This window comes from Pseudophryne corroboree, chromosome 10, assembly GCF_028390025.1.
Source record: "Pseudophryne corroboree isolate aPseCor3 chromosome 10, aPseCor3.hap2, whole genome shotgun sequence".
In the NCBI taxonomy this organism is placed as follows: domain Eukaryota; kingdom Metazoa; phylum Chordata; class Amphibia; order Anura; family Myobatrachidae; genus Pseudophryne; species Pseudophryne corroboree.
Window position 1 is genome coordinate 84,786,661 of NC_086453.1, and position 72,089 is coordinate 84,858,749.

Sequence of the window (72,089 nt, forward strand, 5' to 3'; positions counted from 1 at the left end):
AGAAATTCTCCTACGCCATCTGGATCTGACTATCCAGTTTCTGCAAGCCCACAGGTGGCTCATCAACTGGAAGAAATCTTCCCTGGTCCCTGCTCAGAGCATGGTGCACCTGAGGGCGTTGTTGGACACACACAACCAGCGGTTGTTCTTGTCTCAGGAGAAAGTCCTGAAGCTTCAGGACAGGATTCGATGCTTCCTATCTCGTCCGCAAGTGTCAATACATTTGGCAATGCAAGTGCTAGGTCTCATGGTGTCGGCTTTCGACATGGTGGAGTACGCTCAATTCCATTCCCACCCTCTTCAGAAGCTGATTCTTGCGAAGTGGGACGGCCTGCCTCACCGGATCAGGTCTCAAATGATCTCCTTGTCTCTGGAGGTCCGTCTGTCACTGACCTGGTGGCTTCAGGATCAACGATTGAGCAGGGGTCGTCCCTTCTGGATCTCCAGCTGGGTCCTTCTGACGACAGATGCCAGTCTGAGAGGTTGAGGCACAGTGTTGGAGCAACACTCCTTTGAGGGTCGGTGGATCAAGGAAGAGTCTCTCCTCCCGATAAACATTCTGGAATTGCGGGCGGTGTTCAACTCGCTGAACTTGGCCCAGCATTTAATTCAGAACAGACCTGTTGAAGTACAGTCGGACAACGCCACCACGGTGGCGTACATTAATCATCAAGGCAGCACTCGAAGCCGCATGGCAATGAGGGAAGTATCCAGGATTCTTCAGCGGGTGGAACGCCATCTGCCAGCCATATCGGCGTGGAGCCTCCATCCACAAGTGTTTCAACTCCTCGTGGACAAGTGGGGCCTTCCAGATGTGAACCTGATGGCATCTCGACAGAATCACAAGGTTCCGGTCTTCAGAACAAGGACAAGGGATCCTCAAGCAGCATTCATGGACGCACTGGCAATTCCATGGAACTTTTTGGCTGCCATACGTGTTCCCTCCGGTGTCACTCCTGCCCAGAGTTATAAGGAAGTTCAAGCAAGAAGGAGGAATCCTACTTCTGATCGCTCCCGCATGGCCCAGACAACATTGGTTCTCAGATCTTCAGTGTCTCTCGATAGAGCGTCCCCTTCTACTTCCGCAGCGCCCAGATCTCCTCGTTCAGGGCCCCTGTGTATATCAGGATTTAGCCCGGTTGGCTTTGACGGCGTGGCTCTTGAAGCTTCCGTCTTGAGGGCCAAGGGATTTTCTGAGGCGGTCATTCAAACCATGTTAAAGGAAACCGGCTTCTGCTCGGATTTATCATAGGGTCTGGAATTCGTACTTTGCTTGGTGCGCCACTAATAATCATGACGCTTACAAGTTTAGTACGGCCAAACTTTTGGCCTTTCTACAACAAGGCCTGGACTTGGGCCTTCGTCTGGCCTCCATCAAGGTTCATATTTCTGCCTTGTCGGTTTGGTTTCAGAAAAAAATTGCGACTTTACCTGATGTTCATACGTTCACTCAGGGTGTGTTGCGGATTCAACCTCCTTATGTCCCGCCTGTGGCTCCTTAGGACTTGTCGGTGGTTCTGGAGACATTGCAAGGGTCTCCATTTGAGCCTCTTGAATCTGCAGACCTTAAGTGGCTTTTTCTTAAGGTATTGCTTCTGCTGGCTATTGCCTCTGCTAGACGGGTGTCGGATCTGGGTGCCTAGTCTTGTAGGTCCCCATATCTGATTTTTCACCGTGGACCGGGCAGTTCTTAGAACATGTCCCAAGTATTTACCTAAGGTGGTGTCTTCTTTCCACCTTAATCAGGAGATTGTGGTTCCGGCCTTTGCCTCTCCTTAATTGTCTTCCAAAGAGCGGTCTTTGGATGTGGTATGGGCTCTCCATATCTATGTGAAGAGAATTGCCTCCATCAGGAAGTCAGCTTCTCTCTTTGTTCTGTTTGGTTTTCACTAATGTGGCTGACCTGCTCACAAGCAGACCCTGGCCAGATGGATTAGAATGGTGATTGCACATGCTTATGTACAGGCTGGCCTTCCAGCTCCTGCTACCATAAAGGCCCATTCTACTCGGTCGGTTGGACTTTCTTGGGCGGCCCGTCGTGGTGCGAACCCTTGAACAATTGTGCATGGTGGCTACGTGGTCCTCAGTGAACACGTTCATAAGGTTCTATGCTTCTGATACTTCTGCCTCCCAGGAAGCTTCCTTTGGATGCCGGGTTCTTGTGCCCACTACAGTGTGTCCCCTCCCATAAGGAACTGCTTTAGGACATCCCCAATGTCATTCCCTCTGGAGCCCAGTGTACCCCGCAGCAGAAAACGAGATTTATGGTAAGAACTTACTGTTGTTAAATCTCTTTCTGTGAGATACACTGGGCTCCACAGGGCGCCCACCCTGACGCACTTTGCTTCTCTGGGTTGGTATGGCATTAGCCGCTGACACTTTCTCCTGTCGTGAGAGTGTGGTGTATGAGGCTACTAACAGTTGTCGTCTCTTTTGCCTGCTACTGCATTGGACTGGTTAACAAAAACTGAGCTCCTGTGCACGGAGGCGGTGTTATAGAGGAGGAGGCGCTATGCATTCTGGGAACAGTCAAAACTTTTAGCCTGTTGGTGCCTCGGATCAAGATCCTACTCTACACCCCCAATGTCATTCCCTGTGGAGCCCAGTGTACCTCGCAGAAAGAGATTTAACAATGGTAAGTTCTTACCATAAATCTCATTTTTTAAATAAGGAAGGTTGAGGCTTGGGACTTATAGCCACTTACCCCTCTTTGATGATGGCTGAAAACGGAAGCCTTTCCTGAATCAGTTACCCCAGCTAAGTAAATGTTTGCCTCCTTGCTACTGCAAGGCAGTACTACTCCAACCCCCCCTCCCCCCTCCTGCAGTCCCACCTTGCCTCGTGGCCCCTGGGAACCTGAGCCTTTATAAACTCAAGTCCTGATGTCCTCCACACAGCCAAAACACCAGAACTACAAACCCCGATCTGTAGCCCATAGGCTACAATGGGCTACCGCTATCTGAAGATGGCTGTTGCTGCGGGGGCCAATATCGGGAATTCTTCCCTTTCTGGATATTGGTAAATCTGGCAGTATCACGTCCCCTATAGGGGATGCGGCTGCTGGTGGGAATGGAGAGATTGCAGCAGGTATCGGAGATATCTGCTGCGATCCCTCCTTCATACAGTCTGGTGATACTTAACATTTGCGGCTAATCCCTGAAAATTGGTGTTTTGTGGGAAATAGATGCTATTATTGGTTGATAAATGGGCCCCTTAGACCGCACCTCTGAGATCTCCTGGATGGGAGGCAAAAAAAGTAGCAAAGGAATATAATGAATGTTTCTATAGGTGATACCCGCTGCTTTAGGCGTCAATCCATTATTATGTTCCTTATCGCTGCAAATCGGTGATTTCTCTGTGGCAGCCCTCTTGATATTATAATACAAAGCAGTGCCATCCTGTTTCTCTTGCAAAAAAAAGGATCACCACTACTTGATAATATAAAAATGCATTTACATGGTTGAGTCACATTATGATGACCACATTCTACATTTGATGTCGGCATCGCGTAGCCCATGAAATAAGTCACGTGTCGTGGGCTGGCTTGGTGGGTTTATAAGGTGTGCGATAGGCCGTCTGCACACATATCACTCGGTGCTGTCATGGGTAAAAGGGGCGATTTATCAGAGTTGCAAAAAGGGATGATTATTGGCTTTCGGGCCAAGGGTGGCAGTATTTCTGAAACAGCGCTGTATGTTAACTGTTCACGTGCTGCTGTGGTGACGGTGTATCGTGACTGGACAAATGGCACCATTGTGAACAACCAATGTGAAAACTGCAGAGCAACACGGGCCATTGATGTGAGAGGTGAACGTCGGCTATGAAGGTGCTTGAGGGCCGACACGCTATAGGGCAGCACCTCACCGTCAAAATTAACCTGAGGGCCACCAGACGTGTGTGTAAAACAGTTCAGCGTACCCTGCTGTGTATGGAGCTCTGAAGCAAATTGATGGTCACCTAGAAGGTAGTCATATTATTAATGTGACTCGACCATGTAGAAAAGACTAATACCCCTTTTCCACTAGCTCAAAAAACACGGGTAAATGCACGGGGGCACGCATTTACCTGTGTTTATTGCAAGTGGAAAATGGTCCCCCCGCAAAAACCCAGATCAATTGACCCGTCAATCATACTCAGGTAAATACCTGGGTAGGACACGGGAATGATCCGGGTAGGGTTGCAGTGTAAACGGAAGCTGTGTCGATGCTACACGGTTCCCGTTTACACTGCATGGAAGGGCGGCGCTGGGAGATCATGTGATCTCCCAGCGCTGCCCCTGCCGCGTCACTAGCAGCGTCACAAACCCAGCAATATGCCGGGTTGGTGAGCACAATGGAAAAGGGGGCTGAGCACGGGCTGCAGCCGGGTAGCACCCGTGCCAGGTTCGCGGCTGCGACCCGTGCTCGTAGGTGGAAAAGGGGTATCAATGATGACTATGGGCCTGATTCAGATCTGATACCTGCTGTGCATTTTTGCGCAGCAGGCGATTATCGATACACTGCGCATGCGTATGCACCGCAATGCACGTGCGCGACGCCAAACAGGCATCGCCGAACAGCGACAGGCTGGTGCGAAAATTTCAATTGCACAGCCATTCGCATGCTGATTGACATGAAGAGGCCGTTTGTGGGTGGTAACTGACCATTTTCTGGGAGTGTCAGGGAAAACGTAGGCGTTCCCAAGCGTTTTCAGGGAGGGTGTGTGACGTCAGCTCCGGACCCGATCAGCCTGTTCTCATCGCACTGTTTGAGTAAGTCCTGGGCTGCGCACAGACTGCACATAGTGGAAAAATCATTCAGTGGTGAGTGAGGTGCGAACGGATTTTGCAGATGTCCACTGACTGAGGGATTTTTTTGCAGCTCGGCGTACACATGCGATCGCATACTTGCACGGCGAATAAACATTCCCCTTGGGCGGCGACTATCTTATCGCAGGACAGCAAAATTAGCAGCCCAGCTTTCAGGTCTGAATTAGGCCCTATGTTTGGGGTCAAAATGGCGGCTGCCTACGCTGCACCCACAGAATGCAAAATGCAAAGCTTAGCCCAAAGTGTATCATTAAATGAATAGGATGAGACCTAAAATCCTTTTGCAGAGATGAAATGACTGCGCCTTTCCGCACATGAAGTACCCTAACATAGTGATCACCATTTTACTTCACTCATTTCGCTACCCAAAGGGAAACTTTAAACGTAGACATACCTGCTCCACACTTAACAAGCAACCTTAATTTAACGCTCATTTTAATTGTTTCATAACTCCTTGTAAAAGGCACCTGCTTGGGATCATTTTGTGTACTGGCAAAGAAGCATCAAGGTAATGGCCATTTAATTACTATCAGAAAATAGACAGCGGATGTTGTACTTATATACAACACAGGCGTAGAGCTCCCACAGCGGCCGCAGCTGGCTCTGTTCCCAGGGAAACACTCTGTTGCCATAGTAACAGAACAGCTGGAAATAGTTTCAGAGAAGATGGGATGTTGTGTATCTCTGTGGTGTGCAGCCAGTGCATATGGTTTAACCCCATTTCATATGTACATACATAGTATACCCAATTTCCCCAGGTAAGGATACTGAAATAGCATGCTGTAGATGAATGCTGGAGAAAGACCACATTCACACGTAAACACCATTTTTCTAATATAATATGAGGGTTCTGTGTTTTCTAACACCTCCTTTTGTAGAAGTCTGCAGAGATTATAACTGCATGTGTAAGGAGGACTGATATTTTGTTCTTCTGTGGCGCCACAGTCCCGATGTGATTCATTGCTTCAATGTCTGGCATTGAGATGACCTGTAATATCTCCACTGCTGTTATGTTGCACTGTAATGGCTTCACCATATATGCCTCTGCAATGGACTGCAATTAACTCCCTGTTGTTGTGGCACATTACAATTGCTCCCCCGCTACAAGCAGCATAAATTGTACACGTCTATAGACTGGGTTATCCAATGGCTGACTAGTTTAGTCGGTGAAAGGACATCATCATCCAATGAGAAATTAACCGACAATAGTATTGTGCTCACATAGAAGCATGTCAATCACCATGAAGAGGATTCGTTGACTGCAAGCAGGGGCTGAACAGTGTGCCCTGATCACATGATGTCACACGAAGGGGGTGGGGTCCCAGAACCAGGAAGTGCAGCACTGCCCCTAGGGTAGATGCTAGATTCAAGTGGCCTAAGGGACCTTTTACGTCAGGAGGCAGAGGCACGACACAAGGGGGAGGAGCTAGGCCAGCGGGATAGTTCCTCTACTATCCACGCCACCAAGTATTACCTTTAGTAATCAGGCGGCGAGCGAAGCGGAGCGAGCCACCGAGCCCGAAGCGTGCCGAGCGAAGCGAGCCCGCAAGGGTACTTTCGGGTACCCTGTTCGCCCATAGCTCCTCCCCCTGGTGACGTCAGAAGGTCCCTTCTCCCACTCCGATTTAGAACCAACCCTGCCCCTAGTGTCCTGAGGATACTCCGAGCAGCTGTACAGGCTGCATGAACTGAGCGTTGAACGGAAGCCCTGGGCAGCACTGCTGCAGTTATCCTGGCTGCAGGGTGCCGTTCCAGAAGCAAGGGCGGTGGGTAGAGATGTTGAACACATCCCTTGCTATGGCCCTGGCTGCAGGCTACCCGCCATCACTGACATATACCAAAGAACAGAAAAAAGCTAAGGAAAGCCAGGATATAGAATCTTATCTTTTTATTTAGAAGAGACCAAGCAATGAAGCGTATAACATTGATTTCAGAGTTTCCTTCCATTTTATATCTTTGTGATTAGTCACTAAAAAGAAAACGTGTCAGGACTGTGTTGGACTTCAACGTCTCAGTGTTCCTGTTCTTAATAACTAGATAAACCCATCCCATCACGAAGAAGAGTCCACAAATATACTATATTATAATAAATTGCACATCTTCTAGGCAGGGTAAATTTATAGCAAATTTAACTTTTTGAAAATCCATTATTTTAATTGCCGGGGTGGAAACATCCAGACTGTTCATTCCGCGGATAATGTAGATGCAAGTGGAGTAAGATTCTTGTGTTTTGCTTTTAGTCGATTTTTCCATACATTAGTCAGCTTTAAAATAGGTCTAGTAATCCTGTACAGGAAAAAAAATATTAATAATTAATGTAATGTTGATTTCCAAGTAACTGCACAACTGATCATGGAGTCTATTCATGAAGCAGTGAAAAGTGTGGAGAAGTGAGCCAGTGGAGAAGATGCCAATGGCAACCAATCAGCATTGAAGTAACAGTTATAATTTGCATACTATACAATTGTACGGAGCAGCTGATTGGTTGCCATGGGCAACTTCTCCAATGTCATTTAGCAAAATGTTGACCTCATCATTTTCTGGGATGTGTTGGGGTGGGGCTATAGTGACGCAAATTGCATTATCAAGGCTCAGCCCCCACCTGCTTAATGCCAAGATGTGTGTCTATGCAGGGGGCGGGGCTACAATCCAGTGAATCATATCATCAAGTCCAGAGACTGGCCACCTCATTGGGTATCTGGGAGGCTGATCTACTCTTACAGGAGTCCAGAAGAGATCCTTGAAATTAATATTAAAGGATCCATTCCCTCTTCACTAGCCAAGCAGCTCAGTTCTATCCAACACATCAACATCAGGCTGAACTCTCGTATATACATTCCTTTGTTCTCAGTAGCTGCAGAGTCTGACTGCATCCAGGCTATAGGAGCAACCTGACTGCTTCCAGACAGAGGGCAGGATGTATCAACCCCACAAATACGGTCAGACCTCCATAAACGGGCATTTTCTGTGGTTTGCTGCGTTCTTTATATGCACTAAAGGGGTCTGCAGAGAATATCGGAGATGTCCGTTGCGGCCTTCCGGCACTGAAGTCCTCATAGAATTCATATGGCACCCTGGCAGCCCTAGCTAGTGCACTGTTTGCATAGGAATAAATGCATCTTATGATGCACCCACCACCTATTCATATACGCTTGATCTGCTACATCATCATCACTACGCGCTTGCTCCAACGCCCTCACTGATATCTGACTACCTGAAAGCGCCCCATAACAGACCAATTACACCTCTACACTTGTAAGTGTAGACAGGCATGGACTGGTCCACAGGGGTACAGGGGAAATATACAGGGGAATATATTTATGAAGGGGCCCAAAAGTTGCACTCTGTAATGGTTAGTCAAACCAATGAGGTGGCAGACCACACCCCTTCTGCAGACTGGCCACACCCCTAACATGGGCCCCTACCACAGCATTTCCCCGGTGGGCCCTACATGCCCCAGTCCGACACTGAGTGTAGATCCAATGAAATACGTACAGCTTTGCATAGTGTTTGAGCGCGCACACAGTTGTGAAGCATGCAAAAGCACAAACACCCAGAAAGGCTTAAGTTCAGCTCTGCATCCGGCCAACTGTCTGTAGTTCCTATAGAGTCCTAGATGTTGAAGATTTTCCCTAGAATTTATTTTCTCCCTGGTAAAATCCCTGAATTTCTATACCAAGCACAGTATAAACATATGGGCCCTCATTCCGAGTTGTTCGCTCGTTCTTTTTCATCGCATCGCAGTGAAAATCCGCTTAGTACGCATGCGCAAAGTTCGCACTGCGACTGCGCCAAGTAACTTTACTACGAAGAAAGTATTTTTACTCACGGCTTTTTCTTCGCTCCGGCGAACGTAATGTGATTGACAGGAAATGGGTGTTACTGGGCGGAAACACGGCGTTTCAGGGGCGTGTGGCTGAAAACGCTACCGTTTCCGGAAAAAACGCAGGAGTGGCCGGAGAAACGGTGGGAGTGCCTGGGCGAACGCTGGGTGTGTTTGTGACGTCAACCAGGAACGACAAGCACTGAAATGATCGCACAGGCAGAGTAAGTCTGGAGCTACTCTGAAACTGCTAAGTAGTTAGTAATCGCAATATTGCGAATACATCGGTCGCAATTTTAAGAAGCTAAGATTCACTCCCAGTAGGCGGCGGCTTAGCGTGTGTAACTCTGCTAAATTCGCCTTGCGACCGATCAACTCGGAATGAGGGCCAAGGTTTTCCACTAGTGTGCTCGTTATTGCAGAGCTAAGTGGCTGCAACAGTGTAAATAAGAGAAGAGAATTTTGTTTCTGCTTTAGATTATTTTTCACCAATATTTTTATTCTGTATTCAATACAGAAGTGAAATTGGGTTTCACTTTCTGTATGCTTTTTATTCAATTAAAGTACAACTGAAAAGTGTGAATGTGGCGGGGTATTCAATTAGCTCTGGCAATTTCAGAGCTATCAAATTTACCCCCCGGCATATTCAACTGCGGGCCGTTTTAGCCCGTTTTTAAGGCATTTTCGCCAATGTCTTTTTACTTTTTTTTAAGTGAAAAGGCATTGGCGAAAAATGCCTCAAAATCTGTGAAAACAGCCCACATTTCGCTGGCGCATGTGCGAAAACATGTGGAGTCGCACAGCCACATGTTTTTCGCTCCTGGTGAAAACGGCCCTACTATTGCATAGGGCGAATCCCCATTTGCCCTAAAAAATGGCAATAAGTGCAGTTTTTTTCGCCAGGGCGAAAACATGGCCCTAATTGAATACCACCCACAGTATCAGAAATAACCCTAGATTGTTATTCCCCTGTTATATCTGACAATGGTCCGCTGTAGCTGATTGAGGAATGTGTTTTTTTGGGGTGGGGATTATTTTTAAATGCAGTTGCCAGTACCAAGCACCATCAGAAATTATTAAAAAATATGGGTTACTATGGTGAATGGAACGTCAGCTTCATCGTTAAGCGGAGGCCTCCCTCGTGCGTATGCAATAGGTATGTATTAATATATTGATTGATGTCATTCAGCAATAGCTTTAGTGCAAAGTCTGCTGATCACATGTATTATTTCATTGTTCAGTCCCTTGCCCAGTAGTCACAGATACACTCACCCACCCCTCCCCTTGGTTTCCCTCACACACTAATCCTACTGGTTTCCAGTACAGGTTGCAGAAAGCACGTGTCAGATCTGTAAGTGATGGACGGGGGGCTGGATCGGACTCCCAGATTATAGTTTTATTTCATTATCCGCTTACGTGTTACAAAATAATCTTATTATTTGCTGTGCAGAGGCCTATAATTCTATAGCAGGGAAGACAGCCGCAAGGAGATGCATGCCTAAACTGCTGCAAACAATTCACATTTGTTTATTCATATCTTCTTGTGCTGCAATGATTCAGCTGCATAACAAAGGTTTTTTTTTCTTTGTAATTGTATTATATGACTTCACAATTTGCCTGGGGAATTGCTGATACTTGCAGTTCTGCAATTTAACAGCATTGTAGGCCCTGGGCAAAGCAATGCACTGGGGGGGTCATTCCGAGTTGTTCGCTCGTTATTTTTTTATCGCAACGGAGCAATTAGTCGCTAATGCGCATGCGCAATGTTCGCAGTGCGACTGCGCCAAGTAAATTTGCTATGCAGTTAGGAATTTTACTCACGGCATTACAAGGTTTTATCTTCGTTCTGGTGATCGTAATGTGATTGACAGGAAGTGGGTGTTTCTGGGCGGAAACTGGCCGTTTTATGGGTGTGTGCGAAAAAACGCTACCGTTTCTGGGAAAAACGCGGGAGTGGCTGGAGAAACGGAGGAGTGTCTGGGCGAACGCTGGGTGTGTTTGTGACGTCAAACCAGGAACGAAACTGACTGAACTGATCGCAGATGCCAAGTAAGTGTGGAGCTACTCAGAAACTGCTAAGAAGTGTCTATTCGCAATTCTGCTAATCTTTCGTTCGCAATTTTGATAAGCTAAGATTCACTCCCAGTAGGCGGCGGCTTAGCGTGTGCAAAGCTGCTAAAAGCAGCTTGCGAGCGAACAACTCGGAATGACCCCCTGGGGCCTGCTACCCACCCATTCAAGGGAACCAATAAACAAAAAAATAAGATTTTAAACATACCGATAAATCTTTTTCTCCTAGTCCGTAGAGGATGCTGGGGACTCCATAAGGACCATGGGGAATAGACGGGCTCCGCAGGAGACATGGGCACTAAAAAGGACTTTAGATATGGGTGTGCACTGGCTCCTCCCTCTATGCCCCTCCTCCAGACCTCAGTTAGAAAACTGTGCCCAGAGGAGACGGACAGTACGAGGAAAGGATTTTGTTAATCTAAGGGCAATATTCATACCAGCCCACACCATCCACACCGTATAACATGGAATATACGAACCAGTTAACAGTATGAAACAAAACAGCATCAGCCCGAGACTGATCAAACCGTAACATAACCCTTATGTAAGCAATAACTATATACAAGTCTTGCAGAATTTTGTCCGCACTGGGACGGGCGCCCAGCATCCTCTACGGACTAGGAGAAAAAGATTTACTGGTAGGTTTAAAATCTTATTTTCTCTTACGTCCTAGAGGCTGCTGGGGACTCCGTAAGGACCATGGGGATTATACCAAAGCTCCAAAACGGACGGGAGAGTGCGGATGACTCTGCAGCACCGATTGAGCAAACATGAGGTCCTCATCAGCCAGGGTATCAAACTTGTAAAACTTTGCAAAGGTGTTTGACCTCGACCAAGTCGCCGCTCGGCAAAGCTGTAATGCCGAGACACCTCGGGCAACCGCCCAAGAAGAGTCCACCTTCCTAGTGGAATGGGCCTTTACCGAATTTGGCAACGGCAATCCAGCCGTAGAATGAACCTGCTGAATCGTGTTACAGATCCAGCGAGCAATAATCTGCTTAGTAGCAGGAGCGCCAACCTTGTTGGCTGCATACAGGACAAACAGTGCCTCTGTTTTTCTAATCCGAGCCGTTCTGGCTACATAAATTTTCAATGCCCTGACCACATCAAGGGACTCGGAATCCTCCAAGTCCCGCGTAGCCACAGGCACCACAATAGGTTGGTTCATATGAAAAGAGGAAACCACCTTAGGCAAAAATTGAGGACGAGTCCTCAACTCAGCTCTGTCTACATGGAAGATCAGATAGGGGCTTTTGTGAGACAAAGCCGCTAACTCAGATACTCTCCTAGCAGATGCCAAGGCCAACAACATGACCACCTTCCAAGTGAGATACTTTACTTCCACCGTTTGAAGCGGCTCAAACCAGTGAGACTTAAGGAACCTTAAGGTCCCATGGTGCCACTGGAGGCACAAAAGGAGGCTGGATATGCAGCACTCCCTTCACAAAAGTCTGGACTTCTGGGAGAGAAGCCAATTCCTTCTGAAAGAAAATGGATAGGGCCGAAATCTGAACTTTAATGGAGCCTAATTTTAGGCCCAAATTCACTCCAGTCTGGAGGAAGTGAAGAAAACGGCTCAGATGGAATTCTTCCGGAGGAGCATTCTTGGACTCACACCAAGACACATACCTCCTCCAAATACGGTGTTAATGTTTCGCCGTCACCTCCTTCCTAGCCTTTATCAGAGTAGGAATGACCTCATCCGGAATGCCCTTTTCAGCTAGGATCCGGCGTTCAACCGCCAAGCCGTCAAACGCAGCCGCGGTAAGTCTTGGAATAGACAGGGCCCCTGTTGCAACAGGTCCTCTCTGAGAGGAAGAGGCCACGGATCTTCTGTGAGTATTTCCTGCAGATCCGGATACTAGGCCCTTCGAGGCCAATCTGGAACAATGAGAATTGTCTGTACTCCTCTTCGTCTTATGATTTTCAATATCTTTGAGATGAGAGGAAGAGGAGGGAACACATAGACCGACTGGAACACCCACGATGTGACCAGGGCGTCCACTGCTATCGCCTGGGGGTCCCTTGATCTGGCGCAATATCTCGGAAGCTTCTTGTTGAGGCGTGACGCCATCATGTCTATTTGAGGCAGCCCCCACTGCCTTGTAATCTCTGCAAAGACTTCCCGATGAAGTCCCCACTCTTCGGGATGTAGATCATGTCTGCTGAGGAAGTCTGCTTCCCAGTTGTCCACTCCCGGAATGAAGACTGCTGTCAGAGCGCTTACATGATTTTCCGCCCAGCGAAGAATCCTGGTGGCTTCTGTCATTGCCACTCTGCTCTTTGTTCCGCCTTGGCGGTTTACATGAGCCACTGCGGTGATGTTGTCTGACTGAGTCAGAACCGGTAGGTCGCAAAGCAATTTCTCCGCCTGACGAAGGGCGTTCTATATGGCCCTTAATTCCAGTACGTTGATGTGTAGACAAGCCTCCTGGCTTGACCACAGTCCTTGGAAGTTTCTTCCCTGTGTGACTGCTCCCCATCCTCGGAGGCTCGCGTCCGTGGTTACCAGAACCCAGTCCTGAATGCCGAACCTGCGACCCTCTAGAAGGTGAGCACTCTGCAGCCACCACAGGAGAGATACCCTGGCCCTTGGGGACAGGCTGATCATCTGATGTATATGTAGATGTGACCCGGACCACTTGTCCAGAAGGTCCCACTGAAAGGTCCTCGCATGGAACCTGCCGAATGGAATGGCCTCGTAAGACACCACCATCTTTCCCAGAACTCGAGTGCATTGATGCACCGACACCCTTTACGGTTTCAACAGGTCCCTGACCAAGTTCTGGAGTTCCTGGGCCTTTTCCATCGGGAGAAAAACCCTTTTCTGTTATGTATCCAGAATCATGCCTAAGAAAGCCAATTGGTTTGTTGGAACCAACTGTGACTTTGGTAGATTGAGAATCCAGCCGTGCTGCTGCAACACCCTCAGGGAGAGTGATACGCTGTTCAGCAACTGCTCTCTTGATCTCACTTTTATTAGGAGATCGTCCAAGTACGGGATAATTGTGACTCCATGCCTGCGCAGGAGCACCATCATTTCCGCCATTACCTTGGTGAAAACCCTCGGGGCCGTGGAAAGCCCAAACGGCAACGTCTGAAATTGGTAATGACAATCCTGTATAGTAAATCTCAGGAACGCCTGATGAGGAGGATATATGGGGACATGAAGGTATGCATCCTTTATGTCCAGGGACACCATATAATCCCCCCCCTCCAGGCTGGCGATGACCGCTCTGAGCGATTCCATCTTGAACTTGAACCTCTTTAAGTATAGGTTTAAGGATTTTAAATTCAGAATGGGTCTGACCGAACCGTCCGGTTTCGGGACCACAAACAGGGTTGAGTAATACCCCATCCCCTGCTGAAGCAGGGGAACTTTGACCACCACTTGTTGAAGACACAATTTTTGAATCGCCTTTAAAACTACCTCCCTCTCTGGGGAAGAAGGCGGTAGGGCCGATTTGAAAAACCAGCGAGAAACATAGAAACATAGAATTTGTCGGCAGATAAGAACCACTTGGCCCATCTAGTCTGCCCCCCTTTTTTTTTTTATATTATTTTTATCTCTAACCTTATTTGATCCTTATTTCTTTGTAAGGATATCCTTATGTCTATCCCATGCATGTTTAAATTGCTCTACTGTCTTAGCCTCTACCACCTCTGATGGGAGGCTATTCCACTTGTCCACTACCCTTTCTGTGAAATAATTTTTCCGCAAATTTCCCCTGAACCTCCCCCCCTCCAGTCTCAGTGCATGTCCTCGTGTCCTATTGCTTCTCTTCATTTGGAGAATGTTTCCCTCCTGGACTTTGTTAAAACCCTTGATATATTTGTATGTAGGCCATGCATTATTTTAGTTGCCCTCCTTTGTACAGTTTCTAATGTATTAATATCCTTTTGAAGATATGGCCTCCAGAACTGAATACAGTATTCTAGATGAGGCCGTACCAATGACCTATACAGTGGCATTATTACTTCTTTCTTTCTGCTGCTGATTCCTCTCCCAATGCAGCCAAGCATCTGACTAGCCTTCCTCATTGCCTTGTTACATTGCTTACCTGCCTTTAAGTCATCTGAAATAGTGACTCCTAGATCCCTTTCCTCCTCAGTAGTTTCCAGTATAGTGCCATTAATACTGTATTTAGCTTTAGGATTTTTGAGACCCAAGTGCATGATTTTGCATTTTTTGGCATTAAACTGTAATTGCCAGACTCTTGACCATTCCTCTAGTCTACCTAGATCCTCAATCATTTATTTTACCCCACCTGGTGTGTCTACCCTGTTGCATACCTTTGTGTCATCTGCAAAAAGGAATACTTTCCCTTTAATTCCATTTGCAATGTCACCAATAAAGATATTAAAAAGCACTGGTCCAAGTACAGATCCCTGGGGTACTCCACTGGTAACATTTCCCTCCTGTGGGGGCGAGGAGGCACCTCTTCGAATTCTAGCCTGTAACCCTGGGAAACAATGTCTATTGCCCAGGGATCCACCTGTGATTGAACCCAGACATGGCTGAAAAGTCGAAGACGTGCCCCCACTGGGGCGGACTCCCTCAGCGGAGCCCCAGCGTCATGCGGTGGATTTTGTAGAAGCCGGGGAGGACTTCTGCTCCTGGGAACTAGCTGTAGTTGGCAGCTTTTTCCCCTTGCCCTTACCTCTGGCAAGAAAGGAAGATCCCCGTACTCTCTTGGATTTATGCGACCGAAAGGACTGCATCTGATAATGTGGCGTTTTCTATGGCTGTGAGGAAACATAAGGCAAAAAAGTTGATTTACCTGCAGTAGCTGTGGAAACCAGGTCCGTGAGACCTTCCCCAAATAATTCCTCACCCTTGTAAGGCAAAACATCCATATGCCTCTTCGAGTCGGCATCACCCGTCCATTGTCGGGTCCATAGGGCTCGCCTAGCAGAAATCGCCATAGCGTTGGCTCTGGAACCCAGTAGACCCACGTCTCTCTGAGCATCCCTCATATATAGGACCGCATCCTTAATATGACCCAAGGTCAATAAAATGGTTTCCTTATCCAGCGTATCAATATCAGCAGATAAGGTATCTGTCCACGCTGCTACAGCACTACAAACCTAAGCCGACGCTATCGCCGGTCTGAGTAATGTACCAGTATGTGTGTAAATTGACTTCAAGGTAGTCTCCTGCCTGCGATCAGCAGGGTCCTTGAGGGTTGCGGTATCTTGAGATGGCAGCGCTGCCTTTTTGGATAGGCGTGTCAACGCTTTGTCCACCCTTGGGGAGGATTCCCACCGTATCCTATCCTTAGCCGGGAAAGGATACACCATAAGAATCCTCTTAGGAATCTGCAGTTTCTTGTCTGGAGTTTCCCAAGCCCTTTCAAACAACTCATTTAGCTCATGTGAAGGGGGAAAAATAACCTCAGGCTTCTTTTCCTTATACATGCGCACCCTCGTGTCCGGGACCGAGGGGTCATCTGTGATATGCAACACATCTTTTATTGCAATGATCATATAATGAATACTTTTAGCCAATTTTGGCTGCAACTTCGCATCATTGTAGTCGACACTGGAGTCAGAATCCGTGTCGGTATCAGTGTCTACTACTTGGGATAGTGGGCGCTTTTGAGACCCAGAAGGTCCCTGCGACATAGTGAAAGGCAGGGCTTGACTCCCTGTACATTCCCTGGACTCTGCTTTGTCCAACCTTTTGTGTAATAAATTCACATTTGCATTTAAAACATTCCACATTTCCAACCAGTCAGGTGTCAGCGTTGCCGACGGAGACACCACACTCATTCGCTCCACCTCCTCCCTAGAAGAGCCTTCCGATTCAGACATGCCGACACACGCGTACAGACACCCCACACACTCAGGGAAATCTCTAATCTGGAGACAGTTCCCCAACAAGGCCCTTTGGAGAGACAGAGAAAGAGTATGCCAGCACACACCCAGCGCCAACGACCCTGGAAAAACTTCCCAGATAGATATAGTGCTTTTATTATATATATATATATATATATATATATACACTGCACCAAATTATGTGCCCCCCCCTTCTTTAAAACTCTCTGTCACCGTGTTCAGCAGGGGAGAGTCCGGGGAGCCAGCTTCTCAGCGGTGTGCTGTGGAGAAAATGGCGCTGGTGAGTGCTGAGGGATCAAGCTCCGCCCCCTCAGTGGCGGGCTTCGGTCCCGCTTGATTTCTTTAAAAACTGGCGGGGGTTTCCTATATACAGCCCACAGAGCCTATATATATACTTTTGCTAGTCCTAGAGGTTTAAAATTGCTGCCCAGGGCGCCCCCCCTGCGCCCTGCACCCATCAGTGCCTGCCATGTGTGTTGTGTGTGGGAGCAATGGCGCGCAGCGTTACCTCAGAGAAGATCTGAAGTCTTCTGCTGCCTCTGAAGTCTTCTATCTTCACATACTCACCCGGCTTCTATCTTCCGGCTCTGTGAGGAGGACGGCGGCGCGGCTCCGGGACGAACTGCCAGGGGAGACCTGCGTTCCGACTCTCTCTGGAGCTAATGGTGTCCAGTAGCCTAAGAAGCAGAGCCTAGCATTTAAGTAGGTCTGCTTCTCTCCCCTCAGTCCCACGATGCAGGGAGCCTGTTGCCAGCAGGGCTCCCTGAAAATAAAAAACCTAACAAAATTATTTCTTTCAGAGAAACTCAGGAGAGCTCCCCTGTAGTGCACCCAGTCTCCTCTGGGCACAGTATCAAACTGAGGTCTGGAGGAGGGGCATAGAGGGAGGAGCCAGTGCACACCCATATCTAAAGTTCTTTTAAGTGCCCATGTCTCCTGTGGAGCCCGTCTATTCCCCATGGTCTTTACGGAGTCCCCAGCATCCTCTAGGACGTAAGAGAAATCATAACATACAGCAGCATCTCCTATTTAATGTAAGTAGCTTCTGCTACCCCATACTTACCTACTCTCCCGGAAGCTGCGGGAGGCTCACGTTTTTTGGGGTAGCCCCCCGCACCCCCGGAAGAGTGGGCAGGTCTCCCGCATCCTGCTCGCACCCTAGTGATGCGAGCAGGATGGAGAGATAACATCCCGAATTCGCAGGTCCGTCGGGTGGAGAAGGGGTTAAAGTGACGCAAATCGCGTCATTTTAGCCCCGCCCCCTTCCAGCGGACCCGCAAATCGCGGCATTTCCCGGTGCGGGGGCGGGGCTTAGTGATGTCACAGTCCGGCCCCACCCCCCGAAGACGCCTGCAGCGTCTCCTCTCCGGGCTTCTCCCGGAGAGGAGAATTAAAAATGTCGGTAAGTATGTGCTACCCCCAGCGTGGAGAGGAGACATGGAGCTCCGGCTCCCGGCACCTGCACAATGGATCCGGCAGGTGCCTGGATTGGCGCATGCGCTGACACTGCGGTGCGATTGCACATGAGCAAACCCCCAGCTACTATTAACTGCATTGGCTGCAGCCAGCAGAAGCCAGATTGGGCTGCGTGAAAGGCAGGAAGTGGCTCTCTGCCTATTGCAGCCCAGTCTGGCAGTCCTGGAGGCAGGAAATAGCTCCCAATTGGACTACTTGTAGTGTCTGTGTCTGACAGGTAGGATTTCTAATAGGAAGTCACTATCAGTCACAGTAAAGCCAGTGCAGTCACAGACTGCATCTGCAGGGGCGTAGGGAGGGTGGAGCAAGTGGAGCTCGAGCTCCAGGTGCCGCTGGGGACAGAAGGCGCCGGCTCCCTGTAACACGCCTGAGAGCCGGGATCTCGGGGTAGGAGGAGACAATTAGAAGAATGGGAAGGGGTGGCCACCACACTGCCTGCATGTTCTATGTCACTGATTTCCTTGCAGAGAGTCCAGTGCAGTGTAGTGTGGTGTGTTGTTAGGGAAGTGGGGAGGTTTGGAGGCTTGTCAGAAGAAGCTTCCTGGCTGTCAGGTATCTGCATTCAGTGATCTGGAACATGCAGGCAGTGTGGTGGCCACCCCTTCCCTTTCCTCAGACTCTTCCTTCTACCCACGGAGGCCCAGCCTGTCAATCACATAGAAGCTCCGCCCCTCCAGGCTAGAACCGAGGAGCTGCTGCTCTGCTGCAGCCCACTTGGTGAGAATGAATGTGTGTATACTGTATGTATATGTGTATGTGTTTATGTCTGTGTATACTGTGTGTTTATGTGTATATGTCTGTGTTTGTGTGTGTAAATGTGTGTTGTAAATGTGTGTATACAGTATGTTTGTGTGCATATGTGTTTACGTGTATACATGTATGTGTGTGTTTGTGTATATATCTTTGTATACAGTATATGTGTGTGTATATTTGTGTTTGTGTGTGTGTATATATCTGTGTATGTGTGTGTTTATGTATGTCTGTGTATATCTGTGTGTATATTTGTGTGTGTGTGTGTGTGTGTGTGTGTGTGTGTATATCTGTGTATGTGTGTGTTTATGTATGTCTGTGTATATTTGTGTGTGTATATATGTGTGTGTATATATCTGTGTATATGTGTGTGTTTATGTATATCTGTGTGTATATTTGTGTATTTATGTATGTGTATATATCTTGTGTATATATCTGTGTATATGTGTGTGTTTATGTATGTCTGTGCCTAAACGTGTGTGAAACTATGTATGTATGTATGTATGTATGTATGTATGTGTGGTGGTGGGTGGGAGCGCCGTGACATGGCCCTGCTCCGTGTGTCATGTCTCCACGCTATGCCTCAGTGCATCTGGGTTCACTGGCAATAAGTTGGGTGAAAAATCCGCCACTGATAACATTAACATCCTTCCTGAGGTCCTGTCTTCACATGCTTACATACAGTGAGTGGCTGTCAGCACTCTGATTGGTGGATACCTCCAACAATCCACCTATCAGCATGCTGACAGCCGCTCACTGGCTGGCTGCAGGCTGGAAGGCAGATAGAGAATACAGGCTTAGAGACCCCTAGAATTGTGAGGCCCTGGGCTGCTGCCCAGTGTGCCTATATGTTAAGATGGCACTGGTTGGTACTAGTGGTTAAATTACTATGTAGCGCTTTTCAGAGCTTGCACAATATTAGCCACTGGGTCAAAAATCTTAAAACACAAATGATAAGAATAAACAAATATAAAATACAAGAAGCATGATAGTATCGCAGCGGTACTTCTTCCACTTGCTACCTGTCTTGTTATTGTCATCTTCGGATAAAACCACTTGTAAAAAATGCTCTATTCCTTGGATAAAGCCTATGTTGCGAGTACAGTACAGCATTTTTAATACATAAATACATTTGATAATTTTAGATATATTTTTATTAATCACATTTTTTTTTTTTTTTTTTGAGTGGAACTGAAATTCCAATCTGAGATTTCAGCCGCCAAGTGTGCGCGCCTTAAAGCCATCACCGGCTGGCTCTCGTCTGTGCACAAAACTAACATAATTTTCTCTATCGTCCTAAGTGGATGCTGGGGTTCCTGAAAGGACCATGGGGAATAGCGGCTCCGCAGGAGACAGGGCACAAAAAAGTAAAGCTTTTACCAGATCAGGTGGTGTGCACTGGCTCCTCCCCCTATGACCCTCCTCCAGACTCCAGTTAGATTTTGTGCCCGAACGAGAAGGGTGCAATCTAGGTGGCTCTCCTAAAGAGCTGCTTAGAGAAAGTTTAGCTTAGGTTTTTTACTTTACAGTGAGTCCTGCTGGCAACAGGATCACTGCAACGAGGGACTTAGGGGAGAAGTAGTGAACTCACCTGCGTGCAGAGTGGATTTGCTGCTTGGCTACTGGACACTAGCTCCAGAGGGACGATCACAGGTACAGCCTGGATGGTCACCGGAGCCGCGCCGCCGGCCCCCTTGCAGACGCTGAAGAGAGAAGAGGTCCAAAATCGGCGGCTGAAGACTCCTCAGTCTTCTTAAGGTAGCGCACAGCACTGCAGCTGTGCGCCATTTTCCTCTCAGCACACTTCACACAACAGTCACTGAGGGTGCAGAGCGCTGGGGGGGGCGCTCTGAGAGGCAAATAAAAACCTTATTAGAGGCAAAAAATACCTCACATATAGCCCACAGAGGCTATATGGAGATATTTAACCCCTGCCTAACTTCAAAAATAGCGGGAGACGAGCCCGCCGAAAAAGGGGCGGGGCCTATCTCCTCAGCACACAGCGCCATTTTCTCTCACAGAAAAGCTGGAGAGAAGGCTCCCAGGCTCTCCCCTGCACTGCACTACAGAAACAGGGTTAAAACAGAGAGGGGGGGCACTGATTTTGGCGATATTGTATATATATAAAAGATGCTATAAGGGAGAAACACTTATATAAGGTTGTCCCTATATAATTATAGCGTTTTTGGTGTGTGCTGGCAGACTCTCCCTCTGTCTCCCCAAAGGGCTAGTGGGTCCTGTCCTCTGTCAGAGCATTCCCGGTGTGTGTGCTGTGTGTCGGTACGTGTGTGTCGACATGTATGAGGACGATGTTGGTGAGGAGGCGGAGAAATTGCCTGTAATGGTGATGTCACTCTCTAGGGAGTCGACACCGGAATGGATGGCTTATTTAGAGAATTACGTGAGAATGTCAACACGCTGCAAGGTCGGTTGACGACATGAGACGGCCGACAATCTATTAGGACCGGTCCAGGCGTCTCAGAAACACCGTCAGGGGTTTTAAAAACGCCCATTTACCTCAGTCGGTCGACACAGACACAGACACGGACACTGAATACAGTGTCGACGGTGAATAAACAAACGTATTTCTCATTAGGGCCACACGTTAAGGGCAATGAAGGAGGTGTTACGTGTTTCTGATACTACAAGTACCACAAGAAAGGGTATTATGTGGGAGTGAAAAAACTACCTGTAGTTTTTCCTGAATCAGATAAAATAAAATGAAGTGTGTGATGATGCGTAGGGTTACCCCGATAGCAAATATTGGCGTTATACCCTTTCCCGCCAGAAATTAGGGTACGTTGGGAAACACCCCTTAGGGTGATAAGGCGCTCACACGCTTATCAAGTGGCGTTACCGTCTCCAGATACGGCCGCCCTCAAGGAGCCAGCTGATAGGAAGCTGGAAAAATATCCTAAAAAGTATATACACACATACGGTGGTTATACTGCGACCAGCGATCGCCATCAGCCTGGAGATGCAGTGCTGGGTTGGCTTGGTCGGATTCCCTGACTGAAAATATTTTATTCATGTAGAGCATTTAATAGGATGCATTCTATATATATGTATGTGAGATGCACAGAGGGATATTTGCTCTCTGGCATCAAGATAAGTGCGTTGTCCATATCTCCCAGAAGATGTCAGGGACACGACAGTGGTCAGGTGATACAGATCCCATACGGCAGATGAAAGTATTGCTGTATAAAGGGAAGGAGTTATTTGGGGGTCGGTCCATCGGACCTGGGGACCACAGCAACAGCTGGGAAATCCAACCTTTTTACCCCAAGTTACATCTCAGCTAAAAAAGACACCGTCTTTTCAGCCTCAATCTTTCCTTTCCCATGAGGGCATGCAGGCAAAAGGCCAGTCATATCTGCCCAGACATAGAGGTAAGGGAAGTAGACTGCAGCAGGCAGCCCTTTCCCAGGAAAAGAAGCCCTCCACCGCGTCTGCCAAGTCCTCAGCTTGACGCTGGGGCCGTGCAAGCGGACTCAAGGTGGGGGGGTAGTCTCAAGAGTCTCAGGGCGCAGTGGGATCACTCGCAAGTTGACCCCTAGATCGTACGAGTATTATCCCAGGGGTAAAGATTGGAGAGTCGAGACATCTTCTCCTCGCAGGTTCCTGAAGTCTGCTTTACCAACGGCTCCCTCCGACAGGGAGGCAGCATTGGAAACAATTCACAAGCTGTATATCCAGCAGGTGATAATCAAAGTACCCCTCCTACGACAAGGAAAAGGGTATTATTTTTCCACACTATATTGTGGTACTGAAGCCAGACGGCTTGGTGACACATAGTCTAAATCTAAAATGTTTTGAACACTTACATAAAAGGTTCAAATCGAGATAAAGTCACTCAGAGCATTGATAGCGAACCGGAAAAAAGGGGACTATATGGTGTCCCTGGACATCAAGGATTACCTCCATGTCCAAATTTTGTCCTTCTCATCAAGGGTACCTCTGGTTCGTGGTACAGAACTGTCAATATCAGTTTCAGACGATGCCGTTTGAATTATCCACGGCACCCCGGGCCTTTTTACCAAGGTAATGGCCGAAAAGATGTTTCTTCAAAGAAAAAAGGCATCTAAATTATCCCTTACTTGCACGACCTGAAAAGGGCAAGTTCCAGAGAACAGTTGGAGGTCGGAAGAGCACTATCTAAAGTAGTTCTTCGACGGCACGACTGGATTCTAAATATTCCAAGAATCGCAGCTGTTTTCCGACGATACGTCTGCTGTTCCTATGGATGATTCTGGACACGGTTCAGAAAAAGGTTTTTCTTCCCGAGGAAAAAGCCAAGGAGTTATCCGACCTGTCAGGAACCTCCTAAAACCAGGAAAGGTGTCTGTACATCAATGCACAAGAGTCCTGGGAAAAATGGTGGCTTTTTACGAAGCAATTCCATTCGGCAGATTCCATGCAAGAATTTTCCAAAGGGATCTGTTGGACAAATGGTCAGGGTCGCATCCTCAGATGCACCTGCGAATAACCCTGTCGCCAAGGACAAGGGTATATCTTCTGTGGTGGTTGCAAAAGGCTCATCTATTGGAGGGCCGCAGATTCGGCATACAGGATTTGATCCTGGTGACCACGGACGCCAGCCTGAGAGGTTGGGGAGCAGTCACACAAGGAAGAAACTTCCAGGGGGTATGGACGAACCTGGAAAAGTCTCTTCACATAAACATTCTGGTACTAAGAGCAATCTAAAATGCTCTAAGCCAGGCGGAACCACTCCTGCAAGGAAAACCGGTGTTGATTCAGTCGGACAACATCACGGCGGTCGCCCATGTAAACAGACAGGGCGGCACAAGAAGCAGGAGTGCAATGGCAGAAGCTGCCAAGATTCTTCGCTGGGCGGAGAATCACGTAATAGCACTGTCAGCAGTGTTCTTCCCGGGCGTGGACAACTGGGAAGCAGACTTCCTCAGCAGACACGATATTCACCCGGGAGAGTGGGGTCTTCATCCAGAAGTCTTCCACATGCTAATAAACTGTTGGGAAAGACCAATGGTAGACATGATGGCGTCTCGCCTCAACAAGAAACTGGACAAGTATTGCGCCAGGTCAAGAGATCCACAGGCAATAGCTGTGGACGCACTGGTAACACCTTGGGTGTACAAATCAGTATATGTGTTTCCTCCTCTGCCTCTCATACCAAAGGTATTGAAGATTATACGGTGAAGAGGAGTAAGAACAATACTAGTGGCTCCGGATTGGCCAAGAAGGACTTGGTACCCGGAACTTCAAGAGTTGGTCACGGACGACCCGTGCCCTCTACTTCTGAGAAGGGACCTGCTACAACAGGGTCCCTGTCTCTTTCAAGACTTACCGCGGCTGCGTTTGACGGCATGGCGGTTGAACGCCAGATCCTAAAAGGGAAAGGCATTCCAGAAGAAGTCTTTCCTACCTTGATTAAGGCAAGGAAGGAAGTCACCGCGAAACGTTATCACCGCATTTGGCGAAAATATGTCGCGTGGTGCGAGGATCGGAGTGTTCCGACGGAGGAATTTCAACTGGGTCGTTTCCTACATTTCCTACAATCAGGATTGTCTATGGGTCTCAAATTGAGATCTATTAAGGTTCAAATTTCGGCCCTGTCAATATTCTTCCAAAAAGAATTGGCCTCAGTTCCTGAGGTACAGACTTTTGTTAAAGGAGTACTGCATATACAGCCTCCTGTGGTGCCTCCGGTGGCACCGTGGGATCTAAATGTAGGTTTAGATTTCCTCAAATCCCATTGGTTTGAACCATTGAAAAAGGTGGATTTTAAATATCTCACATGGAAAGTGACTATGTTACTGGCCCTGGCTTCCGCCAGGAGAGTATCTGAATTGGCGGCTTTATCTTATAAAAGCCCTTATCTAATCTTCCATTCGGATAGGGCAGAACTGAGGACTCGTCCGCATTTTCTCCCTAAGGTGGTATCAGCGTTTCACCTGAACCAACCTATTGTGGTGCCTGCGGCCACTGGCGACTTGGAGGACTCCAAGTTGTTGGACGTTGTCAGAGCCTTAAAAATATACATTTCAAGGACGGCTGAAGTCAGAAAATCTGACTCGCTGTTGATACTATATGCACCCAACAAGTTGGGTGCCCCTGCTTCTAAGCAGACGATTGCTCGTTGGATTTATAACACAATTCAACTTGCTCATTCTGTGGCAGGCCTGCCACAGCCTAAATCTGTTAAGGCCCATTCCACAAGGAAGGTGGGCTCATCTTGGGCGGCTGCCCGAGGGGTCTCGGCATTACAATTCTGCCGAGCAGCTACGTGGTCGGGGGAAAACACGTTTGTAAAATTCTACAAATTTGATACCCTGGCAAAAGAGGACTTGGAATTCTCTCATTCGGTGCTGCAGAGTCATCCGCACTCTCCCGCCCGTTTGGGAGCTTTGGTATAATCCCCATGGTCCTTTCAGGAACCCCAGCATCCACTTAGGACGATAGAGAAAATAAGAATTTACTTACCGATAATTCTATTTCTCGGAGTCCGTAGTGGATGCTGGGCGCCCATCCCAAGTGCGGATTATCTGCAATACTGTACATAGTTATTGTTAACAAATTCGGGTTATATTGTTAAGGAGCCATCTTTAAGAGGCTCTTTCTATTATCATACTGTTAACTGGGTTTAGATCACAAGTTGTACGGTGTGATTGGTGTGGCTGGTATGAGTCTTACCCGGGATTCAAATTGCCTCCCTTATTGTGTACGCTCGTCCGGGCACAGTACCTAACTGGAGTCTGGAGGAGGGTCATAGGGGGAGGAGCCAGTGCACACCACCTGATCTGGTAAAAGCTTTACTTTTTTGTGCCCTGTCTCCTGCGGAGCCGCTATTCCCCATGGTCCTTTCAGGAACCCCAGCATCCACTACGGACTCCGAGAAATAGAATTATCGGTAAGTAAATTCTTATTATTACGTTAACCCTTAAAGCACTGGCACATCTGAGTGCTGTTCAGCTGCCTCAGCGATATTTTTTTGTTAGCTGAGAATTCCCTGCTCAGTAACCAATGTGGGATCTGCGGCCACTCCGCTGTGTCGGCCGAATATTGCTCCTGGCTAGTGGTATTAGACTGTAAGCCTGTAGTTCAGGACATATACATGTCTGGAGATAAATGTGTAACAGAACAAGTAAGGGTTGACACCCATTTGTCAGGACATATAAGCAACCAAATATTATTTGTTTAATTCTCAGGGGGAGATGTATCAAGCCTTGGAAGGAGATACAGTGGAGCAATTGCCCAGAGCAACCACTCAGCTTCTGATACTTATCTAGCACAGTCTCAGACGCGTATTGGTTGCTTTGGGCAACTTCCCACCTTATCTTTCTCCAAGGCTTGATACATTGCCCCTTCAGTCTGTTTTGCTGAAACACCTTTAGAAAGTAAATGAGACAATTTATGAATGAGATGATGTCAGACTTGCTCTGCCACCAAAGGGGGTAATTCTGAATTGATCGCAGCAGGAACTTTGGCCCTCATTCCGAGTTGTTCGCTCGCTAGCTGCTTTTAGCAGCTTTTCACACGCTAAGCCGCCACCTACTGGGAGTGTATCTTAGCTTAGCAGAATTGCGAACGAAAGATTAGCAGAATTGCGAAAAGAAATTTCTTTGCAGTTTCTGAGTAGCTCGACACTTACTCTGCCACTGCGATCAGTTCAGTCAGTTTCGTTCCTGGTTTGACGTCACAAACACACCCAGTGTTCGCCCAGACACTCCCCCGTTTCTCCAGCCACTCCGCGTTTTTCCCAGAAACGCAAGCGTTTTTTCGCACATGCCCAGAAAACGTCCAGTTTCCGCCCAGAAACACCCACTTCCTGTCAATCACAGTACGATCACCAGAACGATGAAAAATCCTCGTTATGCCGTGAGTAAAATACCTAACTTTTGAGTAAAATAACTAAGCGCATGCGCTCTGCGAACCTTGCGCATGCGCAGTAAGCGACTAATCGCAATATAGCGAAAATCGGCAACGAGCGAACAACTCGGAATGACCACCTTTGTTAGCAGTTGGGCAAAACCATGTGCACTGCAGGGGAGGCAGATATAACGTGCAGAGAGAGATGGATTTGGGTGGGGTGTGTTCAATCTGCAATCTAAATTGCAGTGTAAAAATAAAGCAGCCAGTATTTACCCTGCACAGAAACAAGATAACCCACCCAAAGCTAACTCTCTCTGGGTTCTCATCACACTTATAAAGATGCAGTAATAGGACTATTGATATACATTATGTGCATAGATATAATATACATTTAGCCACTTGTAAAGACATGGGAGATGGAGGGATCAGTTTAGTGCAACGTTGGTCTGTGCACATTACCAGTTAGCACGGTAGCCAAACATCACTACATTTCCTGTGCAGCTCCCTGGGGAGCGAGGGTGGTGAAGTGCCTGACTGTTCTGGAGGCACTTTGCTATCATTGCGCAGAATTGAGATCCACCCATGGTGTGGGGCTGAAAAAAGGTCAGGGGGAGATGTACTCAGCCTTGGAGAGATATAAGTGGAGAGAGATAAAGTACCAGTCAATCGGCTCCTAAGTGTCATGTACAGTAACAGTTTTGGTACCAATGGTCGACCATGTTATGGTCGACAGTCATTAGGTCGACCACTATTGGTCGACATTGGCATGGTCGGCATGGATAAATGGTCGACACATGAAAATGGTCGACACATGAAAAGGTCAACGCATGAAAATGTCAACATGAGTTTTTTTTAACTTATTTTGGTGTAGTTTTCTCGCCATGCTTCGGGCAAAGGTGCCTCGCTCCGCTACCGCTGCGCTCGGCACAGATTACTGTTCCCAATCGTAGTCCACGTGGATCGTAAAGTATGGAAAAGTTTGAAAAAAACTCATGTCGACCTTTTCATGTGTCGACCTTTCATGTGTCAACCATTTTCATGTGTCGACCATGTGTCCATGTCGTCCATGTCAATGTCGACCAATAGTGGTCGACCTAATGAATGTCGACCATAACATGGTTGACCATCCAAACGGATACCTACAGTAACAGGGTTTGTTTGAAAAATGACAGGAGCTAATTGGCTGCTACTTTATCTCTCTTCACTTTATCACTGACCAAGGCTTAGTATATCTGCCCCCAGGTTACAGCAATATTGCAATGAGTGCACAAGGCACAATTAATATATATATCATTGATGTGGTTTTGTGCTTCACTGGCTCAATCATGCAGGAAGGAAGTCCTAGCTGCGTTGGCTCATTTCATGTAAAGGGCTGTTGCTGTGCTCCCATGCTGTGGTTATCCTGCTGATATCCTCATGAACTGACTGATATTCATTTGAATGATCCCCCATTGCTTTAGAAGTGATCGGTTACCTGTGTACTGTACAGCTGCTGTGACTGATAGGGTGGTCTGTACAGCAGATTGAAGAGAGCGAGGCACAGCTGCCCGTCTGTTACATCACTCAGACTGTTCTCATCTGACCTGTTAAGAGAAGAAAATATGTTGTTCATGTCTGACTTAGGAGGAATTCAATTGAGTGCAAGGTTTAGCGAGGTAAAACCCAACATTGCAATATGCGGATATGCACGTTCCCGATTCCCGTGGTATCCAATTAAAAAAAGTGGTTGCAGGGTTTTCAGCACTGAAAACCCTGCAACATTCATAAAAAGAGAAGAAAATGATACTCACCCCTCTGGTGGTCTTCCCTTCATCTTTACACTGGGGAGGGGGCTACTGGGATGCTCTTGGGGGTGCTGGGTGGTGCAAGGGCTGCTGAGAGATGTAGTTCTCCCAGCGGCCAGCTTGGGGAAGAATAAATTACATGGGGGAGGTCACAGACACTTATATGGCAAGTACACACGGGGAGATGTGAGCCAGAGATGTGTGCTGAGCGATCTAGCACATACCGCTCAGCACACATCTCTCCCCCGCTCAGCACACAGTGCAATGTGTGCTGAGCGAGGGGAGACGCTCATTTCACCGCTGGGTGTGCAGGCCAATCTAGCACCGGCAATAGCAACATGCGGGGCCGTGCATCGCTATCACTGTGGGGCTTATACATGGGGAGATCCGTGCTTAACTTCTAAGCAATCTAGTCAGATTGCTTAGAATTTAAGCATGGATCTCTCCGTGTGTACCCCCCTTTACTCATTTGCAAACACTTACACACACTACATGCTCACCGTAGCTGCAGAAGGCCCGGCTCCCGGCGATGGACTAGAAGACACTGCTTCAGAAGGTGAGTAATTGCTGACTAATTGTGCTAATTGGAAACTTCCAATTGCTTAGTTAGTCCTGGGGTGCGGGGCTTAGGGGTACCGCCAGGGTCACAGAGCAAGTTCCCGTGATTTTTCCTACTATTAACGATTTTAGGAAAAATCAGTCTTGCTCTAGGGTTGCGAGAAAAACGATGCTGTGATTTCGGTACAGATCACCATGTTCCATTTTCAGTCCAACAATCAAATACCAAAACCCGACGGCAATTGAATCTGCCCCATAGTGTTAAAAGTAAAAGTGCGACTTTTGGGTACATGCAAACACGATCTGTACACTTACATGTTTGCAGCAGTATTTGAGGTATACTGTATATATCCAGAGTCAGATTGGTCCACAGGGGTACAGGGAAAATTCCCAGTGGGCACCACTGCCTAAGGCCCAACCCCCTTCTCTAGGGTTCAGGTTCCAGACTGTGCACTCAAATTATATATTGCTATGTAGTCTGTTAGTGTCAGCTGCCTGGTGGAACAGGGCCACAGATTAACATGAGTGCTTGGGTCTCTTCTATAGCAACTAAACCAAGATCAGCCTTCCTGCCAATCAAAGTGGGTGGTCACGACGACACAACCCAGTACCCTCCTCTTGTTGGCTGCGGGCTTTAACATAATGAATACAATTCCTGCCAGTCATTGGATTGGCATTACAGCTCTGCATTCATTCACTAACCTGCAAATACATTATCCCAGTGGTAAGAGCTTAGATAGTTGAATTGATCTTGCAATGGCATGTATTTTGGCTTTACTAGACCAATACAGTTCTCACTGAGTTTTAGACACTGGCCGGTCAGTAGAGCGCTCCCCATGTCACATGTACAGTACATTAATGTTGTATATATAGACAGGATAACTATCATGTTCTTAATCATTATAACTACAGTATGTTATATTATACTACATTCCTAGAATCATGGTGTATTCACTACAGTACACTGCTGTTATCAGTCTGGTACATTATCATGCATGCACTATCAGTATTTGCTGTATATATTTATAAAGGGCCCCAGACCATGCACTCTATAATGGTTAGCCAAGCTTCTGCGGTGGCTGGCCACACCCCCTCTGGTGACTGACAGCACTTTTAAGCACGAGCCCCTACCAAAGCATTCCCCTGGCGGGCCATCTCCCCCCCCCCCCCCCCCCCTTCCCGCCTGACACTGTACATATCATTTGATAGCTGCAACTTTGTATTGTATTATATCTATATGTGCTTTAAAGTAAAAATCGTTGATGCAAATCACTTGTGCCTCTGCACACCTACTCTCCTGCTTTTACATGTGCACACCGCTGACGCACCTTTCCACGAGCATAGGGCCGCAAGCCTATGATTTGCTCAGCTCCAAATACAGGGGCAAATTAGGCACATGTACAGTATGACAAACTGGCATCTTTAAAGGGCGAAATGGATTTACGACCAGATCTACATCAGACACTTCATTTTTAAATACAGATTAGAGCGGAAGCAAGGTGTGTACACACGGAGCGATATGGCTCAGCGATTTTGACTATATAGTCAAAATCGCTAAGGCATATCGCCCTGTGTGTACACAGTGAGCGATAGCGATGCGCGTCCCCGCCAGGTCACTATCGCTAGGAAAAATAGACTGTGCAGGAGAGGCAATATTGACTATGACGCTGCCAAAGTATGACATAGCCAAAATCACCCATAGCCAAATCGCCCATGAACAAAATTGCTGGTACAGAAAGTCAAAATCGGGTGGTCTTCAGGTTGCCGGCTGTCGGGATCCCGTTCGCACAGTATACCGGCGCCGTAATCCCGACAGCCGGCATACCGACAGTTCTTCTCCCTCTTGGGGGTCCACGACCCCCCTGGAGGGAGAATAAACAGCGTGGCGAGCGCAGCGAGCCCACAAGGGGCTCATTTGCGCTCGCCACGCTGTCGGTATGCCAGCAGTCAGGCTTCCGGCGCCGGTACACTACAACACCCGTCAAAATCGCCTACTGCCAGTTCAAGGTAGATTGCTCAGTCAAAATCACTCAAAGTCACAATCACTCCGTGTGTATGCACTTTTAGGCTGGGAGTGGCCAAGCGGGTTCCGTTCCTTAGCCGGGAGGGGCGTTCTGTATGCACACCGATCCTGTTCTGCGGGATGTCGCAGAACTGGATCCGGTCATTGACACACAGGATTTCATAGAACACAGTGTACAGTATGTGTTCACACTGAAATCCCATCGTCCTGCCATCCAGCACAACCGCAGCATGCTACGGTTGGATCCGGCGGTGGCGGGACTGCAGTGCACTGAAGTAGTATGGGGAGGTAGTATAGGGATGTAGAGTAGGTTTACAGTGTGTGGAAAGGTAGTGCAGTAATGTGTTGGGAGGTAGCATCGTAATGTGGTGTGGGAAGGAAATGCAGTAATGTAGTGTGGGAGGTAGCGGATCACTGTGTGTGAAGGTAGTGTGTCAATGACGTGTGTGGGCGACTGCATAGGTGCCCATGTGCAGTCTCCTTGCGGCCAAGTGGGCTTGGCCACCATGTGTGGCCCCAGCCTCAGACAATGTTTTGCTTTCACCGGATAAATAGGTTACAATTCTTTAAAAATAAATGAATAAATAAACAAATGACATAACAATAACAATAACAATCAGGTATTTAGTTGTAGCAAGTAATTTCTCTGTGATTAGATTAATGTATTTCTGAGACTGAGGTCACTGATGTGAAATGTAGGTTTTATTTACACCATAAAATTAGGAAGACATGATAATTGTTTGTCTCTAATGTAAGCAGTCCTACAAAGTTACACCTGCCTAACTTAGTCAGCGTCATGTAATGACGGGTAATCAGCAATCTGCTTGATAGTAGTTTAAAATTCAAGTTGAGCAGTCAAGGCCCTGTGGCTTAATAAAAGTTCTATGTAAGTGCTCTTGGGGGTAATTCAGACTGCTGTCTGAATTATTATGCGCAGTGCGCACGCGCGGCAGGCGCCCTGCGCATGTGCAGATGGTGAGATGCTATCAGCATCTCACTGGTGCGATCACCTCTGCCTAGCAGGGACTGACATGCGGGGCAGACTAGCCCTGTGCTGGGCGCATCCCCGCATGTCAGAGTAACTGGTCGTAGATGTCCTAAATGGACATGATTGCACTGGACATATGAACAACCTGGGCACCGAGAGCGGGGAGGCACATACATAGTATCTGGGCCTCTCTAGGGGGGGAGATACATACAAAGTATCTGGGCCTCTCTAGGGGGGAGGTACATACATAGTATCTGGGCCTCTCTAGGGGGGAGGCACATACATAGTATCTGGGCCTCTCTAGGGGGGAGATACATACAAAGTATCTGGGCCTCTCTAGGAGGGAGGTACATACATAGTATCTGGGCCTCTCTAGAGGGGAGATATATACAAAGTATCTGGGCCTCTCTAGGGGGGAGGTACATACATAGTATCTGGGCCTCTCTAGGGGGGAGGTGCATACATAGTATCTGGGCCTCTCTAGGGGGGAGGTACATACATAGTATCTGGGCCTCTCTAGGGGGAGGTACATACATAGTATCTGGGCCTCTCTAGGAGGGAGGTACATACATAGTATCTGGGCCTCTCTACGAGGGAGGTACATACATAGTATCTGGGCCTCTCTAGGGGGGAGATACATACATAGTATCTGGGCCTCTCTAGGCGGGAGGTGCATACATAGTATCTGGGCCTCTCTAGGGGGAGGTACATGCATAGTATCTGGGCCTCTCTAGGAGGGAGGTACATACATAGTATCTGGGCCTCTCTAGGAGGGAGGTACGTACATAGTATCTGGGCTTCTCTAGGGGGGAGATACATACATAGTATCTGGGCCTCTCTAGGGGGGAGGTACATACATAGTATATGGGCCTCTCTAGGGGGAGGTACATACATAGTATCTGGGCCTCTCTAGGAGGGAGGCACATACATAGTATCTGGGCCTCTCTAGGGGGTGGTACATACATACTATATGGACCTCTCTGGGGGGGGGGGGTACATACAAATTATCATGGCCACAATGCCCTCAGTGGCTTTTGGCAACCCACAACCTCTTCAAAACGAACATTGATGGATGTGTCACCACCCCAGTATCAGGGTCCTTCAGAGGTCTCAGCAGCCCTCCACACAACTTAAGCCCTTATTGATGCTTACATGTATTTTAAACTCGGCAAGGTGAATTAATGGCAGATTAACTACAGCGCAGTACAGTAAGGAGTGTGCAGGTGCAAGGAAAGTACGCCTTTCGGGGGGGGGGGGGGGGCTATTTATCACAATCCGTATTTTTAATGCAGATATGAGAAATATTTTTTACCCAAATTTGCAATGTAAGATTCATATTTTCACACAAATTCACCAAAATCCTCTTACCAGGAGATGGGCTTGGATAATATCCCGTTCTAGTGATGCGCTGTAAGCAGTGTGTTAGCGGAACGGTATCACACTGCCGTCTGGTTCGTGCCCCCTGCAGCCAATATGCATGCACGTATCAGCCAGCACGCGTTGGGTATGGGATGCTGACGGCCAGGATCCCGGTGGTCAGCATACCGATCCCGGGATCCCGGCCACTAGAATGCCGACAGGGGGGCGAGCGCAACAAAGCCCCTTGTGGGCTCGCTGCACTCGCCACAGGTTCTATTCCCACTCTGTGGGTGTCGTGGACACCCATGAGTGGGAATAACCCCTGTTAGCCAGGATTCTGGCTGGCGGCATTGTCAGTGGTCGGGATTCTGGCGTCGGTATCCTGACCGCTGGGATCCCAAATGCCGGAAATGTAACTATATCCCGCTAGCACATCCGTCATTGGAAAAATCAGCAAAATTGTAGCCCACAGGCGACTATATGGTAACGGCATCTGGAGGTGGCGTTGTCCTATCAGGGCAAAGCCTCGGTATGCTTTGCATGCTGGAGCCTGGTAAATCTGGCAGCACTGAAACCTAAGGAGGCTGCATTTGTGGATGAAAATGCAGGAGCATGACAAATATCGGAGTTATCTGCTGCATTCCATCCATAGTATATTCGGGGGATACAAATGGTTATTTTCGGGGAATAAATACAGGACCATTTAACAGAATTGAAGGCCCTTAGCAAAATAATGCACTGGGACTCCTACCCACACATTCACAGGAATAATAATAATAATAATAATAATAATAAAAAAAGTCATAACTTACCCCTCCTGCGGTCTCGCACTGTCTCTCCACATGCTTCCATACAGTGAATGGCTGTGAATGGCTGTCAGTATTCTGATTGCTGGAAAACCATCCACCAATCAGCAAGCCGACAGCCATTAGCTGTCTGGCTGGAGGCAGGTAGAGAATGCTGCACTCCAGCTATCTACCAATCAGCATGCTGACAGCCTGGGAGGCAGGTAGAGACAGCATGCTGCAGCCTGGGAGGCAGGTAGAGACAGCATGCTGCAGCCTGGGAGGCAGGTAGAGAATGCTGCACTCCAGCTATCTACCAATCAGCATGCTGACAGCCTGGGAGGCAGGTAGAGACAGCATGCTGCAGCCTGGGAGGCAGGTAGAGACAGCATGCTGACAGCCTGGGAGGCAGGTAGAGACAGCATGCTGCAGCCTGGGAGGCAGGTAGAGACAGCATGCTGCAGCCTGGGAGGCAGGTAGAGAATGCTGCCTGGCCGCTCTGGTTGGGTGTAATTCACAATTAGAGCAGCCGGGAAGCATTCTTTACCTGCCTCCCAAGACGCTTCGGAGGCACCAGCCCTGGAGGCAGATGTCCTCCGGCACAGCCCACCGCTGGTTAAAGGCCCCTAGAATAATGATGCTCTGGGCATCTGCCCAGTGTGCCTATACGTTAAGATGGCCCTGGATAAATAGGAACACAGATCTTGAAATGCGTTAGCTACGAGATTTAACTTTTGCACCTACATGAAGTGGGAGAAAGTTTAACAGTTAATGAAGGTGGTTCATCTATATGATATGTTTAAGATTAGAGATGGTTTAAAAATTGTGTAACTTAGAATACAGAAACGTATTTAGGGCCTGATTCAGAGAAGTACGCTAATGCAGCTGCAAGTGCAATTTCCTCTGCAACACTGCAGATATCAGCAAGTAAAGCTGCCACCCAGAAATAAAAAGAGACGCCCACCGGAACTACTGCAACTCATTAACATTTGTGTAAACATTTGCAGCCTATACGCAAGATAAAGGAACATAGGGGCTGAAGGGAGGACCTATGGCTACACAGTCTGGACCCGGCAGTAATCACGCAGGCCCCATGTTTTTGTACGTTAGGGCTCGCAGCTGCAGTCAGATACACGCCCCAAAAATGGGCATGACATGCCTGCGTTTTAACAACCACTCCCCACTAACACCATATTAACACCCCAAAATGGCCACTTCCTTCCAATCACTTTGTGAAGGAATCCTCACTGTGTACGGGTTTGCAGCGGCACCTTGGTGCATGAGCAATGCAGTTGCAGCACGTGCGCAGTCTGATGGTAATCGTTCAGTTCCATAAAATATCGGCTCTGCGTACCTCTCTGAATGAGGCGAATAAAACTTATTGGGGCTAATTCAGAACTGATCGGTGATGTGCGTTTTCGCTCAGCGAGCGATCAGGTCTGAACTGCGCAGGCCCCGCAGTGCACCGGCGCATGCCAGAGATGCTATCGGCATCTCAGCCTAGCGATCACCTCTGCCTGATTGACAGGCTGAGGCAGACGCTGGGTGGGAGAGGGTGGGCCGGCGGCGCTAGACAGCCGTTTTAGGGGCGCAGCCCAGGCAATGCAGGCATGCCTGGACCGTGCGGGGGGCGGGCCGCGACGGCTGCGTGACATCACACACAGCTGCTGCGACCCAGGAAGCGATAAGTAGCTCCCTGCTAGTGCGCAGAAGCTGCACTGGTAGGGAGCTACACTTCAGGTACAAAAGCATCGCCGCTGTGCAATGCTTTTGTACCTGTGCGGGGCGAAGGGCCAGAAATGCGGGGCGGACAAGCCCTGTGCTGGGCGTACCCCCGCATGTCTGAGTAACTGATCGCAGCGCTACAATCAGGTCTGAATTAGGCCCTTTGTGACTACAGCAATCTCAAAAGTCTGAAAAGATGCCACTATTTACTCCAGTGTATCGCTTCTCTAAAGAGTCATTTTTATATTTTAAGTGTATAATATAAAGCATTCAGGTGTAATCATTTTACTTTAAGAATACAAACTGAATGTAAAAAACACCCTAATAATAATAATAATAATAATAATAATAATAATAATTTAAACAGCTCATGCAGAGCAGTAATAAGAAATAGAATTATGTGGAAAAATCACATCCACTTTTCTAAAGATTTCGGGGTAAATTTACTAAGATGGAAGTTCTATTTAAGATGGGATGTTGCCCATAGCAACCAGTCAGATAACAGGTATTATATTCTGGAAGGTGCTCAATAAATGAAAAGTAGAATCTGATTGGTTGCTATGGACAGCATCCCATCTTAAATAGAATTCCCATCAAGGTAAATTTACCCCAACCAGTCTAAACTTTTTTGACTCCAATCAACAACTGTATAAAACTGTGAGCAAATGAACTGGGTTCAGGCAAGGGGCCACACTGAGCAAACTGCACCAAAGGGCGGTATTGCAGGTGATGGCGTTAAATTATACCTTAAATAAAATATAAATAAAATATTAAAAAAACATTTTCACAAGAAGTTTCATCTATGCCTTATAATGAAAAAGATATTCCTTGTATTCTGCTATTGTTAGAAGTGTCCATTGCGTGCCAATAAGACAGCAAAGATCTGCCTAGTTTTATGAGAAGTAAACTGTAGAGAAAATGGGATGATAGTTGATTAAGTTGCTCATTACTAGTCATCCCCTAAACAGACTTTCACCCCTACAATCTATTTTTAATGCAACGGTTTCCTGATCTTCTTCGTAAAACGCACCTCTATTGCTGTATTGCTTTGTCAGGCCTTACATTGGTTGCCTGTATTTTATGAAATTTAATATAAAATACTTTTGCTTACATACTGTATAAGGCCATCAACCGAACTGCACCAACATTTGCCTTCTGAAAAAAAAGTGTTACGCAAAGAAACGCGTCAAGGACTTGTTCTCCATACTTCTGACTGCCACAGCCTCACGCATTTATATTTCATACAATATCAGCTCACCAGATGGACCTTCTGACTACCATTATCTCGCATTTCTGCATTTGTATTGATTACTACAACGGCAGGGTTGGACTGGCCCACAAGGGTACAGGGGAAACCACCGGTGAGCCCTACTGCCTGTGGGCCTTCCTCCTCATCTAGGGATCAGGTTCCAGACTGTGCTCTTGAATTATACATTACAAATATGTTACCTTATACTGCACAGGACTATGGTGTATTTTCTACAGTGCCTTTCTTGTACAATATCATGCATGCACTAGTAGTATTTAATGTATATATTTATCAAGGTGCCCAGCCGATGCACTCTCTACTGGTTAGGCAAACCAAGATGGTAGCTGGAAACACCCCCTCTGGAAATCAGCCACACCTCTAAATTTGGGCCCCTACCACTTCATTCCCCGGTGGGCCCCTCATGCCCCAGTCCGACACTGTACAACGGTGCTGCACACACATCACAGCATCAGCTAAAGGGGACTATGCTTTCTGAACACGTCCGCTCCTAGGATCAAGCTAACATCAGTGACAGTGACCTCACTGTGACCGGCAATTCAGCCTGCGCGGATGACCCTTGCATTCACATCATCATTGTCCAGATCGCAACCATTACTTTATACTGCTCAGTGAGTTTTCTGACTTACACTATCAGTAAAGCGACACATTATTGAAATTACCCTGAGGGGTCTATTTATGTATAAAATGAAGTGGCTACCGGTAATTCCCAGTATATATTGCATCATATTGATGTAACATGGATTAGTGTTATTTAGCTGTTCACTAATACTTACCAGTCCTCTGCAATCCTGGGCAGAAGTCTGTGCACGGAGATATAGAATCTGATTGGCTAGTGCTTTATATCACTACACTTTCTCTCCATGCTTTGATAAATACCCCCATACTCATGTATCAAATCCCTATTTCCCTATAGACTGGAAGCTTGCGAGCAGGGCCCACTTACTTCTTTGTCTATCTGTTAATCCCAGTTATGTGTTATTATCAATTTGTTCCCAATTATCAAGCGCAACGCAATATGCTGGCGCTAATTAAATAAACCTTAGTACTAATAAATTACGCTGAAAACAGCTAAGATTGCCGGTAAAGTGATTCCATGTGTGGGCAGCTTAACAGTTAAAAGTAATGGATGCAACATGCAGTATAAATGGGTAAGTGCTGGTATAGTATCCTGCCAACAGGCTATTAAGACACCATCACTTATTCCAATTAGCCCTGCATGCCTGAGATGTAATTAAGTGCACACTTTCTCCCAACATAGTAAATAAAGCCGTCATTTCTTCTTATACATTTTGCTGTCAGGTCTAATCTAGCGGATGGGAGTCAATCAGGCAGGAGAGTTCTGATAATCTTAAATGGGTGTGATAGAGGATCCCAGCGGTCACATGACCAACACTAGCATCCCGACAGTAGAATGCCCCTCCCCTGTCCCCTACCCTAACCTGTCTGGGCTGGCTTCCAGGGCTGAAATAGTGGGGATGGATACATCAAGCACATCCCGCCACTTATCACATGCATATTGGCGTTTATTAACACCATATGCATGAAGAGTTCAGCAAAGGGCAGCTCTCCAGATAAGAACTGTCCTTTTCGATCACAGGACTTCCAGGTTTAGGACCTGGGAGTCTGTCTGGGCATGCGTTGATGGGGCGCAGAGAGGGATCTGATTGGATCCCTCTCAGAAGGCAATGCAAAAAAGCCCATAGGCTTCTATTGGGTATCGCCATCATTATGGAGCTTGGTGCATATGCAGTAAGCTGCATTTTCAGAGGTTTGACCGCAAAATGCACATTGATACATCACACCCTGTGGGGGAGATGTACTAAGCAGTGAAAGGAGAGGAGAAGTGAGCCAGTGGAGAAGTTGCCCATGGCAACCAATCAGGATTGAAGTAATATTTAAAATTTGCATACTATAAAATTATACAGAGCAGCTGATTGGTTGCCATGGACAACTTTTCCACGTGCTCACTCCTCCACTCTTTTCACCACTTAGTACATCTCCCCCTACGTGAGGACTGGGCTGTATGTGACAAGATGTGAACAAGGGAAATAGAAGAAGTGTGAAACCAGCGTGGCGAGCGGCAGCGAGCCCACAGCAGTCACACGATACCAACCCATCTGTAGGATGCAGCAGGAGGCATCTATAGGATGCATCTGTATGAGATAGATGCCTCCTTTTAGCATTAGCAGGGATCCGAGTGCTGCGTCTGTGGATGCAGCCTCGGATCACCATTGCAACCTGCAGTTGCGATGGTTATAGGCACCGGCCAGCCTGTGTAAGCTGGAGCTTACTTAGGCTGGCCATAGGATCCATACACCCAGGTTCAGTAAGTCTGTGTCCAACAACACAGACCCTGGACCCATCACCCCTTCAAAATGGGGATGACAAGCCCCCAGTTTTGAAGAACGATGCCGGGTGCCAAACACTGTTGCACATGCATAGAAAGGGTCTTCCACCTGCACAGCCCCACACCATCGGATTTGTACATAAACCATCGGGTTTGTGTACAAATAGCCATTAGGCCCTATATCAAATTACTAATGATTATTTTGAAAGCATAGGAGTATTTAGTGGGGAGATGGGGAGATTCTAGCTATCATTTTGGGGAGTGTACTAGATAAATGGCAGCTGTAAGCTGATTGGATGATATGGGTATAGTGTCCTCTATAGAATGTTGTATGCTGAGCTGTATAAGTTACCTTGGTTCTGATGCAGTGCTGTAGGTTAGTCCGGACACATCCTTCCTCAGAGAATCGGCTTGGGGGTCAGAATATGTAGAGTCTCTTTGAAAACGGTTCTCTTCCAAATCCCTAGCAGGAAAATAATCACTCAGTTAAGTTACTGGGGTCAGTCCAATTGCGGTTGATGTTCTCGCCCCCTGTGGGTTAGTACGGCAATAACAGCACTTTATGGCAGTTCTTACTCGCACTATTTGTTTGCAGCCTGATAAGGCTAAGTACACAATTGTGCAGATTCGGGGTGAGAGATGGACAAGAGCTCATTAGCTGGTAACTGTACAGATGGACCAGAGCTGAGGAGTGACTTCAGTGGACTAAAATTGCCAACTAGACCCACTGACCTAGCTGGACAGTTTTGAATATTGCTTGTTGAAAGGAGATGTAGAAAAAAGAAAAGTAACAACTCACTGAAAATATATTTAAAATCCAAAGTGTTCGGTTCCCCTTTCTCTTACACCCCAACTTCCTGTGCAGTCTTGCCAAACAGAAGTGGCTAGTTGCCAAATACTTGTCTCCATATCTGGCTACTTATTTGGATAATATTAGGGGGGTGAGGGGATTTTAATGGTAGGTGAGGGGGCGTGGCAAAATGATCTGCCTCATCATTGGCTCTGTCCTTACTATACAATGTGAATAGGAAGGGGTGGGACGTGGAGGTCATCCTGTTATTGTGGGAGTCTGAGGCCCAAATGTATTAAGCTTTAACAAGAAATAATGTGGAGAAGGATAAAGAGTGATAAAGTACCAGCCAATCAGCTTCCTAACTGCCATGTCACCGGCTGTGTTTGAAGAATGCAGTTAGGAACTGACTGGCCGGTCACTTATCCCTCTTTATCCATCTCCACTTTTTCTCTTGTTAAAGATTAATACATTTGGCCTTGAGTCCCAAAGACATTCTGGGAAAGTAAAAGTAACCAATAGGCTTCGAACTGTCATTTATCCAGCCTACGAAATAACAGTAAGAATCTGATTGGTTGCTTTGGGAAACCTCTCCTCTTTCTCTCTCTCCAAGGCGTGATACATTTCCTCTTAACAGACAATTCCTTTATCTTTGTTAATATTGATAGGCCTCAATGAAAAAGTGCACATGGACAAGAATCCCCTTTAGTGGTGATGTAGACTGGTGCTGGTGCATCAAGATATGTTCCAATACTGCAATTACATGGACACACCCATACGCCTCTCTACCTATGCATGCCTGACCCCATTTTGCACCTCCAGGATTAATGAGACACCAGTCAATGACAGGCAAGATAATATATATGTGTGCTGCTTTGTGCATATGTGCAGTATAGAAGTGCGCATCTCATGCAAAAGAAGTATAAACAACTATAAATTAGCCAAAAATTTGAAAGATATCTCTGCAATGTGTCCTTCTATACATGGTCTTTTTGAGTGGAACCATCAGTTTGGCCCTGTTGGTGGCTCTCGCTGGCTCTTACCTTTTACCTGCTATGGCAGAGTTAATGATTTTGCGAATAGCCGCCGATCCTCTGGCCCGGCTGAACTCACTGGTAAACATTCCATCCACATGTCTTTTGTTCCTGATTATAAACAGAGTACAGCCTCTTGTTAGAACAGTAAGGTGGTCATATAAGTAGATCATTGACTGCTGGCAGACCAATATATACCATTAAATTTAAATAAATCTGCATTTAATTTGTCCACACTATACAATGCTAAGCTAACAGGGGTTCAGTGGTAGTCTTATAGCTTACCGTAGCCCTGACGCAACCTACCCTAAACTACCCACACTGACTGATGCCCCCTTACAACTCTCCCAACCTCCATTTTGATCCACTCTCGCTCCTCTAGTCTCAGCTGTGCTCTTTTCCCAACACAGTGTAAGCTCTCGGTTTATTATCTAGCTTGTGTGTCACTGCTTTATGTACAGTATGCCCTGTTTTCCCCACTGACTGGCACTGAGGAGCACCGTGGTACCATATAAATCCACAATGATAATAACAGGGGTAAATTTACTAAGGTGGGAGTTTTTTTTTTTAGAACTGGTGATGTTGCTCATAGCAACCAATCAGATTCTACTTAATATTTATCTAGCTGCTTCTAGAAGATAATAGATAGAGGGCCTAATTCCAATCTGATCTCTAGCATGCAATTTTTGCTGTCCTGCGATCAGACAGTCGCCGCCTACAGGGGAAGGGTATTTGAGCTGTGCAAGTGTGCGAACGCATGTGTAGCAGAGCTGCACAAACTGATTTTGTGCAGTCTCTGCGCAGCCCAGGACTTACTCAGCCGCTGCGATCACTTAAGCCTATCCGGGACTGGAATTGACGTCAGACACCCGCCCTTCAAACGCTTGGACACGCCTGCGTTTTTCCAGACACCCCCAGAAAACGGTCAGTTGCCACCCACAAACGCCCTCTACTTGCGTTCGCCCGTGCAGTCGTTTTTTTTGCACCATCCTGTCGCTATGCACCGATGCCCGGTGCAGGCGTCCGACGCATCTGCGCATTGCGGTGCATGCGCAGTTCGGACCTGATCGCAGGCTGTGAGAAAATGTAGCCTACCAATCAGCTCTGAATTACCCCCAGAATCTGATTGGTTGCTATGGACAACATCACCAGTTCTAAAAAAACTCCCACCTTAGTAAATATACTCCATAAAGTCTATGGTGTTGCTAGCATGGAAGTTGGTTTCTTTAACTCAGCTGAAGTCAATGGGGTCAATTCAGTTATGAGTGATGTAAGGGTGATGCCAGCAATGTGTTGTTGTGATGTCATTTAAACAACATCAACAGCGCCCTACATTACCCATGAATTTGCTCCCACGTTGTTCATTTTATTTCGCAGCCCCAAAGTAATGCATTTTAAAATGCACAAATTCAGCCTACCGTATGTACAGGTTTTGTGATCAATGCAAATTGCCCGTACATTTCATCATAATGAGTGATATTGCATCACGGCTAATTGAATTCAACCCAATAACTTTGGAAGATGTGATGGACTCTTTCACAAAGATGGTACCATGGATTGAACAACTAAAAAAATATTTCTGACATAAAAATAGTTATTTTGGTAAAAAGGGTAAAGTTAAGAGAGAGAAAAAAAAACACATTTCTGGGTTTTACTTCTGGCTGAAGCATTGCAGCAGTGTTTCCACATAATAAATCCAGGGGTGAATTTAGGGGCCAGGCCACCCCTAGGCACATCACTGGTCCCTCCCCCATCATGTCACCAATGCCTCTGTTCACTTTATGTTGGGGCCTGCCCATATCCCTTCCGACTGCCATTGCAGACCCCCCTCCCCCCAGTTGCAAAATAATACAATAAGTAAGTCATAGTGACAAGGGGGAAAAACCAAAACAAAAGAATCACCTGACCAGCGGCCTAGCAGGGCTCACGGCAGGGGAACCTGCTGTGTCTTCCCAAGAAGGTGTAAATGTCGACCGCTCTGTTTATTCCTCTTTTTTTTTTTTTAACTATAGTGCCTGATCTTCCCACCATAACCCTGTATAATCTTATCCATTAGGAATTGATGTAGCCCATTTTTAAAAGCAATGACCGATTCCGCCATTACTACTCTCTCAGGCAAGGAATCTGACGGATCGGAATGACAAATTGTTGAAATCGTCCAGTGGGTACCCACTATGTAGCTGATTATACGCACTCCTGCGGGTCGTCAGCGTCATCGCCCGTTTTATCTGCATGTAGCTTAATCTAGCGATATCGCCAGTCAGAGCAATGCAGCATAGCCCCCACCAGGCATTCGTGCGCGTGCCTAAGGCGCGCGTGCGCACGAGAAAGGGGGCACGCGCGCCATGTAAATGGCGCGCGGACACTGCAATTGGCGTGTCGCTAGTCAGGGGGCGTGGACTCGCAGCACGCCCCCATATTGCTTAGCAACGGGGCACGACTTGCGGCGGCGGCAGCTGGGGACAAACCAGAGAGCCGGGAGCTGCGCTGAGCGCAGCCTTCCCGGCTCTCTGTGGACCGGATCGGCCCACCAGATCATCGGCCCTTCTGGCATGTGCCAGAATTGCCAGATGGCCATCCGACCCTGGCCCCCACCGTCGCTCCTGGCTTCTGTAAGTGTGTATGCACTCGCCGATGCCGGCTCCCCTGCAGGTCGTGCTGGGAACACATCGTCTAATGTGTACACAGCTTTAGAAACTGTAGCTTTCGTTTGTAGAGAATAAGTAAATGTGTTTCTCTTGCCTAGTCTTACCTGGAAGGTAGTGCAGACAAAGACGACAACTGCAGCAACACTACAAGCACCACCAGTGCTCTGTACCCCATTGTTAAAGGCATGATTCTGTGGAGAGAACAAATAGCATGTCAGCTTCATTAGATACACGGTGCTGATGCCATTAATATTCTATGAATGTGGTGAGTAAAATAAAATGTTATGTATTGTGATTACAGTTTCCTGTCACAGGTAAAATCACTGCGTGAGACACACGTGGATGACATCATTAAAGAAGAAACAACGGATACCCAAACATAATATGCAAATGGTTTCCTGTCTTAGTACTAATGTACTATATGGAGTAGTGCTAATTATAATAGATATCAGGGCATAAATCACAGGCTTGGCTTTTGACTTTGTACTTATGGTCGCAGGACACCTAAAGCACTTTTATCTTTTATAAATAAATTGCTATATTACACCCACAATTCTACTCAAATATGATTAAAAACCTAAATAAAAATATAGAGGAATAATAGTGATTTTCACTTATCAAACACAAGAGTATCCTGGAAAAATGAATAAGCCTACTAGTAATATAATTGTTAAACCACGGTTACAAATATTGTATGCCGAAGCAATAATATTATTATTATTTACATGTTATTGCTAGTATTATTTATGTTGCCTTCTGGTGGAAATAAAGGAATTATACAGCATGCTAGAAAATGTGGGGTACATTCAGTTGTGCGCAGATTTGTCCTGCAGCTGCAGGGTTTTACATATACAATTAAAGGAAAGAAGTGAGCCATGATGATTCTGTAGAAATGACTGCTGCTATTTCCTTGCAGCCCCAGAGTAAGTACAATCTTTACTTCAATCGTTATTTTAAGGAAATATTGGGGTATATTTACTAAGGTCCCGATTTTGACCGAGATGCCGTTTTTTCTTCAAAGTGTCATTTCGGTAATTTACTAAGCAAAAATCTCGGCAGTGATGAGGGCATTCGTAATATTTTGGAAGTCCTAGGAAAAAATCACGAATCAATACACCATCGGTCAAATACGCCTGCAATTTGGTAGAAATCGGTAATTTACTAAAAAGTGCAAATCACAAACACTGCCGACAATAGCCAAACACTGCCGTGCAGAAATACAATTCGTGAAAAAGTGCTAAAAAAAACCAGACCTACTTTTTTATCCCGTGTTTGGCTAGGCATGCACGGATCCATGAGATCCGTGCATGTTTATCAGTGGGAAGGGGATGGGAAAGTGTTTATTTTTTGTAAAAAAAATGCGTGGGGTCCCCCCTCCTAAGCAAAACCAGCCTCGGGCTCTTTGAGCCGGTCCTGGTTGCAAAAATATGGGGGGGAAAATGATAGAGGTTCCCCCATATTTAAACAACCAGCACCGGGCTCTGCGCCTGGTCCTGGTTCCAAAAATACGGGGAACAAAAAGCGTAGGGGTCCACCGTATTTCTGAAACCAGCACCGGACTCCACTAGCCAGATACATAATGCCACAGCCGGGGGACACTTTTATATAGCTCCCGGCGGCCCTGGCATTACATAACCAACTAGTCACCCCTGGCCGGGGTACCCTGGAGTAGTGGGGACCCCTTCAACCAAGGGGTCCCCCCCCTCCAGCCACCCAAGGACCAGGGGTGAAGCCCGAGGCTGTCCCCCCCATCCAAGGGCTGCGGATGGGAGGCTGATAGCCGTTGTGTAAAAAAATTAATATTGTTTTTAGTAGCAGTACTACAAGTCCCAGCAAGCCTCCCCCGCAAGCTGGTACTTGGAGAACCACAAGTACCAGCATGCAGAGGAAAACCGGGCCCACTGGTACCTGTAGTACTACTACTAAAAAAATACCCCAATAAAAACAGAAGACACACACCTTGAAAGTATAACTTTAATGCATACATACACACCTCCATATACACATACTTACCTTATGTTCACACGAGGGTCGGTCCTCTTCTCCATGTAGAATCCATGGTGTACCTGTGGAAAAAATTATACTCACAAAATCCAGGGTAGAAGCCTCTTCTTCTTGTAATCCACGTACTTGTCAAAATAAAAAAAATGGATACCCGACCTCGCACTGAAAGGGGCCCCATGTTTTCACATGGGACCCCTTTCCCCGAATGCCAGGAACCCCCTCTGACTTAAGTCTAAGTGGGTTCCATCAGCCAATCAGGGAGCGCCACATTATGGCACCCTCCTGATTGGCTGTGTGCTCCTGTACTGTATGACAGGCGGCACACGGCAGTGTTACAATGTAGCACCTATGCGCTCCATTGTAACCAATGGTGGGAACTTTGTGGTCAGCGGTGAGGTTACTTTCGGTCACCCGCTGACCACAAGGAAACAATATTCATTTTTTTACACAACGGCTATCAGCCTCCCATCCGCAGCCCTTGGATGGGGGGGACAGCCTCGGGCTGTCCTGGGAAAGATGGTGGCGTCATACGAAGCCATTCCCTTCGGCAGGTTCCATGCGAGGATCTTTCAGTGGGATCTGCTGGACAAGTGGTCCGGATCGCATCTTCAGATGCATCGGATGATCACCCTGTCCCCCAGGGCCAGGGTGTCTCTTCTGTGGTGGCTACAAGGTGCTCACCTCCTCGAGGGCCGCAGATTCGGCATACAGGACTGGGTCCTGGTGACCACGGATGCAAGCCTCCGAGGGTGGGGGGCAGTCACTCAAGGAAGAAACTTCCAAGGGCTGTGGTCAAGTCAGGAGACTTGTCTGCACATAAATATCCTAGAGCTACGGGCCATATACAACGCCCTGAGTCAAGCGGAGCCTCTGCTTCAAGACCAGCCAGTGCTGATTCAGTCAGACAACATCACGGCAGTCGCTCATGTAAACCGCCAGGACAGCACAAGAAGCAGGGTGGCAATGGCGGAAGCCACCAGGATTCTTCGTTGGGCGGAGAATCACGTGCAAGCACTGTCAGCAGTGTTCATTCCGGGAGTGGACAACTGGGAAGCAGACTTCCTCAGCAGACACGACCTCCACCCGGGAGAGTGGGGACTTCATCAAGAGGTCTTCACGCAGATTGTATTTCGATGGGAACTGCCACAGGTGGACATGATGGCGTCCCGCCTCAACAAAAAATTAAAGAGGTATTGCGCCAGGTCAAGGGACCCTCAGGCGATAGCTGTGGACGCACTGGTGACACCGTGGGTATTCCAGTCGGTCTATGTGTTTCCTCCTCTTCTTCTCATACCCAGGGTACTGAGAATCGTAAGAAAAAGAGGAGTGAGAACAATACTCATTGTTCCGGATTGGCCAAGAAGGACTTGGTACCCGGAACTGCAAGAAATGCTCACAGAGGACCCATGGCCTCTGCCTCTCAGACAGGACCTGTTGCAACAGGGGCCCTGTCTGTTCCAGGACTTACCGCGACTGCGTTTGACGTCATGGCGGTTGAACGCCGGATCCTAGCAGAAAAGGGCATTCCGGATGCAGTTATTCCTACGCTGATAAAGGCTAGGAAGGACGTGACAGCAAAACATTATCACCGTATATGGCGAAAATATGTTGCTTGGTGTGAGGCCAGGAAGGCCCCTACAGAGGAATTCCAGCTGGGTCGATTCCTGCACTTCCTACAGTCAGGTGTGACTATGGGCCTAAAATTAGGGTCCATAAAGGTCCAGATTTCGGCCTTATCCATTTTCTTTCAAAAAGAGCTGGCTTCACTGCCTGAGGTGCAGACGTTTGTTAAGGGAGTGCTGCATATTCAGCCTCCTTTTGTGCCACCAGTGGCACCTTGGGATCTTAACGTGGTCTTGGGTTTCCTGAAATCCCACTGGTTTGAGCCACTTAAGACAGTGGAGCTAAAGTATCTCATGTGGAAAGTGGTCATGCTGTTGGCCTTAGCCTCAGCTAGGCGTGTTTCAGAATTGGCGGCTTTGTCATGTAAAAGCCCCTATCTGGTTTTCCATATGGATAGGGCAGAATTGCGGACTCGTCCGCAGTTTCTGCCAAAGGTGATGTCATCTTTTCATTTGAACCAATCCATTGTGGTGCCTGCGGCTACTCGTGACTTGGAGGATTCCAAGTTGCTTGATGTAGTCAGGGCTTTGAAGATCTATGTTGCCAGGACGGCTGGAGTCAGGAAAACTGACTTGCTGTTTATCCTGTATGCATCCAACAAGCTGGGTGCTCCTGCTTCAAAGCAAACCATTGCTCGCTGGATCTGTAACACGATTCAGCAGGCTCATTCTGCGGCTGGATTGCCGCATCCAAATTAGTGAAAGCCCATTCCACAAGGAAGGTGGGCTCTTCTTGGGCGGCTGCCCGAGGGGTCTCGGCATTACAGCTTTGCCGAGCTGCTACTTGGTCAGGTTCAAACACATTTGCAAAATTCTACAAGTTTGATACCCTGGCTGAGGAGGACCTGGTGTTTGCCCATTCGGTGCTGCAGAGTCATCCGCACTCTCCCGCCTGTTTGGGAGCTTTGGTATAATCCCCATGGTCCTTACGGAGTCCCCAGCATCTACTAGGACGTTAGAGAAAATAAGAATTTACTCACCGGTAATTCTATTTCTCGTAGTCCGTAGTGGATGCTGGGCGCCCGTCCCAAGTGCGGACTTCTTCTGCAATACGTGTATATAGTTATTGCTTAACAAAGGGTTATGGTTATGTAGCATTGGTTGAGTGATGCTCAGTTGTTGTTCATACTGTTAACTTGGTAAGTTTATCTCAAGTAGTACAGTGTGATTGGTGTGGCTGGTATGAGTCTTACCCTGGATTCCAAAATCCTTTCCTTGTAATGTCAGCTCTTCCGGGCACAGTTTCCTTAACTGAGGTCTGGAGGAGGGGCATAGAGGGAGGAGCCAGTGCACACCAGATAGTACTGAATCTTTCTTTAGAGTGCCCAGTCTCCTGTGGAGCCCGTATATTCCCCATGGTCCTTACGGAGTCCCCAGCATCCACTAAGGACTACGAGAAATAGAATTACCGGTGAGTAAATTCTTATTTTTAATTACACCTGATGTCTTATACACATTAAATATAAACCGTTTATGTAACGCACCATATACAGTTAACGTTCTACACCAAATTGTTTGCATTTAACTCTACAATGGTGACTTACACCAGTACAGGAATCATGTCTATCTTTGGATTCAGTTTGATTTACCGGCGGCTGGGATGCCGGCTGCCAGTATACCGACATCGGCATCCTGGCCACCAGTATGCTGGCAGCGGGACAAGCACAAAGAGTTCAATTGCGGGCTCGCTGCGCTTGCCACGCTGATGGCGCGCCATAGGATCTATTCCCACTCTGTGGGTGTCGTGGACACCCACGAGTGGGAATAGTCCTGTAGCGCCGGTATCCTGGCTAGTAGCATTGCTGGCTGTTGGGATGCCAGCGTCAGTATCCTGACCGCCGGGATCCTGACAGCCGGAAAATGAAACGGATCCCCTATATTTCTGTATCACAACCAATGACCTTAATATGTTATAACATTTGCTGACCAAATAACTATGCACAGTGATTTTCCTGCTTACTGAAGTAAAAGAACTGTTTTTAAAATAGAATGTCCTTGTAAAGTGCCTGTATGTGTTTCCCGGTTGCTGGGATGTGTGCTTATTGCTCTGTATCTCCTGGGGGCTCTGCATAGGGGTTGGGTATGTGTCCCCATTAGTCAGTGTGTGTGACCTGTCAGGTGTGTGTCCCAGTTAGGCACTGGAGTGGCCGCACACATCAGGAATTTGTCCACAAAAATAATTCCATTACCATTTTTTTTTTGTTATTGAACACTGCGGGGAACACAAATTCAACCCCCCCCTTTGAGAAAATATCTCTATGGACAATGACATTCATCAATTCTGTACAGACAGCAGTCTGACCTGTCACATGCCTGTCCCCTGCCTGTTCTCTGCAGCAGAACCTCACAGGCAGGCTGACTAGTCTTTACTTTGTTTTAATAATGTTGATGAGAGCTGACATTTTGCAAATTGGTGGACAGGAATGCAGAATGTGTGGGCTTCTCCTTCCACATATACCATCGTAATTACATTATTATTACATATCACAGCTTCACGAAATATGTCCTGAAAATCTCCTAACCATTCAAGTAAAGTTAAGTGTTAGCGCTTGGTATTACCGATTGATTTACAGCTGCTATGGAATGGGAATATCCGGGTTGAACTGGCTATCGGATGTACCAAGGGGATGGGCATATACCATTGATATTCTGAAATGTGTATATCCCTTCCCAATATGCCACAATAAACAAGGGGTTGGGTATGAAATCCCGGCAGTGAGAATTCTGACAGTCAAAATCCCGACGGATCCTGGTAAGTATTTAAATCCTACCCCTAACCCACCCATCCCACAGCCTAACCCTAACCGTCCCCTACCACAGCCTAACCTTAACCGTCCCCTACCACAGCTTAACCTTAACCGTCCCCTACCACAGCCTAACCTTAACCGTCCCCTACCACAGCCTAACCTTAACCATCCCCTACCACAGCCTAAACCTAACCGTCCCCTCCCAAAGCATAACCCTAACTGCCACCCTTCTCATTGAAGCCTAACCATGACCTCTCCTACACACGCAGCCTAACCCTCCCCCTAGTGCCAGACCATTCTCCCACACCGGTATCTCCTGTTAAGGAGTGATATGAAGCTGTACTTACAGTCCAGGGGATGTGAGCTTAGTCTTCTATGGCTCCACTGCCTGTCTGTAGGTGGGATGGTAGACGCAGGCATTAAACACCTGACGATGCACTATTTATACTGGCCCCTGACACGCATTGTGCATCACTGGGGACAGTGTCCTGCTTGGTGGTACCTGGCTGTTCCCACCTCTTTTATTAGTCATAGATGCTTCGATTGTGCTATTTTGTTATAATTATGGCTTATTAGGCTAGAACGCAGGTTGATAGTGTGTGCATATCTCTTATCTTAGCTAGCCCCAGTCTCTGTAAATAGAATTACCCGGAGGGAGGTGACTGTATTTGCTCAGTCAATTAAGACACTCTCCATTAATGACCTGTAATCTGGGATGCAGGATGTTGTAGACACAGGTACTAGGAATGACCATGGTGATTTCATCTGTGTTTAAAGAGGAAAACTATCACTATGGTCCTGCCCTTTTTGGTTTGTGGTTAAAGTCACATTTTGAGAAGAAAACAGATAGGGGGAAAAAAAACCACACAGGCCCGAACTGAAAGAAAACCTTATTGTCATTATTAAAAAGACAATGCACTAAAATATTCTACATAAAGCTAAAGTAAACCTTGTACTAAACTCTGAGGTAAAGTGCACTGGAAGTAAAGCTTGTTCCAGAGGTGCTGTAAGTGCCAGCTCTTGGCACTGCTGGTAGCAGAGGTAGACATTTCAAGGTCCTGCCAGACATCACTAATACCCCTTTCACACCGCACAAATAACCTGATATCTAGCTGGTATATTTCCGGGTCGATTTGGGTCGCTGTGCGGTATGAAAGGGGTCACTGCTGAATTCCCGGGTCACCTGACCTGGTATTTCAACCCAGGAATAAAGAAGGGTCATTCCCGGGTCAGGTGCAGTGTGAACGGGTTGCCGGGTTGATGCAACCCGGGACCCGTTCACAGTATAAGCAGAAGCGGTGTTGAGATGATCTCATCTCCCAGCGCCGCCTCTGACCCCTCCCCCGATGGCAACCCAACCTGGCATATTGCCGGTTCGGGAAGCCAGTCTGAAAAGGTCCAATGCCAGGTCGCACCCAAGAAGTACCCATTTAAACATTCCCAGGTGCGACCCGGCATTGTGATGTGAAAGCGGTATAACAGTGCCCATCGACATGGAGTCTGCGAAGTTGCAGAGAGCAGCAAACAGGTTATTCCAAGGGGCATGGCAGGACTATTTATGTCTCCAGCGATTAGGTTCCTTTGTTATTACTATCATAGATCTGTAAGGTGCACCTCAGCAGAGCCGTAACTACGTGTGTGCCAAGGGGGCTTGGCACACAGCGCAGTTGCCCTGGGGGCGCACGGCCAGCGGCATGTAATGAGTCAAATTGACTCATTACATGCCGCCTCTAAGTCTCTGCGCCGTGCGCCGCGCTGTGAAGATAGAAGACATCAGCGCCGGAGGCAGCGGAGAAGGAGGAGGGAGGGGGAGCAGGGAGCCGCAGCAGCGCTATGTTATTGGTAGTAAGCGCCGCTGCAGCATCCCCCTCTCCTTCCGTATTGGCTGCCCGGCAGCCAATACAGAAGGAGAGGGGGATGCTGCAGCGGCGCTTACTACCAATAACATAGCGCTGCTGCGGCTCCCTGCTCCCCCTCCCTCCTCCTCATTCTCATCTCACTGCCTGCACCGAGGGAGCAGCACGAGGAGCCTGTCAGCGGGGAGAAGGTAAGTATATCCCCCCCCCCTCTCTCTCTCTCTCTCTCTCTCTCTCTGTCTCTGTCTCTGTCTCTCTCTCTGTCTCTCTCTCTCTCTCTCTCTCTGTCTCTCTCTCGGACACCGCCTGCCGCAATGTGTAAAAAATGGGACTGGCTGCCGCAATGTGTAAAATGGGACTGGCTGCCGCAATGTGTAAAAAATGGGACTGGCTGCCGCAATGTGTAAAAAATGGGACTGGCTGCCGCAATGTGTAAAAAATGGGACTGGCTGCCGCAATGTGTAAAAAAGGGGGATGGCTGCCGCAATGTGTAAAAGGGGGATGGCTGCCGCAATGTGTAAAATGGGACTGGCTGCCGCAATGTGTAAAAAAGGGGGATGGCTGCCGCAATGTGTAAAATGGGACTGGCTGCCGCAATGTGTAAAATGGGACTGGCTGCCGCAATGTGTAAAAAATGGGGACTGGCTGCCGCAGTGTGTAAAATGGGGTCCTGGCTGCCGCAATGTGTAAAAAGGGTCTATCTGCCGCAATGTGTGAAAAGGGGGACTGGCTGCCGTAATGTGTAAAAAGGGGGACTGGCTCCCGCAATGTGTATAAAGGGGGACACCGTCTGCCGTAATGTGTAAAAACGGGGACGCTGTCTGCTGTAATTGTAAAAAAGGGACGCTGTCTGCCGCAATGTGTAAAAAGAAGAACCGGCTGCCGCAATGTGTTAAAAGGGAGACTGGCTGCTGTAATGTGTAAAAAGGGGGACTGGCTGCCGCAATGTGTAAAAAGGGTCTATCTGCCGCAATGTATAAAAAGGGGGACTGGCTGCCGCAATGTGTAAAAAAAGGGTCTATCTGCCACAATGTGTAAAAAGGGGGCCTGGCTGCCGCAATGTGTAAGAAAGGGCCCTGGCTGCCGCAATGTGTAAAAAGGGAGACTGGCTGCCGCAATGTGTAAAAAGGGGGACTGGCTGCCGCAATGTGTAAAAAGGGGGACACTGTCTGCTGTAATGTATAAAAGGGGCTCTACCTGGTGTAGTGGCGCTACTGTGCAGCGTAATTTGAATAATGTAGACTACTGTGCACCGTAGTATGAATTGCTATTATTTTGTGGCCACGCCCCTTCCCCGGGAAGCCACGCCCCTAGAATTTTTTCGCGCGCCGCAGGCGCGCACTGCCCCTGTCTTACATGGGGGGGGGGGGGGCGCCACTGTCGTTTCTTGCACACAGCGCTAAAATGCCTAGTTACAGCGCTGTGAAGATAGAAGACATCAGCGCCAGAGGCAGCGGAGAAGGAGGAGGGAGGGGGAGCAGGGAGCCGCAGCAGCGCTATGTTATTGGTAGTAAGCGCCGCTGCAGCATCCCCCTCTCCTTCCGTATTGGCTGCCCGGCAGCCAATACAGAAGGAGAGGGGGATGCTGCAGCGGCGCTTACTACCAATAACATAGCGCTGCTGCGGCTCCCTGCTCCCCCTCCCTCCTCCTCCTTCTCATCTCACTGCCTGCACCGAGGGAGCAGCACGAGGAGCCTGTCAGCGGGGAGAAGGTAAGTATATTCCCCCTCCCTCTCTCTCTCTCTCTCTCTCTCTCTGTCTCTGTCTCTGTCTCTCTCTGTCTCTCTCTCGGACACCGCCTGCCGCAATGTGTAAAAAATGGGACTGGCTGCCGCAATGTGTAAAATGGGACTGGCTGCCGCAATGTGTAAAAAATGGGACTGGCTGCCGCAATGTGTAAAAAATGGGACTGGCTGCCGCAATGTGTAAAAAATGGGACTGGCTGCCGCAATGTGTAAAAAAGGGGGATGGCTGCCGCAATGTGTAAAAGGGGGATGGCTGCCGCAATGTGTAAAATGGGACTGGCTGCCGCAATGTGTAAAAAAGGGGGATGGCTGCCGCAATGTGTAAAATGGGACTGGCTGCCGCAATGTGTAAAATGGGACTGGCTGCCGCAATGTGTAAAAAATGGGGACTGGCTGCCGCAGTGTGTAAAATGGGGCCCTGGCTGCCGCAATGTGTAAAAAGGGTCTATCTGCCGCAATGTGTGAAAAGGGGGACTGGCTGCCGTAATGTGTAAAAAGGGGGACTGGCTGCCGCAATGTGTATAAAGGGGGACACCATCTGCCGTAATGTGTAAAAACGGGGACGCTGTCTGCTGTAATTGTAAAAAAGGGACGCTGTCTGCCGCAATGTGTAAAAAGAAGGACCGGCTGCCGCAATGTGTTAAAAGGGAGACTGGCTGCTGTAATGTGTAAAAAGGGGGACTGGCTGCCGCAATGTGTAAAAAGGGTCTATCTGCCGCAATGTATAAAAAGGGGGACTGGCTGCCGCAATGTGTAAAAAAAGGGTCTATCTGCCACAATGTGTAAAAAGGGGGCCTGGCTGCCGCAATGTGTAAGAAAGGGCCCTGGCTGCCGCAATGTGTAAAAAGGGAGACTGGCTGCCGCAATGTGTAAAAAGGGGGACTGGCTGCCGCAATGTGTAAAAAGGGGGACACTGTCTGCTGTAATGTATAAAAGGGGCTCTACCTGGTGTAGTGGCGCTACTGTGCAGCGTAATTTGAATAATGTAGACTACTGTGCACCGTAGTATGAATTGCTATTATTTTGTGGCCACGCCCCTTCCCCGGGAAGCCACGCCCCTAGAATTTTTTCACGCGCCTGCGGCGCGCACTGCCCCTGTCTTACATGGGGGGGGGGGGGGGGGGCGCCACTGTCGTTTCTTGCACACAGCGCTAAAATGCCTAGTTACGGCACTGCACCTCAGTGTCGTACAGTAGGGAGAAGAGGACATACATAAAACAGGGACACACAGGGAAGGCGACAAATGTAGGCATGAAAACAAATGGCCGTTCCTATGAGAAAGTTCAAATGCTGACTGTTAGAGGGCACCACTGAGACAAGAGGAGCCAGTGTGGCTCATAGTGATAGATTGGGACAGTTGTGAGGGTGCACTGGCATGGGGGACCCATTATCTATAGATGTTGTGGAGCCTCGGGAAGGGGCCCTGTAGGGAAATGGGCAGAAAACTAAGCCCTAATCTGGCCCTGGTAAACTACAGCTGCCAATTGGTGGTACCAGAGGATAGCACTGCCCTGAGCTGTGGGTAATGGGGGATCCCAACATGAGTAGCACATGTGTCTAGTTTATGCCAGGCATGCGTCACACTTACACCCGGGTTCTTTACCATTTCTATTACTTGGGAAATATGCAAATGCTATTTTTTTCTGGGCATTTACAGAGCGATTTCATGCAAAATATGTTATGCAAACTCTGTATAAGCCCTATAGTTATCTGGATCAAGAAATATGTAGGTCAGTGGCAGGAATCAGACATGGGAAGACAGGAAATAGTCAGCAGGGGATACCCTTGTATTGTACTTAATTCTGACAACATCTGCAATGGGGGTCACATGACCAAGAGTGGTACACGTGCGCCATAGCCTCTGACTGAGATCCAACTTGTGTGTGGAGCTGCAATCGCACTAATAATGAGCAATGGTGAAGAACTGCATTGATCCATGCTGATGACCCAAAGTACATTCCATCCGAACCGGGCATCAGCAGCATTGGGAAGAAGCTGGAACCCTCTCCGGGGGCAATATTTACTAATATTCGTGTTTGAGTCGGTTTGTGTAGTGTTTAAACTCGTTTTGTATCGGGTGCATTTTCATGCAACTTTTTGAATCCATGGCCCTCATTCCGAGTTGATCGCAGAGATTCATCGCATCGCAAATGTACGAAAACTAAGTGTCTGCGCATGTGCAAAAGCGTGAATACGCATGCGCGAGTACATCCGTACGACATTGGTGCAAAAATACCAAAAAAAACCCCACACGTAACTGGCAACCGAAAACGAGGAGTGGCGGAGGCGTGGCGGAGGCGAGACTTCGCAATGCTCCGACATGGGCGTGAAAGTGGGCGTACAGTGTGGGAGTATGCAACTCGCAATGGGCGTGTTTTTCGCAATTAAACCTTGTCGCTGTTAAATCTAACATAGGAAACCGTAGCAACCTTCACGCAGCAGCCGAGTAGGTCTGCAGTTACTCTAAATTTGCGAAGTACTGTTACAAGTGTGTATGCAGTAATTAGCTGTTAATTGGAGAGCACATTCATCTGATGGCCAATTACTTGTTAATTACTGCGCAGATGAAAGTTAGCAAACAGCAATTGTCTGAACCCACATTACATGTTTATTCTACTCACATATAAATCTCACACACTGCCAAATAAGGTTGTTATTTGTGTTCAAGTTGGTGTGTAAACATTTGTTAAAATTGTTTTAATGTGTGTAAGAATAACAAATACTAACAAGTGAAATTATTAAAAATTTAAATTGAAAGCTGCAACATTTTTGCAAAAGAAACCGACACCCACATAATGCAGCATACACTTTAATTTTGTCAGAAATGTAACATTAATATTTGTTTATAATATCTGACAATGTTTTAAATGATGTCCTGTTGACCATAGATAAATCTAAAAAGTGTTGTGTCAGTTTACTTAATATGGTGCAAAGCATACCTGTATTTTTTGGATGATGCAATTTTTTTGTATAAATTGCAGATTGGTCCACAAGTGTCTATATGCTGACCTAATCTTTCTGAAACTAAGATTTACCTAATGCATTACCTTGAATAAACTGCACAATTTTTATTTTAATATTTTTTATTACTGTAGTAATATTTCACAACATGAAAACAACATGGCTACACGTGAGTCTCACAGGCAGAGATGGACCAAGCAGCAAGCATATGGCACTGACACAAATGATATAGCAGAACTCAGTACTCTGCAAAATTCAGCTTCTGACTAAATTATAATTTGTAAGCAAAAATAAAACATATTACACACCCTGCCACACAAAAATTTTGACCCAACTGAGAAAGAATTAGGATCCACCACACAAACACAACAATACATAGCACACTAGTAAGAGGAAGATGGCTCTGGTGTTTATACAAAAAAACTCACAGGCTACAATACCTCCAAACATAAATAATACATTTCACTAAGAGGGAGTTATCCATTCTGGCCACACAAGCCAACTCCAAAATAACATAGAGGCAACATGAAAAACATGGGTGCTGCCCATCTGGAGAGAGATCACTTTCTTTTTTTTCTCCCCGCCTGAGGCTGTTCTTCTTGGCTTGGTCTGCGGAGCGACCTTCGTTGGGCCTGCCCAGTGGGCTGTTCTTCCTGGGCAGGGGCAGGGGAGGGAGCCGATGTGGGTGGCTCTCTGCCACTGTGGGCAAGGGAGACAGCGATGGCCTGGAGCCCTTGCAAGATGTTATTTGCAAGGCTTTGGAATGAGGAGGCAAGTTGTTCTTGGCCCTACCTGATCTCTGCCAGACCTTGGCAGAGTTGAGCAACACCTTGCTCAACACTGGTTCGGTGCTCAGTGAGCCGGACAGCTATCTGGCTTACCTCCTGGATGACCCTGTCTTGAAACGCATTTAGGCTCTCACCATACCTAGCGATTTCAAGCAGGATCTCCGGGATAGCAGAGGGTTGGGTGGGGGGGCCAGTAGGAACCTGCAGAGGTGGGATTTGTGGCCCCACACTGGCAGACCCACTAGGTCCCTCCACCTCAGCCTCAGCCACATAACCCTCCTGTGACTCAAACTGATCACCCCCCTGTGCTGTGTTTTGTGGCAAGCAAATAGAAGAATGTGTGGGAAAAGAGTACAATAAAAAATTAGATTTTATTTTATAAATACAGTTTAAATTGCAGACAAATACATGTGTAAACTTACCTGGCAAGTCATGTCCCGTCAGGATCTCAGGCAGGTCCGTGTCCATATTAGACACCCCTTGGGCCTCCTCATAACTGATACAGGGCATCGCCATCTCCTCCAAGTCTGTAAACTCCACAGCGACAGCTGGTCCTCCACCTGTAGCCCTTGAGGCATTCCACTCCGCAGACCTCTTTGCCTTCAGGCGGGATTTGAAGTCGGCCCACCTACATATGTATTGTGAAAGAGGGGCAAAGTAGAGTCTTATTATTTGAGTATGTAAATATATAGGACACATGTTCTGCTTGTGTTTGCTATACATAACATCACATGTAACTACATTTTTAAGTCAACTTAGCACAGAAAAAGGACTGGCAAGATGCACTTACCGTCGTCTAACTTCCTGCGATGTTCTGACGACAGAGCCAACTTCATTCACAGAATGTGTGATGTCCCTCCAGATGCGATCTTTTGTAGCAGCACCCATGTTTTTGGGGCCTCTATGTATTTTGGACATGGCCTGCGTGACCAAGACACGCAACTCCCTCTTAGTGAATGCTGGCTGTCTTTTCTTACGTCTGGAGGTAGCCTGTGAGGTTTCTTCGTGTTGCTCCTCACCATCTTCCTCCTCACTAGCAGCTTCTGTCTGTTGTGTTTGTGTGGCTAATGCTGATTCTCCCTCAGTTTGGCCAGTATGTGTGTGTGGCAGGGTATCCCCACTCAATTGTTGGGGCTCAGAAGCTGACATTTGCAGAGTACTAGGTCCTGCCTCTTCAGAATCCGCAGAGGCGTAGTCCAACATCCGTCTCTGGCACTCTAGGCGTTTTTTCGCCAATGCCATCTGCTGCTGTGCAATGCGGTCCATCTCTGCTGCTAATTCCTCACGAGAAGCCATGTTGGAGATGACGTGTGTATGCCCAGGTGTGTGCCTATTTATACCTACGTGCGGCGCGTTCATTCACACAGGTGTACAGTATGGTAATCTTGCTAATGATTGCACTGCTTATTTAAGGGCCTAGTTTGCACGCTGTGAGTGTGTGTTTGGAGTTTGGATTTTGGAGTTTGTGGCCCGTGCGTGAAGGTGCTATTGTGCTTTTCTGAGTGAGTAATTGTCAAGCATACATTTTCCCGTTTGTTTGCGTTTAGCATATAGACAGTATTGCATACTTTTTGCGAAGTTCCGTTTGTGAGTATTCGTGCAATCGTCTTGTTGTTAAATAAAACTCTGTTGTTGCAATGTATGTTTTTTTTTTTTTTTACAATATTAAATGTTGTTAATCTATATTAGGATGTTAAATTTATAAAACAAAACCTGTACTTTAGTGTTTCTGTTTTGTGGACTAATGTAAAAATGTTGTTCTTAGTGTCATTTTGTGTCTCTTGTAGGTGTCTTATTTTGGGAAAGTTATCCCGTTATTTATTTTGGAATCCATTAGACTTTATTTGGTTGGTGTGCCTTACAACACTAATCTTCTGTTGCTTTTGGAGGAGCAGGTAAGTCCCCTTGGCCTGTGTTTGTGTCTGTTTGTGTTAATGGGCTCTATGTGTGCTTAGTGTCATTTTGTGTCTCTTGTAGGTGTCTTATTTTGGGAAAGTTATCCCGTTATTTATTTTGGAATCCATTAGACTTTATTTGGTTGGTGTGCCTTACAACACTAATCTTCTGTTGCTTTTGGAGGAGCAGGTAAGTCCCCTTGGCCTGTGTTTGTGTCTGTTTGTGTTAATGGGCTCTATGTGTGCTTAGTGTCATTTTGTGTCTCTTGTAGGTGTCTTATTTTGGGAAAGTTATCCCGTTATTTATTTTGGAATCCATTAGACTTTATTTGGTTGGTGTGCCTTACAACACTAATCTTCTGTTGCTTTTGGAGGAGCAGGTAAGTCCCCTTGGCCTGTGTTTGTGTCTGTTTGTGTTAATGGGCTCTATGTGTGCTTAGTGTCATTTTGTGTCTCTTGTAGGTGTCTTATTTTGGGAAAGTTATCCCGTTATTTATTTTGGAATCCATTAGACTTTATTTGGTTGGTGTGCCTTACAACACTAATCTTCTGTTGCTTTTGGAGGAGCAGGTAAGTCCCCTTGGCCTGTGTTTGTGTCTGTTTGTGTTAATGGGCTCTATGTGTGCTTAGTGTCATTTTGTGTCTCTTGTAGGTGTCTTATTTTGGGAAAGTTATCCCGTTATTTATTTTGGAATCCATTAGACTTTATTTGGTTGGTGTGCCTTACAACACTAATCTTCTGTTGCTTTTGGAGGAGCAGGTAAGTCCCCTTGGCCTGTGTTTGTGTCTGTTTGTGTTAATGGGCTCTATGTGTGCTTAGTGTCATTTTGTGTCTCTTGTAGGTGTCTTATTTTGGGAAAGTTATCCCGTTATTTATTTTGGAATCCATTAGACTTTATTTGGTTGGTGTGCCTTACAACACTAATCTTCTGTTGCTTTTGGAGGAGCAGGTAAGTCCCCTTGGCCTGTGTTTGTGTCTGTTTGTGTTAATGGGCTCTATGTGTGCTTAGTGTCATTTTGTGTCTCTTGTAGGTGTCTTATTTTGGGAAAGTTATCCCGTTATTTATTTTGGAATCCATTAGACTTTATTTGGTTGGTGTGCCTTACAACACTAATCTTCTGTTGCTTTTGGAGGAGCAGGTAAGTCCCCTTGGCCTGTGTTTGTGTCTGTTTGTGTTAATGGGCTCTATGTGTGCTTAGTGTCATTTTGTGTCTCTTGTAGGTGTCTTATTTTGGGAAAGTTATCCCGTTATTTATTTTGGAATCCATTAGACTTTATTTGGTTGGTGTGCCTTACAACACTAATCTTCTGTTGCTTTTGGAGGAGCAGGTAAGTCCCCTTGGCCTGTGTTTGTGTCTGTTTGTGTTAATGGGCTCTATGTGTGCTTAGTGTCATTTTGTGTCTCTTGTAGGTGTCTTATTTTGGGAAAGTTATCCCGTTATTTATTTTGGAATCCATTAGACTTTATTTGGTTGGTGTGCCTTACAACACTAATCTTCTGTTGCTTTTGGAGGAGCAGGTAAGTCCCCTTGGCCTGTGTTTGTGTCTGTTTGTGTTAATGGGCTCTATGTGTGCTTAGTGTCATTTTGTGTCTCTTGTAGGTGTCTTATTTTGGGAAAGTTATCCCGTTATTTATTTTGGAATCCATTAGACTTTATTTGGTTGGTGTGCCTTACAACACTAATCTTCTGTTGCTTTTGGAGGAGCAGGTAAGTCCCCTTGGCCTGTGTTTGTGTCTGTTTGTGTTAATGGGCTCTATGTGTGCTTAGTGTCATTTTGTGTCTCTTGTAGGTGTCTTATTTTGGGAAAGTTATCCCGTTATTTATTTTGGAATCCATTAGACTTTATTTGGTTGGTGTGCCTTACAACACTAATCTTCTGTTGCTTTTGGAGGAGCAGGTAAGTCCCCTTGGCCTGTGTTTGTGGCTGTTTGTGTTTGTTCAAAGTGTTTTGCTTATGTTTGTCATCCATCTTTTTATTAAATTTACTTTTTTTCCCCAGGATTGTTCAGCAAAGTAGTGCTGTTCTTGCCTGTAATAGCTACTAAAGGGCTCAATTTTGTTTGGAATCTATTTTATATGTATAACCTATTTTTCGTAATTTATACTTAGGTGTTTGTTATGTCTTTGATGCTCTTATTATGTGTCTGTTTGGTTGGTTGACATATTTGTGTTTGTTTTTAAATAAACTATGTAGGTTTCTCACTTTTAATTTGTGTTTTTCCTTTTTTTGTCTCAATTTCAAATTGTTCCGGAATTGAATCCAGAAAAAATGTCGTATGCTCCTGCAGTAAGTTTACACCCCGTTTATTTTTAAAAGATTAAGGTTTTTTTAATTTTTTATTGCATTTGTCTTATTCACCATATATTTTTTTTTTTTAAAGTGTGTGATGTCAGTGTTTGTGGCTGCAGAAGCCCTCCCACCCCAACCCACGGCAGCACTCCCACCCCAACCGCCAGCCCCCCAACCACAACCGGCTCCTCATCAACCAAGGCAACGGAGGCGTGCTAGGCCACCAATTTTCCACACCCGTGTCATACTTTTTGGGATGCCAGATGATGTGGTTGTGCGTAGATACCGGCTGCCACCACATCTAATCCTAGACACTCTCTCCATAATAGAGAGTGATCTGGAATCTTCAATTCGGTATCCTACAGCAATACCACCATTGACACAATTCCTTGCTGTGTTACATTTTGTGGCCACAGGCTCATTCCAGCATGTGGTTGGAGACCTGGTTGGCATGTCGCAGGGCCAGTTCAGTAAGGTCCTGCGACGTGTCAGCCAGGCTTTCCTAAAGCGTGTGAAGCAATTTATTGCTATGCCTTTGGATGCTGGTGCCCTAGATGTGGTGAAGCGGCAATTTGAGGAAGGTGGTAGTCGCTTCCCACATGTTATTGGGGTTGTGGATGGCACACATGTAGCTATTCTGCCACCAAGACATAATGAAGAAATTTATAGAAACAGGAAAATGTTTCACTCTCTGAATGTAATGGTTGTTTGTGGGCCATCCCTCCAGATCCTGTCCCTGAGTGCTAAATTCCCTGGGAGCTCCCATGACGCACATGTTATTAGACAATCAGGGATATGGCAGAGATTAAGATCAAGTCAACGCCAAGACATGTGGTTATTGGGTGAGTTATTGTATTTTTTTTTTTTAAATAGTATAAAGAAATAATATTATCATTCTAATTGAATGTTCTAATCCAACAGGAGACCGTGGATATCCTTGCACCCCCTGGCTCATGACTCCTTACCGTAATCCCAGGCCAGGACCACAGACGGCATTTAACTCCGCGCTTACTGCCACTAGACAGCTGGTGGAGCGCACAATTGGTGTGCTTAAAGGGCGATTTCGTGTGCTCCACCGCACTGGTGGCGATATCATGTATTCGCCGGAGATGGCAAGTAAAATAGTGGTCCTGTGCGCTATACTTCATAACATCGCGGTAAGGAGCCGCGTTGAGCTTCCTGAAACTGAGGAATTGCCAGATGAGGAGCCAGGGGTTGGGCGGAGATTTGGTGGTGGGAGTGTTTCCCGGAGGGGCAGCCAAGTAAGGGCAAGCATTGTCCAGGAATATTTCAGGTATAGTGTTTTTGGTTATCCTATAGTAAATTGTGTAAAAACACAGTATGCTTATGGTCATTTTGACCACATGTCATTTATTTTGTTCTTGTAAGGTCATTGTGTAATTGTTCGGGTGTGTTTTAATATATTATTCTGTTTGTGTTAATGTTTATTTAAAAAATGTAAGCTTACAATGTTTTTTTCTGGGAATATAATAATGTGTCATTGGTTTTTTTTTTTAATTTTTTTCATAAAATCATGTTTTGTTTGAATTTGGGGAAAAAAAACATATGTTTCTAAATGATGAACATTTTGTGACTGTGCAGCTGATTATTCACAACAAATGTGGTGAGTACACTGTTTTATTTTATCTATATAAAAAGTGTGTGTATTAGGTTTTTTTTTTCTGGTTCTTCCGCGACTGCGTATTTCCGCTCTCGCGAAATAATGACTGTACAGTTCACAGCATTGCAAACATCAATAAAGTTTATTGCAATGACAGCATCGAAGTTACACCAATCGCATGCCAACACACACTATAAATATATGCCCAAACAAGGAAAACGCCATTGCCATGATGCGTGCTGCCCCATTCACACGGCGGGAACTCCGCGTGCTGGTAGCGGTAATGGACCGACGCGTAGGCCGTTTCATCCCAAACAGGGTAAAACGCGAGGCCTACGCGGAGGTCCGCCGCCTACTACGGAGGCGCCTCCGCAGTCGCAGGAGCATAATCCAGCTTGAGAGACGGTGGAGCGACCTGCGGAGGCGCACGCCAGACCTCCTGGCGGAGCTCCGCCAACAGATCCGGAACCTACGTATCTGCAGTGAGTAACATTTTTTGCACAGACAGAATTAACACAGAACCTTTGCATACTATCGTTAAGTGTGGTCGCTAAAATTTGCACAGAGAAAATTTTCATGAGTGTGTGTAGGTAAGTTATGCAGTGAGGCCTAACTCCCAATATGACCTTTTGCAAGAGTAACCAAAAGCTCTGCTTAGGTATTTGTAACTTAATTGGTAATCTCAAGATTTCTATGCACAAAAGATGGCAATCATACATTAAGAGTGAAGTGACGGAGCAGAACATTCTGTCCCTCCTGGCGAGACTCATGTTGGGAGGTATGGTACTGACTGTATGTTGTTTTTTGTAAAAAATGGCTAGATGGTATATAATATACTTTATTTAGATTGTGTTTGTTTGATAAGGGCAACATCACCATGAAATCTATTTGAGTAACTTAGTCAAATTAACCCTGTTTCTTTAACATGGTACAGAACAGAGTAATAGGAATATTTTTTAATAAATTTTTGGCTTTAAACTAAAAAATAACATATGTCATTATAGGGCGAGCACAACGGCAAGGTGCTGGTGCTGGGAGGACACACCAGCAAGATTCTCCATCCCCTTCACGATCTCCCTCCCCCTCTCCTGCCACCTCACCCTCTCCAGCCACCTCCCCCTCTCCTGCCCAATCCCCCTCTCCTGCCCACACCCCCTCTCCAGACCAAACACCCTCTCCTGCCCAATCCCCCTCTCCTGCCCACACCCCCTCTCCTGCCCACACCCCCTCTCCAGACCAAACACCCTCTCCTGCCCAATCCCCCTCTCCTGCCACCTCACCATCTCCATTCACCTCACCCTTTCCAGCCACCTCCCCCTCTCCTGCCCACACCCCCTCTCCTGCCCACACCCCCTCTCCTGCCCAATCCCCCTCTCCTGCCACCTCACCCTCTCCAGCCACCTCTGCATCATTTTCAAAAACCCCCTCTCCAGCCCAAGCCCACTCTATTTCCCAATCCCCCTCTCCAGCCCACACCCCCTCTCCAGACCAAACCCACTCTCTTACAAAATTCCCCTCTCTGCCCCCCTCCCCCTCTGTGTCCCTAAAAAAAACACCACCACCCTCACCCTATCATTCCAAAACACCCTCTGAAAGTTCCTACCCCTTCCATCCTCTCACACAATTTGACCCTCCTTCCCCCATCCTGCCTTCTTCCCCCATCCAGCACCCATCCCCCATCCAGCCAACCTCACCCATCCAGCCTCCATCCCCCAGCCAGCACCCATCCCCCATCCAGCCTCCATCCCCCAGCCAGCACCCATCCCCCATCCAGCCTCCATCCCCCACCCAACAATCCTCGCAGACCGAATGGGCAGCAGAGGCCCCGGAGCCAGTAGAGGGAGGTGTCCAAGTGGCAGAGGAAAGTAAGTTGGCACACATTCCTTATTATTCCTTATTATTATTGGCCGCACAACAAGGTTTGTATGTGAAACATTATATGCAACACATTTTGACCAGAGTGTTTTTTGTGGTGTGTTTTTACTTTTACAATTGAGCTTGGGTCTTGCAATATTTTATTACAAAAGTTGCAGGAGTCACTTTGTTAGCCAGCCTAACGACACAATGATTTGTGTTGTGAAAGTTACACTCACAAAATACTTATTTGATTTATCTTAACCTGTTGGACCTTTTTTTGTTTTAAAGGCAGGCTTTCAGGGAGTGTGGGCATGCTAGGGTATGTTGTCCTTCTGAAGATGTTGATATGCAGTGTGATGATTCCGTTCAAAACAGCACAAAAAACAAGTCTGCCTCATTACAGATGTGAATGAATCCCAGTATGGGGTAACATGTCCTAATTTGGGGGTGTGATTCAAGATTGGATGTTTACCATAGCAAACAAACTATAACAAGATTTTTGTTCTTTACAACCTTCGAGACGAGAAGTTTAAAGTGATTGGTTGCTATGGGCAACATCCCATATTAAATATAGCTCCCATTTTGGGAAATGTACATCATGGTGTGGTAGACTTTTACACATTGTAATTTTATAATGACAAACATTGCTGAGTATGCTTTTGTGTTGGTATGCTACTGTTTTGTCATTTAAACATCCATGATGTATATCATTTTTTACGAAAGTGTGCTTTGTGAATTTGAGATGTAATAGCTAATGTGAGTTATGTTTTAAATATATTTTTTAATCTGTATTTCAGATGTTGCCATTGGAGATCCCACAAGCCGGGTAGCCATCGTGGCCAGAATGAAGGCCAATTTGGAGGCCATGTTGGCCGATATTAAAAATTTGAATGATTTAGTTTAAAAAAAAAAAAAATATTATTTAAAAATGAAAAAAGCAAAAAACAAAACAAAAAACATTTGTTTAACAAATAAAAAAAAATGTTGTACCGTTATGCGCTTGTGTTGTTTTTTTTGTCCATAAATTTAAGCATATTGCAAAGAAGAAATTGGTAAACAAAACTAAAAAAAAAAAAAAAACACGAGTATTAGTCTTATTTATTACATACAAATTAGGTTAGTTAGTAGCTTTTTTTTTTAAAACAAACATGTAAACACATACATTCACACACTAAACATCCACACCAAATTAAGCTATTTTCATTTATGTCAGGCACAGTTTACACATCTCTTGCACTTCTTACCAAAAAAAACATGGTAATGTCCAATTATGCCTGCAAAGTGTTCTTCAGGCATTCTTTGCATACTTAATTGGTCATGCACACAATCAATTATTCCACTAATTGGATTTATAATTGATTGACGCTTGCTGAGATAGAGTTGCAAGGTGTCATCTAAATTAGCTTAAAAAAGCCATTGCTGTGCGTTTGATAGCAAAAAACTTAGCATATTTAAGAGGAATGCGTATATATACGATGATATCGTGTTATTGCGATGAGGTATGTGTGTATGCGTTGGATTCGCATAACTGCGTTGGAATATGGCATACGCCTACCTTGTGCAATACTGCGTACGAAATAGCAGAATTACGTTGGGGGCGGATGTTCGCAATTTAACAACATTATCGCAACTTTGCGAATATGTGGTGCGAACGACAAACTTAGCGATCAACTCGGAATGAGGGCCCATATACGCAAAGTTACGAAGCAGTCGACTTTATGGTTGTCGTGTTTTCCGATGTCGATGCCAGTCGTTTTTTTTTGGAACATTTACGGCCGTCATTGTCGTTTGCGTACGTGTTTTTGTTGTATTTGCTGTTTTTTTTCCCTAAGTTAAACGCGGCAGGGTTTTTTTTTTCCCGCGGCCGCATTTTCACTTTCAGTTTTGATTTTCATCCCCGTTCGTGATTGGTTGTGTTTCAGATGGTAGGAGTGTCTGTGCACAACCATATAAATACGCCCCAAACCGTCCGCACCTCGTGGGTTTAGTTAGTGGTGAGGAGGAGGGAGGTTGTGCTGTGGAGGTAGGTGAATTTGTGGTTTGAAGAGGAGTGGTGGTAGCGATTTCTGAGTGTGGTATTGTGTTTGAAAGTCTTCTTGTCATTCTTGTTGTCTTGTATTTTGTGGTTTTGTCTCATTTTTAGTCCAAGTTATTTTTCTTTATAGTCCCTTGTCAGTGTGTGTGTGTGTGTGTGTGTGTGTGTGTGTGTGTGTGTGTGTGAGTTGTGTAGTGGTGGTGGAGGCGTGTATTGTTTGTCTTTTTTTTCCTGTGTTAACTGTTTAGACACACAATTATGTGTGACTCAGAGGTGGAGGGCGTGAGTGAGGGGGAGGAGGTCGGTCAGGTGGAGGAGGTGAGTGTTAGTGAGGTTAGTGAGGTGGAGGAGGTGGGTGAGGTTGCTGCAGCAGCCTCAAGTGATAGTGACAGTCAGAGTGCTCCGCAGCCACGCACCACTACTAAGACTGGGCGGAATGTTAAGTTTAGTTTTGCAGAAAATGTGGCATTGGTGCGTGAGCTGATGAATTATCAGAGGCAGCTATTTGGCCCTGAGTCCGCCAAGGTGCCAACATGGAGGAAGACAGTGTTGTGGGCAAAAGTAGTTGCTGCTGTCAATAGTGAGGGGGTGGTCAAGCGGACGGAGGACACGTGCCGCAAACGGTACTATGACATAAAGCGACGTGTCAAGTACAAAATGGCCAAGGAGGCCAAGTCGGCTCGGAAAACCGGTGGTGGGCAGCCCTATATTGCAAGTTATCTGGAGTATGAGGAGCCCATGCGGAGTGTAATCCCTCCAGAAGTTGTCTCTGCAACCCATGTCCGGGATTCAGATAGGCCCAGGAAGAATGGTGAGCATGTGTATTTGCATTTACATTCTTTTTTTTTTTTTTGTAATGTGTGTCATGTGACGTTGCATATTACTCCCATCTTCAAGTGTGTGTCAGCAAATACATTGTTTTGGTTAATGTTTTATATAAAAGCCAATGTAACATCTTACTTTATTGTATGTCATGTGTTTTTCAGACAGATATTTTGCATGTGTAGTTTGGACTTGGTGTGTCTCTGAATTGTCCTGCAATAATGTTTTCCTTTTGGGCGTTGTTTTTTAAAAATTGGTGACTATGTTTTATATTTAAGTGATCCATGTTGAATTTTTTTTAAAAAGTGGTTGTCATGTTAGAGGCTGAAGTACTGGAAAGTGGTTTGGAAACCACTTACACGTGTAATGTCATCTTTAGATAATGTTAATTTTTTAATTTAAAAAACAATATATATATATTTTTTTTGCTTGTATTTGCACTGTGACACCACACTGCAGTGTAATTTTTTTATAAATTGCTGCATTTTGTTTTTGCTCATATAGTGGTAATGTGTCTTTGGAGTGCCACATCACAGAGCAAATTATATATTGCATCTGTAATATTTTTCCTTCCAATACAAAATTAAGTTGTGTGTTGTTGTTCTTGAACTTGTGGCCTATGTCAGTGTCCTGTACATGTTTTCCTGTGTTGATGTTGCCATAGTGCATATGTGTTTTGGTCATTGTTTTTTTTTACATTTTTTATTTCTGGTCCTTATGTTTGTTTTAAATAAAAACCAAGCATTTCTAAAAGAATAAATGTTTATAAGCATAATGGGTGGATGTATACACAATAGCATGATTTTTTTATATAATTCATTTTATACAGTGTCTGAAAAAAAGCAGTACTACTCGTCGGCCAGTAACTCCTATCACATCTGATGATGATGATGCTGCGGAAGCAGGTAAAGTGTCCATTGCAGTATAGGGTATGCTTGTAAAGGAATAGGCATAACAAAATTGCACTTTCATTAAAAGGTCCATCAAAAGAAGTATGGAGCAGCAGAAGTGGCACTTCTGTAAGACATCACCACAAAAAACCTGTGGCCGAAAAGAAAGCAAGGTCGTATGTCCCGGCACAAACACAGCAGGCTACCCCGCCACGAAGATTATCGTCCGTATGTTCTGTCCCCCCACTCCAAATTTTGGACACACCTCCAAGATGTCATCCACACTCCCCTCATCTTGATTGTGAGTATCAAACTGAAAAAAAATGTGTAAAATGTCAGAACATAATCAAAATCAGTCATAACCGCATTAAGTCAAAACACATCCAAAACTAAAATACTTACCGCAGTAAGTAAAAGCTGAGATGGAATCCAAACTAAATGGCTTTGTCCACATCCAGTAAAGATATGTATGTCCACTTGGGCCATACAGTATGACATTGGGTATAAGATGCTGCAACAAAAAAGCATGTTGGTTTGTTTGTAAAAAGTAAGGTTGTTTTTCCTAACTTCACATGTGTGCTTGAGGTAACATTGCAAAATACATATAAAAACATTACAATGTTTGAACAAAGCTATAAGGTAACACATTATGTATTACAATGTGTTTTTATGGTGGAGTATGTGTGAGCTACAATAAAACTAAAGTGTTTGCTTTCACAATTAAGTAACCAGACACATTTGCCTCAAACAGGCATATGTATGTATTTAAGCTATGAGTGATGATGTTGCTAGCCAGAATAGTTGTAAGCAACAGTGAATGACATGTGTTCCATGTGTAGTGATTTTTTAACATTTCTCAAACATATGGATAGCTAACAGAGATTTGTTTAACATTTCAGCTTCAAGTCCTGGGAACAGCATCCCTCCGCAACAACACCAACACAGTGACATGGAGGAGACAAACATCTTAGAAATGCAGCCATTAATGCAAGGAATGAGCCCCCCAGCACCTGTGAGTACACCACCACAGCAAAACACACCACTACCACAAAACAGCCCAACAACACCAGGAACACAAGGCCCTGATCAGGTGTTTTGGACTATTTGGGCTAGACAGCAGGCCACTAATGAAGATTGCCTGTGTAAGCAGACACAAATGTTTGCAAGCCTACCATCTCACCTCAGAAGAATATCAAGAAATCTGAGTAGACAAAATGAACAAACAACCAGAATAGGCAATACCATGGAACTCATGCGTACAGACATTACACTGGTCATGGGCAACTTACAGCGCATAATGGAAGAACAGCACAGACAACAGCAAAGTTATATGAGCATTTTTCAAAACAATCAAAAGATTAATGAAAGTTTATTCCGAATAGTAGACAATCAAAATGCTGCTACACGTGAACTCAATGCCACCCTCACTAACCTGAATGAAACACTCAGATGCATGCACCAACAGCAAACAAGCAGCAGTTCTGGTACGACTACTCCAAATATCACGCCAGTCTCATCACCACCAAGACGGTCCACCAGAGCACGACAACCTGACAGTGCTAAAGGCAAAGGGCAGGACAAGCAGCCACCCAAAAAAACGTGAAAAAAACCAAGTTAGACATTTGTGATAAGTAACTCAAAATAGTTAGCAAGTGTTTTTGTTGCTAAAAAAATATAACACTTAGCTCCTTGACCCTTTTTTCAACATCATTAATTATAAGTGGGCCAAAAAAACACATAAATTTAGTACGCACATTTATTCATTAACATTTTTATTTGGTATTGGAGGAGGGAAATGTTGATGGAGCCACACATACATGTTAGCAGGAAGTAAACTAACCACTTTATTTTTTTTCTAATCACTACTCTTTCTAGATTCCAATCATTCTCTTTGCCTGCAGATACAATAATTGCCAGCCAGTCAGAATGTCTTTAGCAGGAAGTAAACTGACCACTTGATTTTTTTCTAATCATTACTCTTTCTAGATTCCAATCATTCTCTTTGCCTGCAGATACAATAATTGCCAGCCAGGCAGAATGTCTTTAGCAGGAAGTAAACTGACCACTTGATTTTTTTCTAATCATTACTCTTTCTAGATTCCAAGAACACAATTGAGTTGCGTAAAAAGCTTGTAATATGTTGCCTTTGTTTTGTTTGTAAAACATTGTCCAAATGAATGTCAGTATTTTTGGGACATGTTTGTGTGTGTAAAAAATTATTAAGCATGTTTTTACACATGATGCTGAAACAAACAAATATGTACTTTTACAACAAAAAACAAAAACTGTGTATAATAATGTATATGTGTGGCAAACTGTGTATTTACTTACACATCATCAAGTTTACAGCATCAAACATTAGGAAATAAATTATTCCTGATTACAGTAAGTTTGTGAGTCTTAAATATGATGGTGCATCACACATAGGGACACATGTATTCCTCAAGGCTAACATATTATATGTTGAGGAGTGTTTTTTGGGAACATAGGTTCTCAAACTTGGCCCTCAGGAACCCACACAGTGCCTGTTTTGCAGGTCTCCTCACAGAATCACAAGTGACATAATTAGCTCCACCTGTGAACCTTTTAACATATGTCTGTGAGTAATTCATACACCTGTGCTTCTACTGGGTTACGAGAAAAACATGCACTGTGTGTGGTCCTGAGGGCCGAGTTTGTGAACCTGTGCATTAGGACGTTACACATAATGATAAAGTGAAATACTAAATGGATGATGTGGGCTTGTAAGAAATTAGCACTGCAAGTTTTCGATCACTTATCCATACTTAATGCATGCCACTCATAATCTGTTGTTTTGAGATTAAAAATACACACAATACACATGCGACATTTGTTTCAGATATAGCGAGGGTATGTTTGTATGTGTCAAGGAGACAGACACATTCTGAGTAATGGATTTTGGTAAAAAAGGCAAAACATCTATTTATGAATACACAACAAATGAAATAAGCAAACCAAGCTTACCTTAGAAATAGCGATTGATGATCTGTTGCCTAACCTGCCTCC

At 46.3% G+C, this 72,089-nt stretch overlaps 1 long non-coding RNA gene across 1 annotated transcript; it reads right to left on the reverse strand.

Moving 5' to 3' along the window:
- Positions 1 to 6,680: 6,680 nt before the first annotated feature.
- Positions 6,681 to 40,211, reverse strand: LOC134965034 (uncharacterized). Its single transcript, XR_010188275.1, has 3 exons — positions 39,807 to 40,211; positions 28,090 to 28,198; positions 6,681 to 7,093 (listed from the first exon to the last, which is right to left on the reverse strand). It is a non-coding gene; the product is annotated as an uncharacterized LOC134965034 (long non-coding RNA).
- Between the last annotated feature and the right edge of the window lie 31,878 nt (positions 40,212 to 72,089).